Below are 68,120 nucleotides of genomic sequence, written 5' to 3'. Positions count from 1 at the left end.
TATTTACTCTTCTCTTTTGTTTTGCTATTTCTTTTGGGCTTTCTTTTGTTTAGTCGGTTAACTGTTTTCTTGGGCTTTACATTTAGTTATTTGGCTTAGGGTTTTATCTCTTATATGGTTTTCTATGTAAACCCTCTCTTGTAGTTCTGAGGGAGACACGTAATTATTATTGAATAAACAGAGCTTTAAGCTTCTTCTCTTGAATATCGGCTATTTGTAAGAATCAACGACATTCAAACTTTGTCTTTGTTCGGTATTTAAAGAATCAACGAACTAAAGACAGCCCTTGTGATCGGTATTCCTTGTGAATCAACGAGCTCAAGGTTTATCTCTTGTTACGCTGCGCCAGTTTTGGTATCAGAGCCTAAGACGGTCACAAGCACGTGTTTTGGACTCTTCAATCATGGCACCTACACGTAACACAAGGAAATCAGATGGGCGTGACGACGAGCAACACAACGAGTGGGCTGAACTTCGTTGTACCCTTCTGGCGATGCAGGAGAATATTCAATCCATGAATTAGCAAAAACAGTTCTGAACAATCAATTCCCTCAAGATGATGTGGAATCTGGTAGTTCAGAAGAGGAACAGGAGAACCATTTTGGACGAGAACGTGGTCAGCGTCCTCGGAGGCTTAATGGTTCTCGTGAGGGTGATCATGAGGATAAGTGATGGGAGTTGGGTTTTAAACTCGACATAAGTAGCAACAGTGAATCTGGATGTGAATTTGAATTTAAACTCATTTGGCTAGGCAAGTAAAAGGTTTAAGAGATAGAGAGAGTCTCTTTTTGGTGAGGGTTTAATCGTTTAAGTGCTGGGATCTCTCTATGAACAAGATTGAGCTTTTGGGAGAATGCTAAAGGTAAGGACCAACTAATGCATACAGGAATAACATCTTGACTACCCAAAGTACCCAAGTGATATCCTAATCATCTAAACCCATATGATCCTATTCTACCCTTTAACTCTTTTCATCCCAATTTCCCATTTTTTTCTAAGTCTAAGGAGAGTTTCTTATGATAAACTAGTGGATAGGAGGTTTTCTTTATAAACACTATGGTTCTCTTTCTTCTTAACACTTAAGACATCAAAGCATTTTGCTATCTTCACACTTTTCTCTCTTTCTTTTAAAATCCAGAACCATTTCTTTTCTATACTTGGCATTCCCCACTTATCTTTCACTAGAACCCTGAACTTTTCTGAAACTTTTACTCTCCTAAAGACTCAACTTATTCCCCTTTTCTTTTCTTTTCTTTTCTTTACACCATCCCAAATAATCCCAAAACCCAAGTAGAATCCATCCTAGTCCTATCTGATCCGAAAAATGCAAATCAGAACTACTCAAGACCCTATTCCTGTCGGCTCAAACCTAACACGTTCTCTTAAAGCTCAATCCCAAAAAAATAGGCCTTCCACTCAGAATTAAAATAAAGGCTTGAAAGAAAGGTTAAGGTTTTTAGGGTGTGGTTAACTGGTCAAGGTTATGACCAGATACTTGGATCAACAAGAGAGTGGTAAAAAGAGGGAAAGAAGATCCAAGTATGTATACAAGGTATCCATGAGTTTAAAACAAATCTCAACCAAATAATTATCAATTCAAGTTAAGGTTCTTATAAGTAAAGGATGGCATCATATCAAAGCAAGCTTCAGTTTAGACTAGAATTCAAATCATGCGATCAAAGAATGGTGCGGTCTCATTTCAAGCTCAAATGAAAGCATTAAACAACTATGAACGAGGGCATTGGTGTTAAATCTAATGAAACAGCAAGTTCTTGGTTATAATCATCATAATCCCCTATGCTAATGCAATGATCCTAAATGCAACAACCTTAAGGCAAGACTAATATGCAAATGCAACTATATGAACACTCTGTTTTTAAAGGATTTTCTGAAAAATTTTCAAATTTTTAGGGGTTTTTGATGCACATAGATGAATGCAAGAGTAGATGCTAAAAATTTGAAATAAGAAAATAGAAAACATGTCAAATGCTATCCTAAGCTCTCCCCCAAACTTAAATTACACAGTCCCTTGTGTAATAAAAATCTGAAGGAAGGCTTAGGATCAAAAAGAAATTTTTAAAAAAATGCAAGGCTGTATTTACAAAGTTGAGGGTAATAGAATTACCTCTTGGGTGGTGGTCCAAACCACGAGCTCAAGACGTCGAGGCATGCTGCTACGTTCTCGGTTTGGACATTTTCAGAGTCGACTGCGAGGTGATAGGCTGACCCGACTGGGTGTGAAGAGCCGGCCCGATCGGGTGTGCGTTCGGGTGAGGTGTTCGTGTCAGCGCCCGGTTCTCTTCTGGTTCTGAACAGACTCCTCCTCGGGTCAAATGAGTGAATGCTGGAATGGTATTTACAGTGGTGCTATTGGGACTTCCTCCCAATTGAGCTTGTTTATAGTCGTTCAGCTTGACTTTTAAATCTTCAGACTGATGGTGGATCTTGGAGAGGTACTAAGCACCTCTCTGCAATTTCCTCGTTTGCTATGTATCTCTTGATTCACTGACCATTCAATGTGAACTTTGTCCCTTTTTTGTCCAGTAGGGTTATTGCACCATAAGGTCTGACTTCTTTCACTGTAAACGGTCCATACCACCTTGATTTCAATTTCCCGGGAAACAATTTCAGCCTGGAGTTAAAGACTAGTGCTTGATCACCAGCTTTGAGTTCCTTCTTTACTATCCTTTTGTCGTGGAATGCTTTTGTTCGCTCCTTGTAGATTTTTGCACTTTCATAAGCATCAAGCCTTATTTCTTCTAGTTCATGCAGATCAAGGCTTCTTTTTTCTTGAGCTGTTTCAATGTCGAGATTGAGAAGCTTTGTCGCCCATAAAGCTTTGTATTCGACTTCCACGGGGAGATGACAAGCTTTACCGTATACCAACTTGAATGGAGTCCTTCCTATCGGGGTTTTGTAAGCTGTTCTGTACGCCCAAAGGGTTTTGTCAAGCTTCATAGACCAATCTCGTCTTGAAGTTCCCACGATTCTAGATAAGATATTCTTTTTCTGTTTGTTAGAGACTTCGACCTGGCCACTGGTTTGAGGGTGGTATGCTGTGGATACTTTATGTTTTACTCCATACTTCCATAACATTCCATCGAAGACTTTATTTATGAAGTGGGTTCCCCCATCGCTGATCACTGCTCTAGGAATGCCGTAGCTAGGGAAGATTATGCTCTTGAACATCTTGATGACGACCTTGTGATCATTGGTTGGGCATGCGAGAGCTTCTACCCATTTTGAGACATAATCCACTGCCACTAAGATGTAGGTGTTACCATTGGAAGGAGGGTTGAAAGGTCCCATGAAATCTATTCCCCATACGTCAAAAACTTCAACTTCTAGTATCGGGTTTTGGGGCATCTCGTTTTGTTTTCCAATGTTTCCCATTCGTTGGCAAGCGTCGCACTTTGTGATGAACTCGTGAGCGTCTTTGAATAGTTTTGGCCACCACAGCCCTGCTTGTAGGACCTTTTGAGCGGTTTTGAAGGTGGGAAAGTGACCTCCATAAGCGGACCCATGGCAATGCTCAAGCACTCCTTGTACCTCTTTCTCCGCTATAAATCGCCTTAATAAAGAATCTGATCCTCTCTTGTAAAGGTAGGGCTCGTCCCAAAAGTAGTGATTGGCTTCCCGTAAGAATTTCCTCTTTCTATAGGGGTCCATATCTCCTGGGTTTCACCGCAAACTTTATAGTTAACAATGTCAGCATACCAGGGCACATGTTCTGATCCGATCAGACTACACTGGAACTCCAACTCTGACGCGACCGTGTCTGCTACTTCTTTCCATAATTCGACCCCCAAAAGCTTCTCTTCAGGCATAGAGTCATCTATTGGGATGGTGTCTTCAATCCTCATTCTAGATAAGTGGTCTGCTACCCCATTTTCTATACCTTTCTTGTCAACTATTTCCATATCAAACTCTTGGAGTAAAAGAATCCACCTCAAAAGCCTTGGTTTAGTGTCCTTTTTAGAGTAGATGTGTCGAAGGGCTGCATGATCGGTGAAAACCGTTACCTTAGATCCGACGAGGTAGCTTCTGAACTTCTCAAAGGCGAAGACAACCGCCAAGAGTTCTTTTTCTGTTGTTGCATACCGTGTTTGGGTTTCGTCCAAGGTTTTGCTAGCATAGTAGATGACGTGGACCTTCTTATTAATCTATTGCCCTAACACTGCTCCTACTGCATAGTCGGAGGCGTCACACATGATCTCAAATGGTTGACTCCAGTCCGGGGCTTGTACAATTGGAGTTGATACCAATGCGTTCTTCAACTCCTCGAAGGCTCTTAGGCAATCGTCATCAAAAATGAATTCCTGCTCCTTGCAGAGAAGCCTAGTGAGAGGCCTTACAATCTTCGAGAAATCTTTAATGAATCTTCTATAGAATCCAGCATGTCCTAGGAAGCTTCTTATGTCCTTTACTGTTTTAGGTGGCTGTAGCTGAACCATAACTTTGATCTTTGCCTTGTCAACTTCTATTCCTCGTTCAGAGATCTTATGTCCCAACACTATTCCTTCTTTAACCATAAAATGGCATTTCTCCCAGTTGAGGACTAAGTTTGTTTCCTCACACCTTGCTAAAACCTTGCAAAGATTCAACAAACATGAGGAGAACGAGGAGCCATACACAGAAAAATCATTCATGAATACCTCCACCGTCTCCTCTATTAGATCTGAAAATATAGACGTCATGCATCTTTGGAAAGTCGCGGTGCCTTACATAGACCAAAGGGCATGCGCCTATAAGCAAAAGTGCCATAGGGACAGGTGAAAGTTGTTTTTTCCTGGTCATTTGCGTGGATAGGGATTTGAAAGAACCCGCTACACCCATCGAGGAAACAATAGTAGGGATGATTTGCAAGTCTTTCTAACATTTGATCAATAAATGGCAAGGGGAAGTGGTCTTTTCTAGAGGCGGCGTTCAACTTCCTATAATCTATGCACATTTTGTGTCTTGTTATGGTTCTAGTAGGGATTAGCTCATCCTTATTATTTTTTATAACCGTTATCCCTCCCTTCTTAGGAACGCAATGGACAGGAGAGACCCAAGTGCTATCGGAAATAGGATAAATCACCCCAGCATCAAGAAGTTTCAGAATTTCCTTCTTGACAACTTCCTTTAGATTAGGGTTCAGCCTTCTCTGAGGTTCTATGGTGGTATAAGATTCATTTTCTAAACTGATCATATGCATGCATAAACTGGGTGAAATTCCTTTGATGTCATCTAAAGAATATCCTATGGCCCTCCTATACTTCTTAAGCTCATGCACTAGCAAGTCTAATTCGTTGTTACTCAGGCTAGCATTAACTATAACAGGGTATGTAGAGTTAGGACCGAGGAAGACATACCTGAGCCCAGCGGGAAGAGGTTTAAGTTCAACCTTTGGTGCCTTGAGTTCGGACCAATCATCTGATCGGGTCGAACGTAATCCGCTCGGGCTTACCAATGGCTGGATCGAGCTTACAGGCTCGGTCAGATCATTACTCGGATGGGTCTGGTCCGTTGAAATGACTCGATCGGGTCTTGGTTTGGTCGGGTCTCATTCTTCATTAACAGCTCGGATGACTCAACCTTGTAGATCGTCTTGTCTAATCTTCCCGCTCTGGGTAGCTCTTCAAATGGTTCCGTGCGGTCTTCAACCTTGTAAAGATCTAAGCCATCACTATAGCTTGATGTCTCTTTATACAAGAAGTTGTCAGTATTGCCTTTCGTGAGAGCAGTCTTCAAATGATCTTCTTCCGTCAGTTCTTCCATAAATTCACTGTTTTGTGGATTCGTTTCCTCCATTATGAAGGTCTGCCCATTGATGGTTGGGTTTCTCATTGTGCTATTTATGTCAAAATTCATAGTTATGTCCTTCCCGAGATTCAGGTTAATCTTTCCATTACGAACATCGATCATAGCACCAGCTGTGGCTAGGAATGGTCTCCCCAGTATCAAAGGATCTATAGGTTCCTCATCCATTTCAAGGACTACAAAATCCGTAGGTACCTCAACTTTTCCGATTTTGACTAGAAGGTCTTCTAGCAAGCCATGTGGGAGACGGACAGATCTATCTGCCAGGATGAGCGATATATTGCAGGATTTATATTTGTTGAAGCCTAGTCTTTTAGCTACGGAAAGCGGCATGAGGCTAACTGAAGCTCCTAGGTCACAGAGGCATCTAGAAAAGAAGAGGGGTCCCAGAGAGCAAGGGAGTGTAAAAGAACCTGGATCCTTTAGCTTCTCTGGTACTTCCTTCTTTTGGATAATAACACTGCACTCGAGGTTTAGTATTACCGCTCCCTGAACTTCCTTTAGTCTCTGCATAGTTGTGTCCTTCAAGAATTTTTGATAAGGAGGTATTAAAGCAAAGGCATCTATTAAGGACATCTTTAGTTCGATATCTTTTATTTGTTTGTCGAATTGAGCCTTGTATCTTGTAGTCATTTCCTTCTTAAACCTGCTAGGAAAGGGTAGTCGAGGTTCCCATACGTTTCCTTTTCGGTGTCTTGCTTTTCCTCAGCATCACCAGCTTAGTCGGGTTTATTTTTGACCCGATCGTGCTCAAGATGAACCCGGTCGGGCTCAAGATGAACCCGGTCGGGCTCAAGATGAACCCGGTCAGGCTTGTTTGTCAGCTTGGAATCCTCCTCCTCTTGGTCAAACACTGTCCTCAATAGTTGCTTGGGTATGTTCACGCGGTGGTAGACACGGCCACTCTGGAGGGTTACGACATTGGCAAATGGAGTCGGTGTTGGACTTTGCGGTTTATTATTATTTGTTGATTTGGATGCATAAGTGGTTTGCCCCTCTAGTTTGGTGATACGGTGGTGGAGGGTTGTGAACTTATCAGAAAAATATTTCAAAGATTTGGTCATTTCGTTGCGGATCTCCATCAGTTGCATGGTGTATTGTTGATCGATGTCGGCCTGATTTTGTAGGATTTTATTGAGAATTGTCTGGACGTCATGGACTTGGGATTGTTGTTGTGGTTGAAAAGTTTGTTTTTGATTAAAGCCAACATATGGCTTGTTCTGGAACTGTTGTTGTTGAGGCGGATAGACATGATCTTGGGGGTTCGCGACGTTGGTGCTTCTATAAGAGAGATTCGGGTTGGGTTTTTAGTTGTTGTAACCCTTTTGGTAACCTCCTTGATTCTGGATATAGCTCACCTCCTCATTGTTAGCACAATCCCCATCATTAGGTTGGAAGGTCTCCTCCTCTTGAACAAAGTGTACATTCTTCTGCTGGTTGCTCAAAAACTTATTGAGCTTGTCGTTAAGGGCCTTCATATCCTTCTTATACTTGTCCTCTTGGTCATTGTTGCCTCTATCGGTTCTGTCATAATCCTCGTTATACGTTCCATCAGATTGAGCTAGGTTCTCCACAAGTTCCCAACCAGCTTCAACATCCTTGTTCAGAAAGTTTCCATTGCTAGTAGTATCGAGGAGTAGGCGAAACTTAGGTAGGATACCTCGATAGAGATTACTAAGCAGTGACTCATTGCTGAAGCCGTGATGAGGGCACTGTGACTGATAGCTCTTGAATCGTTCCCATGCTTCATAAAATGTTTCGTTGTTACGCTGAGCGAAGCTAGAGATATCATTCCTTAATCTGGCGGTTCTTGCATTGGAGTAGAATTTGGATAGGAATGCCTTCTTACACTCTTCCCATGTTGTGATTGATTCGGCTGGCAAGGACTTTTCCAATTGATGAGCCTTGTCGCCTAAGGAGAAAGGGAAAAATCGCAGCTTGAACCCATCTTCGCTCACTCTGTAGATCTTGGTTAAGCCACACATTCGATCGAACTCATCGAGGTGATCGAGTGGATCCTCCATTGATAATCCATGGAATTTATTTCCTTGTATCATTGAGATGAGGCTGCTTTTGATTTCAAAGTTATTGTTCTTGACTGCTGGCGGGACTATCCCTTGTCTAGTGGTGTGGTTTCGTGGTGCATCACTGGCTCTGATTAGGGTTGGGGCGCGTGGTGGAGGCTCCATTTCCACTTGTTGAGTGTTGTTGTCTAATGCTTGAACGCGTTGCTTTCTGAGTTGTCTTGGCAAGCGGTCAATGTTGTTGAGGTAATTGAGTAGGTGCTGGTTGCCCTTTGATCTGGTGTGCATGTAAGGTTACTCGATCAGAAACACGTGGTAGACTCGATCGGATCTGCAGTTGGCTCGGTCGAATGCAGAGTGTAGCTCGATCGTGCTGAGTGTAGTTCGGTCGAGTGCAGAGTGTAGCTCGGTCGAGTGCAGAGTGTAGCTCGGCCGAGTGTACCTGAAATGCAAGACAAACAAGTAGCAAAGGTAGAAATCAGTAAGTGAATATGAAAGAAAGTAAACGAACTTGATCTAGATAGAACTGGGATCCTAAATGGAACAATTAACATCCAAATGGCAGCGGCGCCAAATTGAAACATGTATTTTTGTACCCTTGGAGTTCAATTCCCCTTAGCGTTGCAGCATAAGAGGTATCGATCCAGATGGATGAATTGCAAACAATTAAGATAAAACAGATCTAATCAAGTCAAGCCAAGCAGTTCAGGGGGTTGGTTTAACAAACTCAAACGCAATAAAGTAAACTAAAGAAGCAGAATTGGGGTGATGAATCCTCTTAGTATCTTTGGGATGCTTAACATGCTCAGATAGATCTAATCCTAGACAATGAACCACTTAACCAAATCAGTCCAATCTCTTGGCAAAGATTATCAAATCTATAGCACTTCCTAATCTCAACTTTCATTGATGAAACATACTATAAATAGGCATAAAGAACAAGCTCATTAATGTCAATCTACTCCTTAACAACCAATCTCTTAGGTAAGTAAATAGATCTCTGGCATTAGTTGATCAGACATTCCATTTGAACACTTTTTGAGTGCTGGAATGTCTAAGATCTAATCATGCATGGTTAATGATAAGATAACATTAAGATCTCCTAATTCATAAGGTATCTACCTAAATGTATACTTAAGCAACCCTAGAAACTAAGATTCCTCATCACCTAACCCATCCTATAAACCCTAGAAAGACTACTCAGATCTGGAGTTCATCATGAAGAACACAAACCCAGAAATCCTTGAATCTTTCATAACTAGATAGATAATGATCTAAGGAGCAAGATATTGTAAAGAAACAACTCCAAATTCTCAATAGATCAAAAGATATAAAGATTACAAGTTTCTGGAAATGTGTGGTGGCTACAGAGAAAAAACCCTAATGAAAACTCAATTTTGCTTAATGACCCAAGGGGTCTATTTATACTAAAGGCAGGAAGCCCTAAAACACAAAAGACAAATTACAAAGTCGGTTTAAAGTGAGCTCGGTCGGGTGCTTGTTGGGCTCGTTCGGGTCCTCCCTCGGCTCGTCCGTGTTCAGCTTCCTCTTGTGAGTCCGGGTGCTCGATCGTGCTCGCTTGGTCGGGTTGGATACACTTGATAGGGTCCATGCTTTGCAGTGTCCGGGTGTACCTGTTTTTGCTCTAAAATGCAGATGATATGCAAATCCCTATGCTAAAGATCCTAGATGCGAAATATAATGCAAAGAGACTAGAAACTCTAAGAAGTAGAGACCTAGATATGCAAATAATGCACAAAACATATGCTTAAGAGTATAAAAATATAGGGTTATCAGTACCGCCGGTGTGGGTTCAAATATCGGCACAACAATTACTCGCCGAACAAGAGTTCGGGATAGACAAGATCATGAACAATTAAAAGAAGATTTGGTTGAGCATATTTGGAGTACTTTTGGACATCTACCGGATAATGAAGATTGAAGATTAAGTTCCAAATTTCAAAAATTCAATAAAATGTTTTAATCTTTCTGTGTTCTATGTTATAATGTTTTTATTTTGTGTTTAATCATTTTCATGTTTTTGTAACTTTTTAAATTTTCTTTTTTTCCACTCTTAATATGTGATAAATTAATCTAATATTTGAAATGTTTTTACTTATAAATTAAAATAAAATAATTAATAATTAAAAAATTGGGTTTTTTTCCTGTGGGACGAATTCCGTAGGACACCAATGCTTGTACCAAAATAATAAACATTTGTCCTTAACAAAAATAATTGATAAAAAATTGCAAGGACCAAGGAATGGGTCCTTGCAATGCCCATGCCCTAAGACCATAGGCATTGCAGGTCCCATGACCAATCCCCCAGTATTGGGCCCCACTGAAACGTGGCGGCCCCCGATTGATTACTTTTTTTTTTTTTTTTTTTTTAATTCTGAAAAAAGAAAAAAAAAGAAAAAAAAAAGAATTTGGAGGAGGGACGGTAAAACGGATGCCCATGCCCTAAGACTATGCACATTGGTTTGTCCTATTGGTTTGTCCCACTAATTTTTTATGTATATTTTACATGTAGGACAATTGATTTATTTTGAAGGTTGAGCATTGGTGTATTTTGATATTTTGTCCCACCATTATAAATATCCTATATTTTTTCTTTTAAATAATTATTTAATTTGAATTACAAAAGGAAAAACATATTGAATATTGGATTAATATTAAACATTTTAAAATTACAAAGTTACAAACAAGGATTAAGCTTGTAAACATACAATAAAGACATTACAAACATTTTACATAAGCATAGAAAGATTTTACCAACATTTTATTGATCGACATTCTTAGAATTTTGGAAATTAATCTTCATTATCTTAAAAATGTCCAAAATTAGTCCAAATATGGTCAATCAAATCATCTTTTAATTGTTGATGGGCTTGTTTATCGCGAACTCTTGTTCGTCTTGTAATCGTTGTCCCGATATTTGAACCCACTCCGCCGGTGCCAACGGTATATGTTTGATCGACATATTCTACGTGTTGAAATTCAGAAACGTTACAGAGATTGTACGTATGGCGTTCATCTTCCACAATCATATTATGGGGTATTATGCATGCTTTCATCACATTTGCCATTTTGTTTTTATCCCATAAAGGAGAAGGATTTTTAACCACGGCAAATCTAGCTTGCAAGACTCCAAAGGCACGCTCAACATCTTTCCGCACTGCTTCTTGTTTTTAGAAAAGAGAGAATTTTTCTTATCTTGTGGAAGTCGGATAGATTGAATAAAAGTCGCCCATTTTGGATAATACCATCATTGAGATAGTATGCGAAATTGTACTCCCTTCCGTTGACAAAGAAATTAACTTCCGGAGCTTGACCGTTTATTATGTCATCAAAAACATTAGATCGATCTAGAATATTAAGATCGTTCATAGTACCTGGAGCTCCAAAGAATGCATGCCAAATCCAAAGGTCATACGAAGCTACCGCCTTCAATACGAGTGTAGGTTTTCCGGTTGATCTTGAATACATGCCTTTCCAAGCAGTGGGACAATTCTTCCACCCCCAATGCATGCAGTCTATGCTCCCTACCATCCCGGGGAATCCACGTTGTTCATTTTGATGGTGTGGTCGTTGTAGGTCTTCCTGTGTGGGACGTCGTAAGTATTCATCGCCAAACAATTGGATTATTGAAGCGGTAAACTCGTGCAAACATTTTCGAGCTGTTGTAGCTCCAATCCGTACATACTCGTCCACCGTATCATTTGCACCACCATATGCCAATTGTTGAATTGCTGCAGTGCATTTTTGTATTGGTGAAAGACTAGCGCGTCCGGCATCATCTTGGGTTCTTCTAAGAGATTTAAATTTTCTTGGAAATTTTGATAATATGCATCAAATGCATCATCCTCATCTCTTTGGTAGTGGAAATGATTTGAAGATGATGCCATATTAATACAAAAGCAAGTGAGAAAGGGAGATTGGTATTGAAAGTGAAGGTTTGTGTAGAAGAAATAAGAAAGAAGGTTTGTGTAGAAGGCAAAATATAATAAGGTTTGTGGAAGAAGAAAGAAAGAAGAAGGTTTGTGTAGAGATAGAAGTGTGAAAGAAGATAGGAATGTGAAAGAAGTGTGAAAGAAGAAGGTTTGTGTAGAGATAGAATTGTGGAAGAAAAGGTTTGGTTTGTGTTCATTTATAGAAGTGTTGAATCGTTTGTTGCACATTCATGTTTATATCAATCCCGTGAACCAAAAAGAGATGATAATAATTAGAAAAGTTATGCATAGAGACAAAATATACAAAATTATACATATCCGTGAATCTAAATCAACTTGGTTCAATTCAAAAATTATACAAACCCGTGAATAAATACATTACCCGTGAATGCATAGAGATGAAATAAATCATATCCGATCACAAATATCCAGTCAATACAACAAAAACAACAAACCCGTGAACCTTACCACAATGTCTGATGCAGCGCATATTTACTCTTCTCTTTTGTTTTGCTATTTCTTTTGGGCTTTCTTTTGTTTAGTCGGTTAACTTTTTTCTTGGGCTTTACATTTAGTTATTTGGCTTATGGTTTTATCTCTTATATGGTTTTCTATGTAAACCCTCTCTTGTAGTTCTGAGGGAGACACGTAATTATTATTGAATAAACAGAGCTTTAAGCTTCTTCTCTTGAATATCGGCTATTTGTAAGAATCAACGACATTCAAACTTTATCTTTGTTCGGTATTCAATGAATCAACGAACTAAAGACAGCCCTTGTGATCGGTATTCCTTGTGAATCAACGAGCTCAATGTTTATCTCTTGTTACGCTGCGCCAGTTTTCGTATCAGTGCCTAAGACGGTCACAAGCACGTGTTTTGGACTCTTCAATCATGGCACCTACACGTAACACAAGGAGATCAGATGGGCGTGAAGACGAGCAACACAACGAGTGGGCTGAACTTCGCCGTACCCTTCTGGCGATGCAGGAGAATATTCAGGCAACAATCGCTAATTCAATCCATGAATTAGCATAAACAATTCTGAACAATCAATTCCCTCAACATGATGTGGAATCTGGTAGTTCATAAGAGGAACAGGAGAACCATTTTGGACGAGAACGTGGTCAGCGTCCTCGGAGGCTTAATGGTTCTCGTGAGGGTGATCATGAGGATAAGCGATGGGAGTTGGGTTTTAAACTCGACATACCCGAATTTCATGGCAGCATACGTGGTGATGAGCTGTTAGATTGGCTTGTTGCGGTGGATGAAGTGATGGAGTTTAAGCAAGTCCCAGACTCACGGAAGGTGGCGTTAGTGGCCACAAAATTTCGAGGACGTGCTGCTTCATGGTGGTTGCAGTTGAAGGCGACTCGAGCACGTATTGGAAAAGACAAGCACTTGAAGCACTCTTTTCTTCCACAGAACTATGATCGTACTATATACAGAAGGTTACAAAATCTGCGTCAAGGCGGACGTTCGGTCGACGAATATGCGGATGAGTTCTATCTTTTGATTACACGGAATGAGATTTTTGATAGTGAGGTCCAATAGGTGTCTTGTTTCATAGGAGGATTGCGGCCACAAATTCAGAATGCATTGATGCAGTTTGATCCCACAACCATTGCAGAAGCTCAACGACGTGCTGTAGCGTTCGAACAACAGTTCAAGACGAGTGCGACATGGAATGCTAACAATCGCTCGAGACAAGCAGCAGCAGCGCTTCCCAACCCGTTAAACAAGCTTCTCTTCAGCGTGAGGGAGAAAACGCTGCTGGAGGGTCAAATGGACCACTATAATGCTTTGCAGTGTTTTACTTTTGGAGAGACAGGGCATCTCATGACAGCCTGTCCTCAAAAACATAGGCGTGGGTTACTAGTTGATGATGTTAAATGGGATGAGTATGGTGACGGACTGGACGAGAATGTGGATGAGGGTGAGTTACCAGAAGAACGTAATGAGGGAGATCAAGGCCATTTGTTGGTCAGTAGAGTTTGTTTTTCACTCTACCTGCACCATCAAAGGTAAAGTGTGTCGTTAGGTAATTGATTATGGGAGTTGTCGAAATGTCGTGTCGGAGGAGGCGTGTCGCAAATTAGGACTACACCGTGAGAATCACCCTACTCCTTCTACGTTAACATGGTTAAACGAAGGCACTATCATTCGCATTAGTCAACGGGCACTGATCACTTTTTCGATCGGGCAGTATTACAAAGATAAAATATTTTGTGATGTTGTGCCGATGGATGTGAGTCACTTGTTGTTGGGTCGACCATGGCAATATGATCGTGATGTTGCTCATAGTGGTAAGAGTAATGAATACAGTTTAGTGTTTGCTAATCGCAAAATTGTATTGATTCCCAATCCCGACATCTCGTCTATACCGCCTCGAAAGCAAGAGAGGCCTACTTCTGAGCAAGTGGTGAAGCCATCTACGAGTGTGTTGTTTTGTTCCCTTTTTACTTTCGAGAGTGAGTTTCAACATACGGGTTTCGCTGTAGTCCTTATGGCAGTAAATTCTTCTCATGCGTCTTCCCCACCTTTACAGCCTTGGATTACAAGCTTGCTAGATGAATTCGCTAATGTGTTTCCGTCAGAGTTACCTATCGGTTTACCTTCCTTACGTGATATCCAACATCAAATTGATTTGGTTCTAGGAGCGTCTCTTCCTAACCGGCCGCATTACCGGATGAGTCCACAAGAACATGAAGAGTTACGTCGTCAAGTGGAGGACTTGGTGGCAAAAGGGCATGTTCGTGAGAGCCTTAGCCCGTGTGCAGTACCAGCTCTCCTCATTCCAAAAAAAGACGGGTCTTGGAGAATGTGTGTTGATAGTCGTGCTATTAATGAAATTACGGTACGTTATCGATTTCCAATTCCACGGTTAGATGACTTACTTGATCAGATTGGGAAGGCTATAATTTTTTCCAAACTCAACTTGAAGAGTGGTTACCATCAGATCCGTATATGTCCAGGAGATGAGTGGAAAACAGCGTTTAAGACGAGAGAAGGATTGTTTGAATGGTTGGTTATGCCATTTGGATTATCTAATGCGCCTAGTACGTTTATGAGAGTGATGAACCAAGCTTTACGTCCTTACATTGGGAAATTTGTGGTAGTTTACATTGATGATATTTTAATTTTTAGCTCTTCCATGGAAGAACATATGGATAATCTGCGTCAAATTTTGGTGGTGTTGCGGCGTGAGACTTTTTTGGTGGCTAGGCAAAAGTGTGAATTGGGTGTTGACCGTGTTCTTTTTCTAGGATATGTTGTCTGGTCCGCAGGCTTGTCGATGGATATGAGTAAGGTCAAAGCTGTTCGTTCATGGCCAGAACCGCGTACGGTCACGGAGGTAAGGAGTTTTCATGGATTGGCCTTCTTTTATCGACGTTTTGTGCCTCATTTTAGTACAATTATGGCTCCTTTGACGGATTGCATGAAGGAGTCCAAGTTGTTTGGACGGACGAAGCTAAGGAAGCATTTGAACAAATTAAGCATAAGCTCACGACAGCTCCTATCCTAGTGTTACCCGATTTTGAGTTGCCCTTTGAACTCCATTGCGATGCTTCTAAGTTAGGGATTGGTGCGGTTTTGAGTCAATAGTCTTTGTCCGTCGCTTATTTTAGTGAGAAGTTATCCGGAGCTCGGAGTCGATACAGTACTTATGATGTGGAGTTTTATGCGGTGGTACAAGCCATTAAGCTTTGGCGGCATTATCTCGTGCATAGAGATTTTATTCTGTTCACCGATCATGACGCACTTAAGCACCTTGATAGTCAGGACAAGGTTTCTTCGAGGCACGCTTCTTGGATTGCTTTCTTACAACAATTCACTTTTTCCATTCGTCATAAGTCTGGTAAATTGAATCGTGTGGCCGACGCGTTAAGTCGTCGTCATACCTTGCTCACAACGATGCATGTGACGGTGCCGGGTTTTGCTTCCTTCTCATCTTTGTATGAGACGGATCCTTTTTTCACACAATTTTGGCTGACGTAAAAGCGGGTTCTCGAACTGATTTTACTCTTACCGATGGGTTCCTCTTCCGTGGTGTCCAACTTTGTGTTCCCGATTGTAGTCTCCGGCTACGCATGATTGAGGAATTGCATTCCGAGGGACATGTGGGCCGGGATAGAACTCTTCAACTTGTCTCGGCTTCGTATTACTAGCCTACTCTTCGTCGTGATGTTGAGAGGTTTGTGGAGCGGTGTCGGGCTTGTCAGTTGGCTAAGGGTCAAGCATCAAACGCCGGGTTATATCTTCCGCTTCCCATTCCTACCCAACCGTGGACTGACTTAAGCATGGACTTCATTTTGGGGCTGCCGCGAACTCAACGGGGTAATGATTCTATTTTCGTCGTTGTTGATCGTTTTTCCAAAATGGCTCATTTTGTGCCGTGTAAGCGCACAACGGATGCGGTTCGGGTTGCTCAGCTATTTTTTCAGGAGATTTATAGACTTAATGGGTTACCAACTTCGATCGTGGCAAATAGAGACACGCGTTTTTTGAGCCATTTTTGGCGTTCCCTTTGGAAATTGTTACATACAAGCCTAGATATGAGCACAGCTTATAATCCTCAAACCGATGGTCAGACTGAGGTGACTAACCGTGCTTTGGGAAACATGTTACGGTGTCTTGTGGGCGAGACTATTCGTTCTTGGGAGGCTCGGTTGTGTCAAGCTGAATTTGCTCACAATCATGCTACTAATCGCAGTTTGTGTTTTAGTCCTTTTCAAGTTGTTTATAGTTTGTTACCTCGTGGACCACTTGACTTGACTTCTGTACCTGATCCACAACGCATGCATGGCCACGCCGTGGAGTTTGTTGATGCCCTTAAGCCTAGCATGAGCAGGCTCGTCAACAGCTCGAACTTTCAGCCACAACGTATAAGGCACGCGCTGATACTAAGCGACGAGAAGTGATTTTCGAACAAGGTGATTTAGTGTGGGTTGTTTTGACACGAGATCGTATGCCCGCTCACGAGTATAACAAGCTTCGTTCTCGAAAAATTGGTCCAGTTGAGGTTTTGGAACGCATTAATGACAACGCTTACCGTCTCCGGCTACCATCCCACATATGTACGGCCAATGTCTTCAAAGTCAAATACTTGTCCAGATACCGTGGTGATAACAACAGTCCATATTCAGAGACGAATCTTCTCTTACCCGGAGAGACCTGATGCAGCGCATCTTTACTATTCTCTTTTGTTTTGCTATTTCTTTTGGGCTTTCTTTTGTTTAGTCGGTTAACTGTTTTCTTGGGCTTTACGTTTAGTTATTTGGCTTAGGGTTTTATCTCTTATATGGTTTTCTATATAAACCCTCTCTTGTAGTTCTGAGGGAGACACGTTATTATTATTGAATAAACAGAGCTTTAAGCTTCTTCTCTTGAATATCGGCTATTCGTAAAAATCAACGACATTCAAACTTTGTCTTTGTTTGGTATTCAAAGAATCAACAAACTAAAGACAGCCCTTGTGATCGGTATTCCTTGTGAATCAACGAGCTCAAGGTTTATCTCTTGTTACGCTGCGCCAATGTCATTAGCACTACACAACAAAACTTTCTTACTTATACACTACCAACACTGCTAAAACAAATGCTGCAATACCCATTAGACCTACAACCATCTGAACTCCACTTCTAAACCTAAGGTTTTTCTTACCTAGATCAGAGACTAACAATTCTAACTGATGTAGCTTCTGATCAGTTTCAAAGTGACTCACGCAGTTTAAGGCATCAACCTTCTCGGATAAGACCTCATACATTCTGTCCAAGTCTCTCATCTCTTCCATTGCAGCATCCTCCACCACTTGTGGAGATGCATATCCCCATCTTCCACATTTTGACATGTGAAGAACCCACCATCACATTTTGACATGTGAAGAACCTACCATCACATTTACACAACCAGATAAACCGTTAAAGACTCAGTACGTATAGAATTATAACAGAAGCATAGTGAGACAAGTTAATAGATACCTCCTGCCTATATTATTTGGGTTGTTGCAAGTACTTAGAGTAGGCCTCCCACCACAGTAGCACTGCTTTGGGAAACCAAACTCTACCTCAGGTTGAGGAGGGTATTGACTCGCTTGAGTTTGTTGCAAGTGACTTTCAACTTCATCCATCATAATAGCTCTTGCATTGATCAAGTGACTGTCAGCATCATCCATTAAAATCAAGGCCTCTTCTTCTTTGTCTTCACTGTGGTCATGATGGTCGTATTGGTCTGAGGAGGAAGGCTGTGAATAACTGTAGTCCTGCCCCATCTGATATTTCAACCTTAAAAAACAACCATTAAACTATTATTAGAAGACGCTTCAAGTTTAAAAGTTTAATAAACAGAATCAGAAACATAACAACATTTCTTATACATAACAACATTCTTATATATCATGTTTGTCATACAAGAACAGAAACATAAAGACATTAGAACCAAGCCGAGTACACATTCAGTTTATAACAGACACACAACATCACCAAAAGCATAGTACACATTCATACAATAACAGAAGACATCATCACCTAAAGCCGAGTACACATTAATAGAGTAACAGAAACACATGCAAACTTAATTAGTAAAGGTAATAAGAGATACGAAATCTCAGAAATACTGAGAAACAATCTTCTTCTTGATAAGTTCATCACTCTCAGAAAGAGGTTCCTTCTTAGCCAGTATTGTGTCAAGGATAGCAAGCTTCTGAAGCTTCTGAAGCTTCTGAAGCTTCTCAGTTTCAGCCATCTCCACCTTCTTGATTTCCCACATGCTTTGATACTCAGCTAGTGCCTTCCCTTGACCATTATTCTTCTTTGCCTTAGCAGCCTTGACCCCTTCAGGTCTGATCTCACAGTCTTCACCCGTGCTAGTTGGTGGAGAAGAAAGATGACAGATAGAATATGGTCGAGAAGAGAGAAACTTGCTATCAATGGTGGAGAAGAAAGAGGACATATATAAGATGGTGTAGAAGAAATAGGACAGATAGAAGATGGTAATAACTCATTACTAGCTAACTGCATATGTCTAATCACTAGTTTCTTACATTTAACTCTGTTATAGCATTCAGATTTTATAAGTTGTACTACCTACATATCAGTCGATGCTCATAGCTAGGACTTAACAACAACATCAATATAGCAAAACAAGCACCCTAAATAGCAAGTACATGCAATAAATCAATGTCATTATGATAACTAGCTACTACATAACCTTTTACAACTATTTGCCTCAGTCAATCACCTAACTAGGCAGTAGATAAGCAATTTATACTTTCGATTTATATCACTTTCTCTAATGCTAAAGTAAGCAGCAAACAGCAAACATGAACAACATGGCTAACACCTAACATGAGCAACATAAATATTACAGAAACAACACAGCCAAAACAACCAGCAAACAACATGTTTAACTATAACAGTTAACCAAACATTTTGCCTAACTAAAACAATTTCTATCAGTCTATGACCTTGTACTCCCTATTACACGCAAACAACATTAGAAGAGCAAAGCCTACAGTATTACAGTTTCACATTGCAAACCACAAGTACATATCTACCAACTTAACTTAACTAGCAAAGAACAATTATATCAGTTGGAAAATGCTCAATCATATCAGAATGAACAATATGCAACTCTGATATGATTGAGCATTTTCTGATATGCTATTCTGGATTAGTTAAGGATTAGTTAAAACGGTGGGCATGGACGATTGCAAAAAAAAAAAAGTGAAAGGTCAGTCATTCTGAAATTAGTTCTCTTTCCTGGTGTCATTAATAATGACAAGACTAACAATGACAAGACTAACCCTACATTTAGTCAAAAACGAGAAAACTTCGCTTCCTTGATTTGGCAAAGATATCGTAAGGTTTATTTTGACACAAGATACTGGCAGAGTAATGATGGCCTCATACACGGTAGTGTGTAGGGTATTGGATTGGCTATTTATTATCGGACTATCATCGTTGCCCAAAAAAAAAAATGTGAACACTTTAGTCGCCGACAGACATTAACGTCAAAGAGTAACAAAACCAGCAGTGATCAAGATTTACAGGTAAGCATTAATGGCGTTTTGACGCTGATACATGATACTCGTTGGATAGACTCATTCAGCTCACATAGTTAGCAATTGCTATCAAAATTGGTGAATGTTATCGATGTTGGAAGTTAACAAAAAAAAATATTTTGTTATTTGATATAGGTAGAAAATGGCTTTGGTTGTTCGCTTGGTGCGTGGTGAGTGGACGGAAGACACTAACGACTATTACGTTGGCGGTTCGATTACAGAGCAAGATGGATATGAAGGGTTGTTGTAGCGGTAAAGAAAAAGCTTCAACAAAAAGATAGAGACGTTGTTGAGCTAACCTACTAATGGTTTTTTAAGGAGCCTCATGTTTCAAGTGTAGGAGGCGATGATAGTATCGTGCAACAGTTGATGGTGAATGAGGATTTAGAAAAAAAACCAAACGATCCTAATACTGGTGATGGTGTCAGTTCACAGTTGATAGATCCAGTGGTAAAGATTGGGCAATACTTCAGCAGTAAGGAAGCTTTACAGGCAACTATGGAAATGTATGCGATGAAATATAACTGCGACTACAAAGTTTCAAAATCTACTAAGAGATGGTGGTCTATTCGCTGCATAGAAAGTGTTTGCAAATGGAGTATTCGTGCTGAGTGTTTAGAGGGATCTACATATTTAAAAATCAACAAATATGTGGGTAACCATACATGTGCTCCATAAAAAAAAAGTACATTCTGTAGGACGCCATCTGCGAAAACAGTTGGTCATCTCATTATGCAGCAGTATGAGGGTGTGAAGGAAGGTACTAAACCGAATGATATAATTAATATTATTCGTACATCGTATGGATGCGAGCTTACTGATTCACAAGCTTGGGAAGCTCGTGAGTATGCAGTTAACGAAGTTAGAGGAATTCCTGAGAGAAGCTATGGGAAGATTCCAAAATACTTGCACATGTTGAAAGAAGCGAATCCTGGTACGTACACGAATTATGAAATTGATTAAGATGGTAGATTCAAATATCTATTTATATCTTTTGGTCAATCGATAAGAGGGTTTTACAAGGCATGTCGGAAAGTGATAGTAGTTGACGGTACATTTTTGAAGAGCAAGTACAAAGGAGTTCTATTAGTTGCTACAGCTGTTGATGGTAACTCTAATTTGTATCCAATCGCATTTGGAATTGTTGATTCCGAGAATGATTGTTCGTGGGATGGTTTTTTGCAACTTAAGTTGGTTATAACGGATGAAGAAGGTTTATTTTTTGTATCATATAGACATATGTCCATTGGTAAATCGATAAGGAACATCTACCCATTGGCTAAACATGGTATTTGCATCCACCACTTGATTACTAATGTGATAACATATAACAAGGGAAAAGGTGTGGCTGGTATGGTTGCAAAAGCGTCTAAAGCTTATAGAGTTGCTGAGTTTGAGAAACAGTTAGCGCGAATAAATAGTATTAGTCCCTCGATTGGAAGATATTTAGAGGATGCTGATGTGAAAAAATGGGCTCGTTGTCATTTTCCTGGTTCTAGATATGATATTAACACCAACAACGCAGCAGAATCGATCAATGCATCTCTGAGATCACCGAGAGAGTATCCTATAATTCCTTTGTTAGACAGCATCAGAGAAATGCTAACACGATGGTTTTATGAGAGTAGAGAATTAAGTGCAAAACATCAAGATCCTTTAACTGTTGCGGTGGAGACAAAGATTTCAAGAAGAATAGAGAAAGGAAAATATTTGAAAGCATATCCGATTACCAGAAATGTGTTGCAGGTTAAAGGTAATGGAGAAGAGTATGTTGTTGATTTAGAAAAAAGAACATGTTCATGTGGGAAGTTCGAGATAGGGAAAATTCCTTGCAGGCACGCTATCAAAGCAGCTTTTGATATAGGAAAGGATCTATATCCTTATGCTAATGATGTTTTTACGACGACAACATGGAGATCACATTACGAGGAAACTATTAACCCAATAGGTGTTCCCGAACGAGATTGGTGTGTCCCGAAAGATGTTGAAGATGCAATCGTTCAACCACCAGAAACAAGAAGACATCCAAGTAGACGAAGAAAGCGAAGACATGAAACAGCTGAAGACAAAATAAAATCATCACAAAGATCACAAGGGTCAAAGAGACATAAGTGTAGCCGTTGTGGCCAAGAAGGACATAACAGAACCACTTGTGATAGCAGTCCAATACATCTTTTGAAAAGTTTAAGGTGCTGATTTCAGAAGACTATGGAATAGAACAAAGTATGTTTGATGTGGTGGAAAGTATTAATTTTAGTTGATTTCAGTATGTTTTTGACAATTGTAATGGTTTATTGATGATGATGACTTGTCGTGTACGTCAAGAGTCAAAAACCCCAACACGAGAGAAACGTTTAAAACATATCAAAATTAGAAACGAACTTAACATTGATTTAGAGTCAAACCGAGAGCTTCTGTCCCATCGGTTGAGCTTCTATCACATGACAACTGACCGACCGATCGGTTGTCAGGTCGGTTGAGTCAAACCCGAGAGCGTCTGTCCGAGATTAAACGATCAATCAACCAATCGGTTGAACTTTCATCACCTGACAACCGACCGACCGATCGGTTGTCAGGTCGGTTGAGTCGAACCCGAGAGTTTCTTGGTTGTTTGATCTCGGACAGAAACTCTCGGGTTCGACTCAACCGACCTGACAACCGATCGGTCGGTCGATTGTCATGTGATGGAAGTTCAACCGATTGGTTGATTGGTCGTTTAATCTCGGACAGACGCTCTCGGGTTTGACTCAACCGACCTGACAACCGATCGGTCGGTCGGTTGTCATGTGATAGAAGCTCTCGGTTTGACTCTAAATCAATGTTAAGTTCGTTTCTAATTTTGATATGTTTTAAACGTTTCTCTCGTGTTGGGGTTTTTGACTCTTGACGTACACGACAAGTCATCATCATCAATAAACCATAACAATTGTCACAAATATAATTGAGTAAACGTGGAAAGTAGCTACTAAAATTATTGTTAAAACGTTGAAACAAAAAAAACCATGATTCCATTACTAACTAAGCTACTAAAATTAATATTTAAAAGACAAAAAAATATCAACTAACGTCTACAATATCAGAAGAATTATTATGAGGTTCGTACTTCTCCATTCGATCAATTAGTACAGGATCTTTCGATGCTGCCCAAAGATCAACAGCAAGCTTGAGACGGGCTTCTCTTATGTTGTCCTCGTTGATCAAATCCAAAGGTAGATTAAGCATGTGAGACTCGATGTATTTCAGCGCATAAACACCACAATCACAACATGAGCGATTTAAGTTAGGCGGCAAACCAGACACTTCAACCTTATCGGTTTGCTTCTCAGTACTCTGCAAACCAGACAATTCGTTGTCCTCATCACTAAGTTGAGTGTTCACATTCTCATCTTCAGACACTACAACATCGTCAGCATTTTCATCAAGTACATCATCAAAACTTTCCCAAATATGATCTCCAAAATTATATCCACTTCTAACCAAGGCATTCAAATTATCCACTTTGCCATCTTCTGTTTCATCAACTCTAAGAAAATCTATGTGGTCAAATACATCGTAATTTCGTGTGGAGGAAATGTATGCGTAAACAACAGCCTGAAAAATTGGAAAAATAAAAGTATACACGTTAATTTGTATACACGTTCAATAACACTATAATAAAAGTATACACGTTAATTTGTATACACGTGAAACTATAGTCAAATAAAAGTACATGAGTTAACTAACCTTTGTTCCAGTTGACTTTTCTATGACAATAAGTTCATCATATGATACTTTTGCAGAGCCTTTCCAATTAGAACATCGAGCAAAATATTTCTTATCAATCTTCTCTCCCAACAGTTCTCCAATGACAGGAATTGCTTCCATAACCCATATTTGAAGTGCATATGAGAAAGCATCGAGGATATAACTTGTGGTGTTCCTCAATTTAGATCTTGCCTTCCCAATAGACTTAACTAAATGGTCAAAAGCTAAAAGACCCGAAGGATAAGTCCTAACCTTCTCAAGATCCATCACCAACACTATGTAAGTGACTGGTATAACCTTCTTCTCATCCATAGCCATTACCAACCCACAAATTACAGAAATATACACAAATCGAATTCTATCAACTTCACTCCAGTTGGGAGCTGCTTAAGGTGGATCTTCATCAACTTCACCATGGTAATAATCTCCTCTCCATCCAACAATTTACTCCAAAACCCCTTGTCTTTTTTCCAAGTTTCTAAATCACCAGAGAAGTCATCCTTGCACTTTAGCCCAGTAACTGCATAAAATTCTTGCATAGAGAATCTGAGTGGCTTCTTTCCAAACACAAACCAGAGCTCATGTTTTTTCTTCGTTATCAATTGCCTACACATTATGCTATGTATCAATCGAGCCGAATACCCGAGACCGTTTTCATGTATTGCAAACACATGTGCGAAGACAGGATGACTCTTCACTATATCATACTCAGCTGGTAATGCCTTCTTGATCTTGTCTAAAATAGACATTCGACATGAATTGTTAATCAGACTCACTTTGGGCTCATTTCCAGCTCTCATAAAACGTTTTGGATACTCTTGTGCCATGCCTGTAAAAAACCAAGATAAAAAAAAACAGAGATGTGACTTAAACGTTTTAGATGCTCTCACACAAACACTTGTTTTAGATATATTAATATAAAACATTCCATAGAAAATGAGCCTTAATAGATTCATCCTTCACGAACAAACAAGACAACAACTGAATACTTTAAATCAGCAAACAAAATTACCTCTGTTCAACGCGAGCAAGGAAAGCAAGGATCAGTCTTAGTTCAGACCCATGCTTCAGGAACACGTTTCCTGACATCATTCATAACACCTTATTATTAAACTTTCGAGAAACTAGAGATGAAAAGAAGATGAGAAATACGCGTACACAACATTAAGGATCTTCCTATTGCAATGACTTATATAAGATTGATGAGCAGGAGAAGCAATCAACAAATTCAAATGTTTAACACCAAGAAAAACGTTAAAAAGACTAACATTTAATACACAACTCATCTAAGTACACACACTTTAAAAAACGTTAATACACAACTCATCTAAAGACTAACATTTCATCTAAAGACTAACATTTCATCTAGAGACGACCGTTTCATTACAATAACTCATTACACTCTAACACATAGACACACATAAGGGACGAACTGAAGATGAGACAGAGCTTATAAACGAACAAAAGTGGATTAACACACACACTTTAACAATCGAACATATAAAAAATTGAATATAACCCTATAATAAAGTAGTAAAAAACGTTAATACACACATAGAAGATCAACCTGTAGAAAGAGACCAGAATTACTAATTAAGACTTGATGAGTAAGAGGATCAACCTGTAGAAAGAGACCAGAATTACTAATTAAGAAAGAAAGAATCAAGAGATGAAACCAAACATAGAAGAAATAATGAATGAAACTACGAATTAACAAAAACTCACCTTTTTCTTAGAACAAAGGATCTCACTTCGCAATTGTACAGACAAAGGATCTCAAGAACGATTCAGTTGCCGGCGAGAGAAGAACAACCCAACACCTAGTACAAAAATCAACAACAAAAGACAAATCTTAGAAGGAGAAGCGGAGAAGGCTCGGCGAAGGAGAAGCACAAATTTCAGTGAGAAAGAAGAAGAAGGAGGAGATCATACACAATCGGAGAAGGAGAAGCGGAGCAGCCGTGGCGGAGCAGGCTCGGCGGAGTAGCAGAGGCGGCGCAGGCGTGGCGGAGCTAAAACGGAGGAGAAGGCAAAGTGGAAGAAAAGGGTTTTGTTCTTCTCTCAATAAATGGTTGCGATTTTACCTTTATTAATTAAGGTTTTTTTTCTCTATGATTAAATTAATTAAAATAGTTTTAAAAATTTACCTTAATTTTACTTTAAGGGTATAAATGGATTATAATCTAAATTAAATCTTAATTCACCAAACTTTTAAATAAAAAGTATAGATGGACAAAGTTTTTAAAATATGTCTCTTATTTCCAATTTTCCCATATTTTTACACTTTATTTATTTAAATCATACAATAGAAGCATACATCCATATCTCTTGAATTTATTTGTTAATTAATTGTTCAATTTTAGTAGTATTTTTCTTCAATATGTTTGAGTATTTTTTGATAAAATAATAATATTTTTAATGATAAAAATAGAGATGATACTGGGAGAATTTAAAAAATACCCCTTTTCAAATACTAATTTTTAATTTTACCCCATTTTCAAAAATTTTTAAAAACCACTAAAAATGTTGAAATTTGTCCAAATATGTGTGTAAGCTTATGAATATACACAGAAATTATCCTTGTTTGTGTATGCAGTTTTATTTATTACAATGTCTTATAAATTGGTTTGATAATTATATAACAAAATTTAATATGTGGGAAAGAAACAAACATCTAAAGTAAAAAAATGAAAATGGTTTCTTTAGCTTGATTTTCTTATGGTACGATAGTTGGAAATCAATATTTTAGAATCCCATCAATTAAGTAATTTTCTTATAGCCATAAAATATTATTATACATATTATATATTTCAAGTATAAGAAAAGAACAAATAAATGAAGAAGTACATAAAACAAAGAAGAAATATATTTGAAAAGAAAAGTTTAAATAAAATATATAATAAGCTCCTATAATGATATTTTAATTAAGCTTTTAACCCATGCAAGAACATTAAAAATAAAACAAATAAAATATTGAGGGTATCATATATGGTGGAGGAGGATGTAAGAATGGGTATTTATATGATAAAATATGATGTAAGTTACAATTCTAAAATAATTAAAATAGAGGAGTTATAGTCATAATTTATAGTGTGTTAATTGAAATTGAATGGAGGAAACAAATAGTCAATTCACAAGTTATATAATTTCAGTTACAATTTAGTAGTAAAGTGTGGATTTCAAGTATGAATTAAAGTATATGATTAAATGTGTTAGATATTTGGTTTAATTAAAAATAAATATTATAATTAAAAAATAAATGTTAAATGGACCAATAAGGAGAGAGTGAAACCTTAAAAATCCCAAAGAATAATTTTCATTTTTTAATCCATTTTTATATTCCTCTTAATTTAAGATATATCTCTAGGTTTAATTCTATTTTTTTCATCCTTGTAGTATATATAATTGATAGAAAATTGAATTAAATATCAAATTGTTTTTTAGATAGGAAATCAAGTATAAAATTCAAACTTAACAAAAATTATAATGTTCTTTATATTATTAAATGTTGAATCAAAAAATAAATATAAGGATCATTATTCTTAAAGAATGTCTTACAAATTGGTTTGATAATTATATAACAAAAAATTATTTTGTTAAAAAATTACATACAGTACTTTTGAAAATAAAATAAATATACATGAATATGAGAGAAACAAACAAACATCCAAAGTAAAAAAATGAAGATGGTTTCTTTTAGCTTGATTTTCTTATGGTGCGATGGTCGGAAATCAAGATTTTTGAATTTCATCGATAAAATAATTTTCTTATAACCATAAAATATTATTATACATATGTATTACATTTAAAAATATAAAAATGAAGAAATGAAGAATTACATAAAAACAAATAATAAATAAAATTGAAAACAAAAGTTTAAATCAAATATTTAATTAAACTCTTATAATGACATCTTAATTGAGTTTTCACCCCATGGAAGAAATTTTAAAAAAACCAAAGAAAATAATGAAGATATGAGATATGGTTGAGGAGGATGTGAGAATGACTATTTATAGGATAAGAAGTGATGTAAGTTACATTTTAATAATAATTAAATTAGAGGAGTCATAATTATAATCTATAGGGTGTTTAATTGAAATTCAATAAAGAAAATCAATAGTCTTTGAAAAATTATATAATTTTCAGTTACATTTTAGTAGTAAAGTGTGAATTTAAAGTATGAATTACTGTATATGATTAAATGTGTTTTTTTGATTAATTAAAAATAATTTTTACATTTTAAAAAATAAATACCAAATGGACCAATAAGGAGAGAGTGAAACCTTACTTTTATATATATGATTTAAACAATTTATAAACAAATTATAATAATTTATTTTCTGTTTGATATTTTTTTAAAATTTATATTTTAAAAACAAATATGATAGAAAATAATTTTTATCTTCTTATACAATTGAAACAAATAAATGAATAAGTACAATTATAATTATATAACCAATATGATACAAATTAGTACTTTATAAACAAATTATAAACAAATTATAAAGATATTTTCTTTTTAGAAGTTTTATAACTTATTTTTTGTTTAGAAGTTTTATAACTTATTTTCTGTTTAGAAGTTTCTAAATGTGTTGAATTATAAATCAAAACTGTAGAGAATACCTTTCATATGGCAAAATATGTCGATATCCTACCAAAATTCCTACAAAATATTTTCCTTCAAATTTCCTACGAACTAGTTTCCTTCTATATATCTACTGATTTCCTTTGACATTTCCTTCCACCTCGCCGTTGAAGGTATTTCGAAGGAAATATCTCTGCGTTTTTTCCTTCCACTTTCCTTTTCGTTTCCTTCATAATTTCCTATAAAACTATTATTTACAAGAAACAGGTAGGAAATATTCCTACCACTTTCTGACACATTTTGTCATAGTTAAATTCTCTTCATTTTTCCTACCACTTTCCCTTTTCGTAATAATTACGAAGTATTTCCGTAGGAAAATCATCTTACCATTTATTTTGTAGGAACTGGTAGGAAATGGACATGTTTTCTTGTAGTGAATTAGTAGGACTATCATTCCTTTATTTATAACGTACTGATTTTTATTCTTTTTCAAATATTGTGACAGGAGAAAGTGAAACTATATCAGAAAGTCCTAGTGAAGGAGAAGCTGGTGTTCGTAGGAAAAAATGAAAGATGTTGAAAGATTAGAGGTTTACCTTGCGCTGTTAGAAAGAAGCAACAATGGAACATTGAAGAAGCATAATACAACGGAAGTCGCTAATTTACTCTTCGTACCATTACAAACGCTACAACGAATTTGGAAGCGGGCTAAAGATACTTCTAATGGCAAAATTGTTGATGTCGCTCATAAAAGAAAAGGTAAATGCGGTGTGAAGAAATTTCAGATTGACTCCATAAATTTCAGAAATTTCAAATTTCAGATGGCCACAAGAGGATTTTTGGGAAAACAATACTTATCCAACAAGATAATGCAAGAACTCACGTCGACCCTAGGGATGAAAATTTCCGAGCAGCTTATTCCCATCATCGTTTTGATATCCGTTTGATGTGTCAACCACCAAATTCGCCCGACTTGAATATTTTATATCTTGGATTCTTTAATGCCATTCAAACACTACAACACGAAGTGTGCCCGAAGACAATAGAAGAACTTGTTTCCGCGGTTGAAGTTACATTTGATGAATATCCTTCATATCTAGTCAATCAGACTTTCTTGACTTTGCAATCATGCATGCAAGAAATTATGAAGGTTCGAGGTTCAAACAAGTATAAGATCCCACATTTGAAGAAATCCATCTTCGAGAAAGAAGGTAATTTACCTTCACAAATTACTTGTGATCCTATTTTAGTTAGAGATGTTCAGAATTATTTAGAAAATTAAATTGTTGTTGTTTTTTTTTAATTATTATCATATCCATCGGTAAATCTATTTTGTAAGAGTTTGTATTATTGGCAAATAAATTTTATAAGAATTTATCAGCAAATTAATATATATTTGCTGATTTTATTTGCATAACACTAAACTCTAAATTTATTGGAACAAATTTATAACAAAAGAGACATAAAAAATAACACAAAACTCCAAAATCAATTTTTTTTCTTAACTCGTTCAAAACAAAAAACGAGAGAAATAAGGAACCTAGATAAACAAAGGAGTAGCATAAAGAAACCAAAACTAAAAAAAACCTTGGTAAATATATCGTCAGCATATCTAAGATAATATCTTCAATTTCCTTGTTAGGATGAAGATCTCCTACAACATAATAAAATGGTTTGTTCATATCAAATTCACGAACGATGGTAGAGTTGGTATTGTAAACCCGCTGAACATCCTTCGATTCATCTTCTTCACCATATCTCTGGATAGTATTAGATTCATTCAAAATCGGTTGAACACACTTTGATTCGTCTTCTTCATCAGAACATGGGCTGTTCAAGTCAAATTTATGGGTACTGTTCATCGCCTTCACCGCTTCATCTCCAGATTTATCATGAGTTTGTTGAACAGTAGTTGAGTTGTCTTCTTTCTCTTTCTTCACTTCAGTTCTACCTTCTTCTTTATTCATTTTTTTTAGAGAAAGAAAAAGATTAATCAATAAAAGAGAAAAAGCTGAGATGGTAAAGTGACGTTCATGCAATGGAATGAAATAGATAGTTATAAATGAAACTTGACCTCTCAGTTTCTTTGTCCGAAAAAAATATTAATACTATTAATTAGTATTAAAATAATAAATTTCTATATATATAAAGTTAACTTTTTCTCTCTTCTCCTTATGCCACATCATCTTTCACATCATCTTTCACATCAGTTGCCACATCATCATTCATCTTAATTTTCTACATTGATTTAGAATTACAACACTTTAGTTTTTAATTTCTTTTCTACCTCATAATTTAGCCTTTATTTTATTTTTATATTTAATAGTGGTTTTAAGAAAATAAATAATATAGTAAAAAACATTTATGTCCAAAATAAATAAAACAAGTATCTATTTATAAAGTAATGATCAATTTTTTATTAATGGGGCTAAATACAAAACAAAATACAAAACAAGGATATTTATATTATACAGATAGATATACCACTAAATTGATGTTATCTGAAGCCACATCAAACGAGAACACAACCGATTTTAGGCATAAGAAGTAGAAAAAAACTAAAAAGTAAAATGAAAACACTTGGATAAATAAATAAGTGGATTCACCAGAATAATTTGGCCTACAAGAATTGAAGGCTTTTGAAATGTAAGGTTCTAACTGCTACTATTTGACATAAATCAAAGTTAAACAAATAACAATAAATATTTCATATACTAAATTAATACAAAAACAAGAGTAAAAACAAAACAATAAACAAAAAACAAAGAAAAATCAAAATATAAATTTTAAAATATAAAAAAACAATTATAAAACTCCCGCGCTGCGCGCGGGTAAACAACTAGTATTAAATAAAGCTAACAACATCAATCTTTGAGAAACAAAGAAAAACCTCTAGAACATCAAACATTCAGAAACATAGGGAGTATATGATATAGACAGTCCGCCATATTTTGACGCCCCCGGTGAGGAAGGTACGATGATATCTATGTTACCTGGCTAATATAAATCATACCAAGTAACAGTTTGCAGCTGGATAACAATACATTATAACTGCTAAAATTTGTGTTATTCTATTAACATGGTGTTATATTGTGTTTCGGATTTTCTCCATCGGGCACTCAAAGATGATGACTACGAAGGAAATGAAATATTTGTTGGGATGTTTAAGAACAAGGAAGACTGCACAACGAAGCTGGCAACACATAAAATCAGGTGCAAGTTTAATTTTATTAGTGCGAGATCAGAACCAACAATAGTGGCTGCAGTTTGCGTTAGTAACACGTGTCCATGGCGTATCTATACCAAAAAGTTGGAGGAAAGCAAACGCTTTGGATCCGCACCACTTTACTACAACACACGTGTAGTGTAGATGCAAGAGATGACTTCCATAAGATGGCGTCCACAACAGTCATAGGCAAGCTTATGCGTACTAAGTATGCTGGGGTGGGTCAGGGACCGAGGCCTAACGAGTTGAGAAAATGCTCCACCGGGAATTCAACTTAAACGTGTCTTACTTGAAAGCATGGAGGACAAGAGAAATCGCAATGGACAATGCAATGAGGTTGGCGATGGGGAGCTATGCTTTGATCCAGCCATACTTCAAGCTACTTGTGGAGACAAATCCAAATTCTCAACTCGTTAGTTGACTGCGGAATGAAGAGGTTTACTGCGGAATGAAGAGGTTTACATATATCTTCTTCGTGCTTGATGCTTCAATCAAAGGCTTTGTTTTTTATGAGGAAGGTAATTGTCATAGACGGGACACACCTACAGGGTCACTATGGTGGGTGTCTAATAGCCGCAAGTGCTCTGGATGCGAATTTCCCTGTATTGTCGATCGATTTTGGAATTGTAAATAGCAAAAATGACAACCCCTGGACTTAGTTCATGGAAAAGCTGATAGACGCAGTTCCAGATGGCCCAGATCTAATTATTGTCTCGGATCGCCAGTCTTCTATTTATGAAAGCATAAGAAAGATAAATACACAAAGCTCCCTTGATTATCAAAATATATACAGTACATTTATATATAGGGACCACAGTAGTATGGAACAAATATGTAGGTTGTTAACAATTATGAAATAGGTTATCTAGTAAAACATCTATGAATTTAGGACTGAAAATATGTGTAATGGAATGTGTTAATATTTATCGCTTAATAGATAGTTTATCAAATAACTAAATACTCCTAATATTTAAAACAGCTACCGCTACCAAACTGGTTATGAGGTTACAATTCAAATTTATTGGTTATGAAATATTGATAAATATTTATCAACTAAATTAATCTTTATCAAGATTTCTTATTTTAGTAAACTAGTATATCACGGTTACATATTGTAATATATTATTTATCAAATTAAACAAAATTTATTTTCTGTTTTCTGCAGGTTTATCGAATGGTTTCGCATGCTGCATGTGTGGTGCATATGAAATAGAGCATCATTGCAATTTTCAAATCCGAACCCCTGAGATGTTTGGTATCAAGCGCCGCAAGGGCATACCGTCTAAGCGATTTCAATAAGATATTTGCTGAGATCCGGACAATGAGCGAAGCATGCGCTGATTACTTGACGGGAATTGGATTCGAGCATTGGACAATGTCTCATTTTGTTGGAGAAATGTACAACGTTATGACCAGAAACATCGTGGAGTCACTCAACAACGTGCTAACAATGGCGAGGGACTATCCCATTATCTCCATACTTGAAACCATCCGGGCTACCTTATTGACAAGGTTTGCCCGACGGCGCGAGGAATCTAGGGTGGAGGAAAATATACTACCTCCTTAGATAAATGAAATGGTTATCGAGAACTATGAGAAATGTTCAAACTACTTGGTTATGAAGATAGGAGATAGACAGTATGAGGTTTTAGATGATGAATATTCTCCTTTTATGGTCCATTTGTGGGTTACGACTAGGTTTAAGCAATGTTTATCTAAGCAATGTTCAGCATTTGAATATGTTTTGTATCTCCAAGGATAACAATACTAACTTGGAAGTTTTATTGTAGTTGAAATTTTGTGGGGTAAAATTTGTGTGGTATAACTCACGATGAGATAACGCACTTTAAAATCGATATCTATGTCAAATTAAGGTAAAAATAAGGAAAAACTGATAACAAAATGATTACATCGTAAACATATTATTGCCTAAATACATTATTGTAAGTCCGGAGAGGAGTCAATGAAGGAGTCAATGAAGCTATGTTTTAATTGTAGAAAAAGTTACGTTGGGTCAAATTGGTTTGATATATAACTAAATTAGCGATAGTATTCTTTATAATCGATATATATATAAATCGCGAAACTATGGGATTGTAGGAAGAAGTATAAAACAGCGATTAAGAAGTAGTATGGGAATGTCATAGACTAAAATTTAAAGAAAACAAAAATTTGGGACTTTTCAGATCTAACATTAAGGTGGCAAATTGTTGTTACCCCCAAACAAAGATAATTTGATAATCAATTACTTAAACGATACGATTAGCCGTATCAGACACACCTGCTTGGGATTCCTCCCGGCTACCTCAGTAACGGGGGGATGGTTGGCAAATCCTATGGTTCTTGTCTATAACGATCCTTCATCAGGGAACAGTGAATTTTCATTAGAGACTACGGTTTGGGACTTGTTAGAACTAACATTGTTGCCTAAATAAAAACAAGGTAAACCATGTATCAAAACGAGTACATCGTAAACATATTATTGCCTAAACACATTATTGTAAGTCCGGGGAGAAGTCAATGAAAGAGTCAGTGAAGCTATGTTGTAATTGTAGAAAAAGTTGTGTTGGGTAAACATGAGGGCCAGGTTGGAAGTAAACTGACATCGTCATCGACTAGTTCAACCGTGAGGTGTTTGGTTGCTACTATCCCCTGTTAGGATGTAAAAAGGTTTTTGTTACCACCAAACACAAAGATAACCTGGTAATCATCAACTTACTCGATAAGACAACAAAGAGGATACCACATGCTTGGGGCTCCTGCCTGCTACCTCGGGAACGGGGGAATGGTTGGCCATTCCTCTTGTTCTTGGATATAATGATCTTTCATCAGGGAGCAGTGAATTGGAAATTAATAGTCAACAAATATTAATTTATTTGCGAACTTATTAATCATGGACAAGGGATTGTGCACCTGCACGTCAAGAATGGGCCTTAGCACACATACTGGTCGGTAATGTGTCTTTTCCAATGGCATCGGTGTATGCTAATATAGATTATCTTTTTGTCTGGCTTCAGGCCGGGGTCCGCATGATTATTATCTTTTGGGTGTTATGGTATATATAGAAGGCTAGGAACGCCAAAATATTTGAAGATGTGGACGAGTCCCCTCAAGAGGTAACTAGGATTTCAGGAGAAGAGGCCAAGACTTGGCATGAGGCACATGCTGAAAAAATAGTTCTAGTTCCGCCGAGTGTAGTTAGCCCCCGGGTGCATATTTGTCAGGGAAGGGTACCTTTTACCGTCTACATGATATCGTTGCTTTGTGGACGGTTCCTGGAAAGACATGGATAAGTATGCAAGTGATGGTTGGGTCTGTCAGCACGCTCAGCATTCTACTATGATCATGGGAGCATCAAATCTCCAACGCAGCCTATCTCCACTCCACTATGAAGTCGAGGCTTTGCTTTGGGCGATGAGATGTATGATTAGACATGACTACAAAGATGTTACTTTTCTTGCGGACTGTTCTGAATTGGTGAAGATGGTGTCTTCTCCTTCGGAGTGGCCGATGTTCTCCGTGTTCTTGGATGATATCTGTCTCGATAGGGAATAATTCTCAACTTTCTCTTTATCTCTTATTCCTAGGAGTGGGAATGTAAAAAGCGGATTGTTAGGCTCGACGTGTTCGTTCCATTCCGCGTTTAGTCAAGTATGTAAAAATTGTCCCTATTGGCTTGTTTGAGCTAATTTATTGTTGACAAAAAAAAATTTATAATTCAGAAGCTTTCAATTTCTTGTAGTCCAAGTTAGTCTTTTGAGTCCAATGTTATTTTTTTTCGGCGAGTCCATTGATTTGTTTTCCCTAGTGTTTTCATTTTGTCTTTAGTTCTTTTTTCACTTTTCTTGTGGCTAAAAGTGGTTGTGTTCATGCCTTATGTGGCTTCGGATGACATAAATGTAGCGTTATATCTATCTGTATATAATAAATGTCCATGTTTTGTATTTAGGCCCATAAATTTATTAATATAAAATTTGAGTGATGGAGGACTTCAATGGTATCAAATACTACTTTGGATTTAACTAATATAATTAAATTTATTTCATATTATTATTTTGATATAAAATTTGAGTGATAGAGGACACCTTAAAATTTAGATATACATGTTAAAAACTAAATTATAATTAACTATAATTAATGTATTTATTTGAGAATAATTAATAATTTGATACAAATAGTGTTAAAATAATTTTTAAATTTTAGTGTATGTGAATTGAATCATTTAAAACGACAATGAATTATATTGTTTCAGTATCTGTTATGTTTAATGGATGACTACTCTTTATGTTTGTATGTCATTACATACTGCTATTTGAAAAAGCAGTTTTTTGGGTATAGTATTTCACACATTTAAAATTACTAATATCTATTTTTATTAAACCTGTCTTTAAATTTATTAGAATTTCCCATAACATAAACATCAAAAATTAGTGTGTCATTACTTATCAATACAAATAAATATATATATATATATATATATATGTATGTATATAGTATATCTTTATTGAGTTGTCTATCTATTTTAATTATCATTTTATAAAACCAAATTTAGTGTTATGTTGCATGTAATTATGATATAAATCTAAGTACCATTTCAATTTTTATTAAGTAACAAATTTCTAAAAAAGAATTAAAAGATAATTATCTAATACAAAAGATAAATTATTTAAAATAAAAGATAATTATATAATATAAAATATAATAATTAACATAAAAGATAGATCATTGAATTTAAAATATTAAAATTATTAATTTATTTAAAAAGCAGCTAAAAAATCTAATATGTATTTAATTATATGGGATAATTTTTATTATATATATAATCAACACACACAAGAACAACACAATCACTTCTCAGCAGATAAAACAATATCAAACTAAAATAAGGTAAACAGTATCATATAGAATGAGACTGAGATTATTTAGAAATATCCCTTTTGGTGTAATCCTTTTCAAAAAAAACCCATTCTATCTATGCATTTTTAAAAATACTTCTGTTTAAATATAAAACAATTATTAAGTTTATATGGTTTATAAGGTACTTTTACATAATTACTACTACTGGGAGATTCAATCCAAATAACTTATAATGTTTATAAGGGTTTTAAATCGTTTTTACAAAGTTTATAAGGTTTTAAAAGGTTTTAAACAAAATATATGGTATTTATGAAAGATATATGAAATTTTCTACACATGTAAAAGGTAATTTGTGTGTATATTTATAAGGTTACACACATATTTGGATAAAGTTTAACATTTTTAATGGCTGTTTTGATAAAGTTTGAAAAATGGTATTTTTGAAAACTGAAAAGTGGTATTTGAAAAGAGATAATTTTGAAATTCTCCCAAGATTTTTTTACTCAAAGATACCACAATTTATTATCAAAAACTGAAAAAACATATATTGAGAAATGCCAACATATGTCCTATACATGACTTTATCTATATTCTAAACCTTATTTTTTAACTATTATATTTTCTTTACAGTCTAAACAGAGTTGTGTCATCCTCTAGAAAGATAACTAATGGCAACAAAAAAGATATTATATGTTTTATTACTTTCGTTGATGATGTTTGGCCTCATCCATTTGCCCATGATTTCAGGTGAAAAATTTATTTGTTAAAGATAGATTATTTAAATATATTTACCTACATTTTTATGAAATATTTTTTTTCCTGTAAACAATGGTTGAGTTATAGTCAATTACAAATATTTTTATATATTATATTGATTATTTTCTTACTTCAATGATAATAAATGTGTTTATGATAAAAAAAAATAGGACAATCATATTATTATCAATGCAAGCATGACGGATGTACCAGCACACCAAAATGCTATAATCAGTGCTTGTCTATGGGATACCCGTTAGGAGGAGAGTGTCGAATATATAGTTATGGCGGTGATTGTTGTTGTAGACGAACTTCTAAACCTCCTTAATTACTAATCTATTCTTCGTTGTATATGTACTTACAATTATATTATGAATAAAATATATTTTTAAAATATATCTTTTGTTATGCAATCTACATTGAATTATACAAACACTAGTAATAGCCTAAAAAAAGCATGCCTGTACTAGTCCCAGATATAGGGGTTTAGTAGGTTCCTTTTATACTTTCAACATCTGCCTAATTCCACATATACGACATATATTCAATCCAAAGCGACCAAGACAAAATAATTTCACCCAATTAACCAAAATCAATCAAACTTCTCAAGAGTGTTTTAAAATTGATAATTCGCCTACACTATACTCTTCAATATTTGATCGAACAAGCCACTTGACTTTGCTTTCCCGAACTGATTTGCACAACCAACCATCGGAGCGACCGAGTAACAAGAGAGATGGGCTAGATTACTTTATTCCGTTGAAACACTTCTTCGATGAACCACCTGTTTCACTATCTTAGCTCTAACCTCAAATTTTCGAGCCCCACCTTATTTCTTCATCAACCAAGATCTAACTCCATGATATGTGAAAACTTTTGAAAAGTTCTAAGTTTAACCGAACTTGTTGGCTCAACCAACAATTTGTTACAATTCAATCCATACAATACTTCCATATCAATACTCACAATTCCACCATTGGATATGGCACTTGTACTATCACGAGTCTCTGAACAGTTTGTAGGGTTCTTACTTAACTCATAAATTAATTGGGAAGGAAGTAACAAGCTTGCCCCTTTGATTCAACTAACAAACCGTCAGTTTCTATGAACTCTTGGCTTGATGGTAATCACAACAGTAGATTCACCTCACCAGAAAAACATAGGCTCTGTCGCTAGTAAGTGTCCAAACTTGGTACCTTCTCACTGCCTTTATTTCTATCTTCCTTTAAAATTTGTTTCCTTCTCCACCTCTCCCTTCTCATATCCAACCTAACTTGGTTCCTCCACCACTAAGAACATGAATCACCAGACCGACAAGAGGCTATCCCTACCTCTACCGCATCTCTCTCCCTCTCATCCCATAACAACCTATCCTTTTCTTTTCATCTTCATGTCTCTTCCTTGTTCTCCATTTCTCTCAGTGTTCGCTAACACCACACCCAACCACAATACAATGACGATGGCTCTATAGGAATCAATTTGTTTCTTCACGGATTGATCTTATCGAGCACAAATGGAGATTGTTCACATTTGTAACAACAACATTAACAGAACATCAACTCCATCTCTTTTTCCTTTGTGTTGGTGGCTGCTACTTCTGATAGGGTTCAGTTGTGGTTGTGACATTCTTTCACTTTCTTAAAAGTCAAGCGTCGACTAAAGCAACCTCAGTCCATTTTTGGATAGCAATTTCTGGTATGTGAGTAGTTCGTGACTTTTTATGGCTGTGTGATTGATTTAATTAATCTCATGCATGTTGGGTTGGTTTAATATGCTTGTGTGTATAGCCTAGTAGATGGGACGATCGCTTTGCTAAGTATTTGTGATAATACTCACGCATCTCATTGTCTTTGTAGTGCAGGTAAAGTGTGACGTGGAATCATGGCAATGAGGAGGAGGATGATCAACGGTCTCAGTTGTTGTGTTTATGGTTATGTTATTGTTGTTGGAACCTGAATTAAAGGCATGATAGGTTGCTAGTGTAATTTGTGGTGATTAATTATTATTGTTAATTGGAGTTGGTTTAATATGTTTCCACTGTGTATGATGGTTTATTGTTGGGTTAATTTGGTTAGGTTAATTAGTAGGTATGATCGAGACTATTGATTAATTATTTTCTAAAATCAAACGGGTAGGGTCGTTTCAGATATCAAATTATACTAAGGTGTCCTTTTTGATTATGGAATTTCTTAGTTAAAATAAAAACTAGTTATACCAAGCCTTACTTTCGTTGTGCACATGTTAGAGATATACAGTAAATCCCTACATATTCTCTCAGTTTCTTTGGAATCATCTCTATGAGTCTCGTTTACATCTACGATTTTATTTGTTGGATTTGATTCTTCATGATAGCTTAAACCAATTACTACTTGCACTTGAATTCTAACAAACTCAAGTTTTAAACAAAACTGAGAGCATCAAAGTACCCAACTATGGTTACATTCTCTATAAAATTAAAAACAATAAACCGGTTTCTACTTACACAAACTCGGGTTATTCGTAGTTGTACTTGCAAATGGAAAAGAAGAAAAACAATGGTTTGATTTGTGTTAATTTTGAATCAGTGGTGAATTAGACTTAGAAGATAGAAGAATTAGTAGAGAAGGATCCGAATTGAATGGGTATTTTGGTTTGGGTGGATATAAGGATGGTTGGATTTGTAGATTCCAAATTTTTTAAGGGCACAAAAGATTTTAATCCCAATTATTGACCAAAACACCCCCAATTAATTATGAAGCTGTAACCAAAACAAATATAAAACTTTAGTTTTTAGTTATTCGATTTAGTAACTGTATATTTGAGGTTCTTATGGCTAGGAATGGTTGTGAAATGGTGAGAATGAACAACTAGCGTCTCTCTCTCTCTCTCTCTCTCTCTCTCTCTCTCTCTCTCTCTCTCTCTCTCTCTCTCTCTCTCTTCTAATTGTTTCTTCTAATTGTTTTACCTCTCATCTTCTTCTTTCATTTTCTCCATTTGTCTATGCTCCAAGCATCCAATAATTTAAATCTCATCACTTTATCTACGACAACGGAGAGATTTGTGTTTAGCGGCGGTTCTACTGTTGTTCAGATTGAAATCTAATGCATTTTGACTTTCAATTTTTTTTTTAATTTTTAATTCATTAAAGGGCCTTCAATCCAAATGGGCTTAGGCCTAAACAAATACAACATATCCACACAAAAAACAGAGAGAGATTAGGGTTTTGGCACAGTTATCTTGATCAGATCCTTGTGGCCACCAGATGTAGACGCCGACCAGTAATATTGGCGGATACAAGGGCCACTGCTTTGCGACATGAAGCGACTTCACTGAGCTCTTCAAAGGGAGTATCCGACTCCCAATACCGAGCCAGCTCCGACGGATTGATAGACACGCAACAACCCTCCCGGACAAGTCTCGCGTCCGACATCTGATTCTCCTTTTGAAAAATCTAACATCTAACCGACATCTAACCGAGCAACTCGTCAAACTTAAGATCTAACACGCGACCACTGTCTCCTGAACCTTCCCCCCCCTCCTCTGATTCTCCATTTGACTTTCAATTCGGACCTTAATGTTTATGAAATTTTAGGGAAATCATTTGAAAGTCAAACCTTTGAGTTGTAAATCGAAAACCCAATTTCTATTTCATAATTCAAAACCCAAAGTTGAAACCTTTCGACATGAACTAGATTTCTTGTTTCGTAAGTTTAAGGTTTGTGTCCTAAATTATAATCCCAAACCATCACTTGTAACTGGAGAGAGTTGAACACTGAAATATCAAACATTCATTTAAAGAAAAGTCATGTTGTGGGTGAGTGTTGTCTTCTTAAACGTTTACACCGTTAAGGGCGCAACAATTTCTTTGCTTCATTCTTTGATGGTTGTGATCCAATGGCTTTGATATTTGGTTGGTGTGATGTGTTTGAGAAGAAGATCCATGAGCTAATTGAGGTTTTTGGTCACGTGAGAAGAAGAAGATCCATGAGCTAATTGAGGTTTGACGTGATGAGTTTGTTTTAAAATTGACTCGTGGATTTAAGAAATATAGAGGATTTTCATTCTCCATATCCATAAATCAAGTCATCTACGCGCATAGTTCCGTCACCTCACATACAACCACATGAATGCATCCACATGACCACACCTATAATACTGCATCCATATAACCACTTCATGATAGTGCATCCATAATACTGCATCCACATAAACACTACATAGAACATACATATTTTAACATGTGGATACTGCTTTTTGTCTTTATTCATAACACTTTAACCATACGTAACCATATATTTTGTAAGACAGTTTATATTAGCTGGGTATGAAAAAAAAATTCAAATAAAAGTCATACAACTAAGCAAATCAATGAATCCATTAACACATGATTCTTATACATACATTTTTTCTAATGTACAATATTTTCGTGAATTATCAACAACATTCACCTCAAATGCAGAAAGTATTCACAAGAACACATCCACAAAATTGTATCCACGCATACATACGCATATACCAACATTTCACAACCACACAAGCACCATATACCACATAAATCACTTTAATTCCGTTGAAAAGTTCCATTTGCTTCTCACACAATCGTATTACCATTCTCACAACTAGAACTTGGAAAGCTGGAATTGAACAGAACATGGAGAAGACAGAAACAATCAAGCTGACATACATGAAATAAATACTTCTCTTGAAACCAAAATAGAGTGAAAGCTCAAATCAAAAGTTTGTCAAGCATGAAAACCACTGGAACTCTTAAAACTGCGAGTTCTGAGTATCATTATCTAAAATTCAGGCGGAAAATGAAATCCAAAGATCTTTTGATGATAGAAAAAAAAAGTTTCAAGTGAAAAACAAGCAGAAAACTAAACAAAGAAGAATAAGAAAGAAGAAGAGAAGTAAACAAAAAACGTATCAGGAAAAGCGACCATATAAACTTGAAGGTGTTCTTGGTTTAATGATGGATGAGTATAAAGAGGAAAGATAAATCCTTAAACTCTCTTCCAATTTGGAACAGCGGAACATGTACTATATAAATTTGGATCTAGGTTTTCTTTTGACACTAGGAATTTTAGGTCCTTCCAGTTCAATCTCCCCAATGTAATTGAGTACAAAAGGTTTATCGATCCAATTTGGGTGTGATGTAAACATACTGGATGAAACAGAAGCAAACAAGTTAAGCCAAGCATGATTAAGGTTTCAACTAACAAACTTAGGGGGTGTTATTGGATTCCAATTTATAAAGAGTTTAGATGATTATGATAAAATCATAGATTGCACATTGATGAAATATTCTAAAGTATTGTTAGAGAGTTTTATGTAATCTTGTTTACTAGATTTCTATAGTCTTGTAAAGTCTTTCAAACAATCTCTCTAATTTGATGATACTTTTCATGACTTTATTTCGTAAAGAAAAATGTTTAAAATCATAAATCAATAACCTAATAATTTAATTCACCAACAATCAGAGATTCTTTTGTTTTAATTGTATAACACAAAACTTTTAGTGACTTTATAAAAGTCTGAATTCAATAACCCCATATTTCTGAAGATCAAATGACTTTTTACAAATCAGAAACTAATAACACCAAACTTTAAAAAAGTTTAATAAATTTTTGATTGAATAACAATAGATTCTAAATTACATTTGGGGTGGGGGGGGGGCGACTATTGGCGAGTTGATTTTAAAAGAGTTTGTGGATTTCAAAAGATTAGGGATTTTATAAGTTTCTCAAAAAAATTTGTAGATTCTAAAATAATGTTTACCCAGATTTCTGGAGTTTAGTAGATTATTCATATGATAGATTTTACAAATACTTATGATAAATGCAGAATTTTGGAAGTTGTTTTTAATGGCCAAATATGTAGAAAATCATTTCACTAGAATTTGATAGAACTGGAAAATCAATAAATACTCAATTTTTTGAATAACAAAGGGTTTAAATTGAATTACAAAATACATGCACCAATAACTAAATATTTTAGTAAGAATCTAAGTATCCATAACCAATAACAATAGAATCTTAAAGGGTAATATGAAGCTGTATACATAGATAACTAAAAATTTAAGAATATAGTTATTCTTTTCATATGTTCTCTCTCATCAGTTTATATAATTTGAAAAAACACCCTTCAATGCATATAACGAATGTTTAACATGACAAAAACAAAACAAACTGTTTAACTACCTAATAAAATAGTTATCAATAATTTTTATTTAATTATAATAATGTTATTTATTGAATATATAAGATGATATCTATTAAGTTAACATGATTACAATATATTTATATAAATAAGTTTATATTAAGTCATAATATATTTGATGTTGAGACCTATTATTTTTGTATTTTATATATTAAAAATATAAATCATATTTTACCGCGTTACATTACAAGTTGTATGGTAAACTCAATTTTATTAGGCTAAATACATTACTATTGTATTGTTATTAGTGTTATATAATATTACTTAACATGTTATATTTATTGTTAGCATTCATAATTATTGTTATGTTTTGCCTATATATATATATATAATAAATATATTTTATTTTTTTGAAAAGTTAAAATGATTAGTATCAACTACTTATAAGTTTTTTTTTTTAAACGGGCCAATTTATTTAAAACCCCCAATTGGGCCGGGCCACAAGATATAGAGGAACAAAGACTGAAGCAAATCGGAAACCTAAAAATCACCGGCGCCGGAAAAGCGTCTCGTGGCGTATTGACACCGCGAGCAGAGAGTCAGGCCATTAGCACCGGCGAATGCGAGGTCCACAGCTTTGCAAAAGACCAAGGATTCTAGAAAGCGGGAAGGAAACATCCAACCCCGTCAACGTTTCTTCACCTCAATCTATCGACCCACCACAAACCTCCCGAATGGCCAACCTCTGACTATGCAGCACGTTGTTGACAACTCCCAGACCAATCAAGCATCCAAATTCGGACATAACCTCACCTCTCTTGAACCAGCGAGTCTCCAATTCGCTTCACCAGATCTCCTCGAACCGACCTGGAGAAAGCAAGCCGCGGCGGCGAGATCCAAATGATCCACCGTTAATCACCACGGCGCTTCAGCCACCCACCGTCTCCTCCTTTGGCTTCCGCCGTAGATCCATCTCCGACACAACGGGCGAGCCATGAGAGACAGCCGCTACACCTGCCGACTCCCTCAAATCCGAGGTCTGTAGCACCGCTCTCTAACGCCACATCGGTTCTAGATCTATGCCAAAAAAGGAGAAAAAACCTCACCCATGCTGACAGGGAGGAGAAGAAACTGTCTCTGTATCACCATGGATATTGTGGGAATGAAGAACTAGGCCACGAAGAATGGATCTGAGATTTTTTTGAAAAGCTTCTAGGAGAGAGAAGAGAGAAAGTTAAAGGAACGATTGTCCACTTATTTTTAATTTTAGAAGCTATTTTTATAAATAGTTTTTGGTATATGATAAAATATAATTTAGTTGATAAAAATAATATTATTGAGCATAAATTCATATTTTGCAAATCTTTTGTAATTTCTTATTAGTTTATACGATATTATAAAATGAGTTAACACGATAAATATGAATTTATCCAGCAAACTATTAACTTACTACGATACAATATTATTTAACATGATAAATGTATTGTTATCAAAATAACCTAATCAATAATTATTTAAAACATTTTAATATATATTTATCAAAAAATAAAATAAAAATATATGTTAACATCAAATTAAAACCTGTCGAAAACTCTTTTATTATCTTGCTAAATAATTGATTATTTATATAAGGGTATTTTTGTCCAAGTTATATAATTGATGAGAGAGACTAGTTATATAAAAAGAGATGGTGTAGTCTTAATTTTTAAGTCTTTTGAGTCTATGGATTTAACTCACCCAATCTTAAACTCTAAAAATCTTTAAAAATTATTCTCCCAATAAAACTCTATATAATTCATAAACCTATATCAGCCCTAAACTAAGGTAAATGATATGACTATCGCCGGAGAAAACCTGGAGCTCGTAGCCGAGGAACAAAACCTGGAGCTCGTAGCCGAGGAACAAAACCTGGAGCTCGTAGCCGAGGAACAATCCAATATAAGAGGAGCAGCTCGTAGCCAAGGAGCAGTTCGTAACCGAGGAGCAGCTCGTACCCAAGAAGCATCTCGTAGCCGAGGATGAGCTTGTAGCTAAGAAAGTGCTTGTAAAGAAGCTAATCAAACTGCCATGGTTTCAGTTCAAATCTCCTCAATGTTTATCACGGCTCAAGGGGTTCGATAAAGGATTAAATGTTGCTTACACACTCTTTTTCCCTTGTCAAGTTTTGTCCCAATGGGTTTTCTTGGCAAGGTTTTTAGTGAGGCCTAAGTAACACTTTCAAGAACTTTTACAAAGCCAATTTCGTGGGTTCAAGGCCCAACACTTTGCCTCGGCCCATTTTCTATCTTTTCTCTTCATTATTGCATTTAATGCTTTTGTAATTTCCAAGACATTTTGCATGAGCTTGCATGAGTGTTGACTTTTGCATGTTCTTCTTCTCTCCCTTCTTCTCCTCCTCTCCTACTTAATCCCCCTCTACCTCTCATTTGCAACTCATCTATCTTTTATCAAAAACTCTTTCAAGTTAGATCAATCTCTCTCTTGTTTTTTTCTTTGGTATGTAATATCCAACGTCAAGTCAAAGTCCAGTAAATCAAAGGCTCTTCCGCGACCTTTGTACGACCATTCGCTCCACGTCCTTTGGTCTAAGTGATCTCACGATCCCTTAGGTGCAAAGCATATCCCTTTCTCAACTTCAAGAGTGTCGATTCTAGGAGGATCTTATCAGTAAGTGACAATAGAAACTAATCAGAAATAAACTACAGAAGATAGACTAAGCTTGCAAGAAATACATAAGTGAAACAAGTAAACAAAAGATGAATAAAGGTCTCAAGGATGGGAGTTATTGGGTAGTGAGTCCTCTGAAACTCAGTGGGGTGTTTAACATACTCAAACAAATCTATCCATAGAGATTGAACCTCTTAACCTAATCAAGCCAATTTCTTGGTAGAGATTATTAAGTGTTAAAGCACTTCCTAATCTCAAATCTTATTAATGTGTCAATAAACTCTTTTTTTTTTTGTGCACCAAATTATTCAATTAACTTAAAAAGATACAAAAGGTTCAAGCAAGTTCGGACAGATCCGACTAGCAAACAAGGAAATTACAACACAAGAGTGAAGATAGAAAATGAAAGAACCCATCCCATTTTTTTTCTTTTTAACATGCGAACAATCCGGATTAACCCATTTAAAGCAAACCAGACAATCTCACTAACACAACCAATTCAACGTAACCAGCGGAAGACTTAAACAAAAATCCAATCAAACAATTCCATTAATCCAACAAGTTCAACTATCATTATTCCAGAAACGAATTCATCCTAACACGCTTCTAAATTCCATCCTAGCATCCTAACAAATCCTACAATCATCTAAACACCAATGAGCGCCTAGATCATCCTCCTCTCCTCGCCATGATTCCACGGATCACACTTTGCTTTTACCTGCATCAAAGAAAGAGATGCATAAGTATTTCATAAATACTTAGTGAGGCAATCATCCCACCACTGGCTATACACACAAGCAGAAATGAACACATTCAAGTATAACTCAAACAACCACCAATGCAACGCAAAACAACACAACATGACCCGTTCTGACGAGCAGTGTCGATCGACACCATCCGCTGGTGTCGCTCGACACTCGCGACCATCCTCGCGAGAAAGAAAGTTGGTGTCGATCGACACCCTCCCTTGGTGTCGAGCGACACCGAAACCCTAACATCGCTCCAGCCGCTTCTCATCGACGAATCCACCAACTCCAGGACTCCAGGCCTGATCTATCACCTTCCCAGACTCGTACCAAGACACCATATCACATAGACAAGCATACAAACACAGAAATCAATATCAATCAGAAGAAACACTCAAAATATGCATCAAAACTGCTTAGATCAGCCTAGTCATGCACTCACCTTTCAAAAGGACAGAAACAAGAACGAACAGACCACAACAACAGCAACCAAGGACTCTCCTAACACCACAGCTACGAGATCTCTCTTCCCAAGGACAGAAACATCAGGAACAAGCCTCAAAACCCTTCTCAAACCTCACAAAACCTCTCTAGAGAACTTAGAAACCTTTTAAAAGAATAAAAGCGGCCACCTCCCAACAAAACACGACCTTTACTCTTTTAAACGTGACCTAGGGTTAAACCCTAACCAAAACCTCAATTGAACCGACGATTTAAAACTTAAACCGTCAAACCAAAATTACTAGTGTCGATCGACACCCGACCACAGTGTCGATCGACACCACCCGGATTTCCAGACACGGGCGTTACAGAAAAAACATAGAGACACAAGCTTAAACAAACTTGATGGAGATCCAGGAGGAGTATTGAAACTAACTATCACAAGCTGGGATGTGAAAGCAGTAGCATCCAACACAAAATCATCGACTGGAGAAGAGGTAGTCACCATATATTGTGACGTTAAAACGCAGACCTTCATGGCTGTCCAACCCATACAAGGAGGAAGATTGAAGGAAAGTCTCTCACTCGACATAGAGAGTGAAGCAGAGGTTACACCATAAAGCGGAATCCAATGATGCACCGAGGCAGAAAACGCCTTAGACACAAGTAGGGAAGCATCAAAGAAATATCTGATAAGCAAATTTCCCTGGCTCCAAGCAACAATCGAACCAACACTAGTGGTTCTATCTTGAATACAAGGAGGGCCTGCCTCAGATGACAGGATCGACTCTTCAGAGAGGTGGAGGTACAAAGGAAAAAAACGCCTCAAATGAAAGGAAAGGGCTCCGGAGAAGTATCCGGTGAATAAACATCGCCATAGATAGACGAAACTCGAACCAACACAAGTGGTTCTAGCATGAAGACAAAGAGAATCTGCCGGAGATGAGCTGAAACCAGAGGAGTATCGGGTGAGCTCTCTCCACTGTGGAGGAAGAAATGCCTTCACCACAGCCATGTAGACGCCAGAGGAGTATCCGGTGAAGGAAGGGATGACAGAGATTTGGTAGAGAGACGGATCTGTAAACAACTTGTGCACATACAAAGAGATATCCTCAAAATTACCAATTGAAACCGAGATTACTAGACAAGAGATCCATGCAGAGTAAAACCCATGCCTCCAACAAAGAAGAGAGACAATCTGGCCGCTATACCCAACAATAGGCAAAGACAATTCTACAAACAGAGAATTTCTAAGAGAGCTAAGCCACAAATCGGTTGAGTCCGAAGATACCGTAACAGGAGCTGCGTCTACAGAAAAAGTAGAGAGGCTTAGGACTAGAGACGGGTCTGGTGGGTCTGTAGGGACTGGAGGAAAGACCACCGCAGGCAGATCTGGGGGAACTGGACCCAAAGGCGGCGGATCTGGAAGAGAACGGAGCCACAACGGCAGAACTGGAGAAAGAGGGATCCACGGTGGAGAAAGACCTAAAGCATCCATCGAAAGAGACAAAAAGGAAGAGGAGGGACAGTGGCGGCGGAGAAAGGGAGGAAACCTAAAAACCTATCGCCTTAAACGTCGCCTCCAGAATCGTCAATCAATAAACTCTTTAAACAACTAATCTCTTAGGTTAAGCAAGTATACCTTATATTAGTAGTTCAAGCATTTCATCAAACACCTTGTGGGTGCTAATATGTCTGAGCTCTAATTCCACTTGATCAAGGAAGAACTATGTATTAAAACTCTAATCCATAAGGGATCTATTGAAATCTAGGCTTAAACACCCCTAGAGACTAAATTTTTTCACTAACCTAACTTATCCTCAAAACGCAGTTCACTACTCAAGCCCATAAATCATGATCAGAAACTTAAATCCATAAAAAATAATCAAAAGAGACATAATCTGATAGATCTAGATGTAAAAAGCAATATTTCCAACACTAAATTCGAAATATATCAAAAAATATCAAGATTACAAATTTATGGAAATTTGGAGGCTAAAGTGCTGGGGTATTTTCTTCATCTATGTCACTGTCCTTAAAGACTTCATTAGGCTATGTTAGAACATGAAATACACAAGTAAGATTCAGCCTTCTTATCTACAAAATTGAGTGTTTTTATTAGCAAAAAGATCTATATACTCACTTGAAAACGCAACCTACGAGTGAGAAATATCTTTAACCTCAAAAGAGACTAATTCTATATCCTTCATACATTCAAGTTCTTCATAATCAGATAATGAAAAACCATCACTTGTATCCAACATCGGCGATTCATAGACATAGCTTGAAAACCAATTACTTAGATGAGGAGATTTTGAGGACTATAAATATAACAAAATTAAGTTTGAGATAAATGCATCAATAGCTACATACTTGTTAGTTTACCAAGAGTATAAGGAAAATACTACTTACGTAAAAGGGGTAAATCATAAAGGAGTTTTTTTGTCTCATCTTTGGTCTTTACCTCATGAAAAGGATATGGATAAGAAAAAAAAAGAAAAGCCTTGAACATGAAACTGAACACGATGAACCAACCAAGAATATAAAAGAGAGAGAATTACTCTTCTTGCTTCATTAGGTTTACAACCATACATATATGTAGGTGGGATAAGGGATAAGCTTACGAGGTAAGCTAATAATATAAATAATGCTAATCTTTTTTATCTCTTAACATCCCCCGTATGTATTGTATAGACCTGTGTAGAGACGAGCCTAATGGTCTATACTAAACGAACTTAGTCGATATAGAATAGACCAATATAAAGTAGAGCATAATGGTCTATTCTATCTTGACATACTCAATAAGATCTCGATCAATACCCCCCCTCAAGCTTAGCTTAATGAAATGGCTAATCTTGGAACCCGTGAAGCATCACCTAATTAAAAACCTTAGTATAGAAAACCTCATGGGACAAAACTATACTAAGGGAAAAAGAGTGTGATGTCCACGGATTAGAGACGTTGATCAAGGGCGTGAAAGGTCCACAAGTCCGAGTTTTCTGTAAATATGATTGCAAACCTTAGGACATATGGCCTTTGTGAAGATATCCGCCAATTGATCTTCACGTCTAGTGTAAAATGGGAGTGTTACACCCTCTTCAATCTTTTCTCGGACCTTGTGGCAATCCACTTCGATGTGCTTGGTTCTCTCACGGAAGACCGAGTTTGTGGCTATGTGAATGGCGGCTTGGTTCTCGCAGTGCATGGTGATAGGTCTCGGTGTTTCAATGCCAAGGTCTTTGAGGAGAGCTTTTAGCCAAGTGAGTTCATTTGTAAGCTTCTTCATGGCCCTATACTCCGCTTCCGTACTAGAACATGAAACCACCTTTTGTTTCTTAGACTTCCATGTGTCCAAATTTTCACCAACGAATGTGCAATAGCCTGTTGTTGATCTCCTTGTGATAGTATCCCCGGCATAATCCACATCACAATATCGTACTATCTCGGTATTTGCTTTCTTTCTCATTTAAAGTCCTTGACCGGGGTTACCTTTGACATATCTCAAGATCCTCTCCACCATATTCCAATGATACTTGGTGGGATTCTTCATATATTGGCTGGCCTGATTCACGGAAAAACAAAGGTCAGGCCGTGTGAGAGTTAAGTAGATTAACTTACCTACAAGGCGTTGATATTGCTTCGGGTCTTCATACGGCTCATCGAGAGGATCTGAGGGAACATTCTTCTTGCCCTTATTCTTCTCCCCCTTTTGCTTGACCGTATAACCTTCTTCAAGTGGTCTCAAGGCCGATTTGGATCCAAGTTTCCCTGTCTCATTCAAAAGATCAAGAGCATACTTTCTTTGAGAAAGAAATAAGCCCTCCGGAAAGCGACATACCTCAATTCCAAGAAAGTACTTGAGTTCACCAAGATATTTTATATCGAATATAGACTTAAGGAAGATTTTGGGTCTTGAATACCTTCCTTGTTGTTCCCGGAGATGATGATATCATCCACATACACGAGAACAACAACTGTACCTTGATCACTTTGAAGAGTAAAGAGGGTGTGGTCGGCGTCGGATCGCTTAAACCCATGATCTTTGAGAGTGGAGCTTAGCTTGTGATACCAAGCTACTAGGGATTTTTTGAGACCATAGATTGCCTTCCTCAAACGTAAGACGTTGCCCGGGGTGACAAGAGATTCGAGGCCGGGAGGTGGAGTCATATACACTTCTTCTTCAAGTTCTCCTTGGAGGAAAGCATTCTTAACATCCATTTTCCACAAATCCCAAGATAATTTGGCGGCTAGAGAGAGAACAATCCGAACCGTGTGAAGCTTGGCAACCGGGGAGAATGTATCCGTGTAATCATCCCCATATGATTGAGTAAACCCACGTGCAACAAGCCGAGCCTTCTACCTTTCCACCTCGCCAGTACTTAAGTACTTGATTGTAAAGACCCATTTAGATTTTACGACCTTCTTTCCCAGGGGAAGAACTTCCTCGTCCCATGTATGGTTGTGAATCATGGCTTCGGTTTCATCCTCTACGACTTAAATCGAACGATCATCTACTTTGGCTTCTTCATAAGATTGAGGAATGGTATGTGCGTCAATCTTGTGCGTCAATCTTTCCAAGAAAGGCTTGATGGTCGGTAGGTAAGAGGGAAAGCGAACAAATAGCTTGTATCGGATGAGCCACAACTTGATTGTTGTAGAAGACTCTTTTTTCTAGGAGTCTTGTACTTCTTCTAAGAGGTTGTGGAGGAGGTAGATGTTCGTCCACATCTTCCTCTTCCTCCTCTTCTTCATGCATTGTTGATGTTTCTGATTGCACATCACTTTCATTAACATGGATAGGGTCTGGATGAGGCTCTTGGTTTATATAATGAGTAATCCGGACTGCTTAGAGCACCCACCGGGATGGTCAAAGCTTCCTCCGGTTCAAGCTGCGGATGGCCGCCGGGTAATGAATGGCCGGTGGTTCCTAAACCGGCATGTTTATGCGGATGGCCGCCGGGTTGCGAATGGCCGCCGGGTTACGAATGGCTGGTGGTTCCTAAACCGGCAGGTTTGTGCGGACGGCCGCCGGGTTTATCATGATTTGGTGTCTTTGGAGAGGTATTCCCAAGGTGATCAAGAAGAAACTTTATACTTGAGGCACGGTCCATGTGAGTGTGGGATAATTTTTCCAAGCTATTCCAATCTTTCTTGTCATAGTAACCTTGATCGTTTAGGAATACACATCGCGAGACACATACACACGGCTAATGACCGGATCATAACACTTATACCCCTTTTGAGTGGTTGAGTGTATAAAGGAGCATAGAATCGAAAAACATGCTCTGATACCATGTTAGATTTGAGTAACAAGAATGAGAAAGAGATTGGGAGAGAAGATGAATAGTAACCAAGAATAGAAAAGAGAGAGAATTACTCTTCTTGCTTCATGAGGTTTACAACCACACATTTGTGTAGGTGGGATAAGGGATAAGGGATAATGCTAATCTATTTTATCTCTTAACATCCCTCGTATGTATAGTATAGAAAAATGTAGAGACGAACCTAATGGTCTATACTATCCTAACTTAGTCTATCCTGACATAATCAATAAGATCTCGATCAATAAAAAAAAAAGTTGAAAAGTCGTTTTTACTATAATTGTTGGCAGAATAAGGAATTTTAGATCCGTGCTTAAAGATTTTCTATCTTAGCCTTTATTTAATGCTATTATATAGTAACCAAAATTACAAACCCTTTCTAATAGCAAAATGGAAAACCGAGCTTTCGTCATGTGCTATCTAGACTTTTTTTATAGTGAGCATAAAATCCTAGAACAAAAAGCGAGATTCTTTACAAATAAGAGAAAGAGGCTATTTATAATAAGAGAGGGAAGTTATAACGCTTGTCGCCTAAGGATTTGTACTGGCCGTCCCAAAGTTCGAGGGAACTTAAGTTGGTCGATGAAATTAATCAAATGGTCAAGGATTTATCGGTACAATCGAGAAAGATCGATATAAGTTGAATGAAATCAGAATGTTTGATGGAAAAGTGGAGTGTTCGGACAATCATTCGATTGGTTCGGCCAATACAAGAATTTTGGACATGTTTGTTGGAAGATTATCAACAATTACAAGATTATCATACCGTCTATTAGTAATACAAAGATTCATGTCTTAGTTTTCGACCCGATCCGGTAATTCAACATTAACTAGTCTATAAAAGGGACAACCGACCATTTGATAACATTTTTACGCGTAAGAACCTAGAGAACGATTGGCAAGCTTTTCATCGAGAGAGGTAGAAGTTTGTCAAGAATCCGTGAGCAAAGGTGCAGAAGATCGAGTAGATTGTCGAGAATTTTTGTAAGTGTCGACTTAACTATGTGTTGATCGATAGTTCATCAAGTATCGTTGGTAAAGGAACGATGATCTGTTATGTATGTGTAGAAATGGAGATTTCTGAGTGCTTGTTGGATCCGTTCGAGTGAGCTAAGCGACAAGAGGTGTCAGAAAGTGAATCCTAGTGAAAAAGGTGAGAGCGTGTCCGTGGCCGAGTCTTGAGTCGTTTTTATTTATTGTTTCATTGATGTTGCTTGCTTATCATGGTTTATATGTGTTATCGCGATAATGGCTTGATAGGTAATCGATGGTGGTTCCGATAATTATCTTGATGGTATGTTATGTTTACGACTTGCTTGTTTAAGTTCTTGAATCAATAAAATGATTGTGATTTCTTCACTGAGCCTAGTGAGATGGGACAAGCGCTCCACTAATCAAATTTGTTTGCTTACGCCTCCTTTTGGATCAGGAAAGGGAATTAATCTATGTGGCTGAGCCAGCTCTTGAGACGAAGGCAAGTAAAGAGAAGGATGGTGGATTGGGAAGTTTAATAAATTTGGTCTAGTATGTTGAAACAATGTAGTAGCTTATTAGCAAACTTGTTGTTTGTACTAGAACCTTATTTGGAGTCAAGTGATATGTTTTGCATTATTTGACTTGTCTATCGATCCATCACGCATATGGTAAGTAAAAGTTGAAAGAACTATTGATGTCTCACGGTAAGACTGGTTATTTTCTGCAGTGAGAAACTAAGTTGTTGGTATCAGAGTAATGGTTGGACTACCTTAGTATCAAACCCGATATTTAAAGATAGTTCGAGCTACCAGAAATTTGGGAAATGCTTCAGCAAGAAAAAATTGGTCGTGAACAGAATGTGAATAAGGCAAATGAAAACGCCGGAAATGTGGATACGCCAATCGGTGAGGTAATTGGATTAGTTGTTGCTATCGTGCGTGCTGGTGCTTTGCTAGCCAAAATGGGGCAAGTGTTGGGAGTTTTGTCACAAATCTTGAAAAGATTAGCTCCGCAGCCAGCAATAAATCCACCAGTGGGGAACGTGCCACCAGTGTTGCAGGAGGATGTTCCGTCGTACCTGACCGTGATATATCACATGATGAAGTTGGGAACAAACTACTTTTGCGGTGGTGTAGACCCTATTAAGGCGATCGAATAAAGAACTCGGTTGGAGAAGAACTTCAACTCTGTTCGGTGTGTGATTGAGTGTAGGAAGGACATTGCTAGCCACTGCCTTGCTAACGAGGCATATACTTGGTGGTCTGATGTTGCTAATCGAATGGCGAATCTGAATTGTACGTGAGTAACTTTTCATGATCTGTTTGACGCTAAATATTTTCCATAAGAAGCTCGTAATAAGCTTGAGTTAGAGTTCTTGGACTGGCGTTAAGGAACAATGACAGTGAGGGAATTGCAAGTTGAGTTCGATCGGCTTAAGAAGTATGGTAGCCATGACATGGATGATGAGGAAGCCTGGGTTCGCCAATTCATGCGTGCATTTGATGTTGACCTCCAGATTGGTTGTATCATTTGGGATTATGGGACTATATCCGAGTTGGTGGAAAAGGCAGAAATTCTTGAAGCTTGACTTGAGGCGAAAGCAAAGTTGTCGAATTCCCAAGTTTTGGCTCAGACATGCCGTGCGTCAGCAATCATTCTACCGGTCTACTCAGTTTTCGAGAAGTACATTAATGAATGAAGCACTTCACGTCTGATCAATGGTAAATCCTACCACTTACTTTAGCAATATTTTGGTAAAATTTGCTTGTTGCTTGTTGGGTTGGGTTCTTAGCATTCTTTGTGAATGTGTATGGACCATTATCATGAGTGGTCTGAAAACCCATGTTTTGTTTGATTTTGGGCATTGCGTTACTTTGTGTCCCTGGAAATGACTGGTTAAGATGATGGCCTATGGAAAGGTCTGAAACATCTCAATAATGATTTGCGGTGTTGACATGCCCACAATCTTAGTGATCTGCCAATAGATGTTCATGATGTGATCATGGGGATGGATTGGCTCGGTAAATACTCGGTGCGTTTAGACTGTTGTTGGGACGGGTTGCCTTCGAGACGCCTGAGGGTATGCCGGTATATCGAGGAATCAGTCCAGTGTCCAGAAGTTTGATTGTTTCAGCGATTCAAAAAAAGCATATGATTCAAAAAGGTTATGAAGCGAACCTGGCTACAATCTCTATAGTGGAGGTGGGACCAGATAAATTAAGAACTTAAAGATATTCCAATTGTTCCAGAGTTCAAAGATGTGTTCGGAGTGTTGACTGGTTAACCACCGACACCTTCGGATCTGTTCACGACTAAGCTTGAGTTGGGAACAACTCCAATCTCTAAGTCACCGTATCAGATGGCTCCGGCTGAAATGGTTGAATTGAAGAAATAACTAATGGACAAAGGGCTTGTGAGAAAAATTAGTTCACCTTGGAGTGCACCGGTTCTCTTTGTTAATAATTGCTATGTTTGAGTAGTCTCTTAATTGGGTTTAAGGGTTCTAAGTAGGAGAATTCAATGATTTGATAGATTAGATGTCTTACGGAATTCTTAATCTTTGGGTTCTTCGATTTACATGTTCCCAATGCTAGAATAGGATTGATCACCCTGCTTTAGAACTTAGGCTTGTATGTGTTTCAGAGATGTTCGATAAAATGCCTGAATGAATGTAAATTGAGCATTGTATTTCTAACCTGCGAGAGTTGATGTTAGAATGCTTTGTGAACCAAATGACACTGTTTGATAATGCAAATTTGCTAGGAAATTACAAATGAGACTTTAGTAATTGAATAGTTGAATTTAGTGATTAATGTCTTGAGAGAGAATTAGTCTAAACTTTTGTTCATGTTCAAGAACGATTTTTCATGTTAGAATTCCTTATTGCTTTTATTTGTTATTCATTGATTCTCTGAAAATACCTTGATGCCCAATGTCTTTAATTTATATGTTTAATCACATTTTACTTTTGCATTTTTATTTACAAACTGAAAAACCAAACAACAAGTCTTTTCCGCTTTAGCTAAGAACGAGTCTCGCAAGTCTTTAGTGTACCCTTGCTCCTTGTGATCGATCCCGCATATACTTTACTTCCGTTAAGTTATCGGGTTAAATACTCGAGTAATCAAGTTGGCGCCGCCGCCAGGGTTCTTTTTATCTTCATTATTTTAATTTTTTTTTTGCTTCAAAACTTTCGGATCCATTGCACTAATTTGCTGACTTTGAATACATAAATGCACCAATGCTTTTGTATATCTGTGGTGTGCCAATTCGATGAAGAGCTTCAATACTCTTAGACGACTAACCCCTTGTACCGTTAGACGACTTAAAATCTACAGAGTAAGTTTGTTCTTTTTAGCCTTAATTTGTCTTCTATTAGAAATTTCACCGAGTTTGTGAGATTTCAGTAATGCTAATCTTGAATCTTTCATTCTTCTGATACCTCGATATATAGTACATGAAACAATGCAAAAGCCGTTTTAGCTTCATGGTAAAATAGTGCATGCACTTCTTTGTCGTCTTCTTGCATGTTGCTTTAATTCAACCATCTCTATTGGTTGCACTTAAGTAATGCCGATCGGTCCATGCTCTGCATCAGTTAAAGTTGTACTTCTTGCCCGAAACTGGTCTAAAACGCGCCAATTCCGCTCCAAGCTCATGCTCAAGACTCCAAACACGACTCGAAATACACGAAAGACGGACTATAACACCACAAATAACTTAAAATGGACATAAAAGAAAGGGTGAAAGACTCTAAAAACATTGTATATTAGTTAACAAGAAAAATTGGAGTTTCAAACTTTGCATCGACTATTCTGGCCTGGATAGAGTGACGAAGAAGAATAAGTATCCTCTTATGAGGATCGACGAGTTCTTGGACCAACTCCGAGGTGCTACTTATTTTTCAAAGATTGATTTTGTTCTATAAGAAAAAATTTTGGACAAGGTACGGGCATTATGAATTTGTTGTCATGCCATTCTGGCTGACTAATGCTCCTATAGCTTTAATGAAGCTCATGAATAATGTATTCTGGGAATACTGGAAGAGTTTGTGATCAGCTTTATCGATGATATTGTTGTCTTCTCGAAGAATCCGGAAGTGCATGGTGTGCATCTGAGAAAAGTGATGAGTAAGCTAAGAGAACACAAGTTGTTCGCCAAGCTAAGTAAATAAATTGGATTTTGGCAAACCGGCTAACCCAGCTAAACCGGTCATAATCAATTTAAACCAATTAAACCGAATAAATCAAACTAAACCAGATGATCACAATTTAACCAATCTAAACAATAATAACCAGCGGAAGACTTAACCCAATAATCCAAATAATTCAATTGCACTAACCAGCATTTCAACCATAACCAAACCACTCATCATCCAAAAATAGAAATATTAACCTAATAGGTTTCTAAATTCCAGACTAACATCCTAACAATTCAAACATAATCCAAAGACAACCAACGAGCGCCTAGATCATCCTCCTCTCCTTGCCATGATTCCACGGATCACACTTTTCCTTTACATGCTTCACAAAAATGAGATGCATAAGTATTTCCAGAAATACTTAGTGAGGCACCCATCCCACTACTGGCTATACACACAAGCAATAATGAAACACATTCTTGCATTAACAAACACAAGAATCAAACAATCCATGAACAATCAACATAAAACCCAATCTGATAAGTAGTGTCGATCGACACCTTCCATTGGTGCCGATCAATACTCGCAACTATCCTCGCGAGTGAGATAGTTGGTATCGATCGACACTCACCATTGGTGTCACCGAAGCCCTAATTTCGCTTTCTCCTCGATGGATCTCCCCTTCCTTGCACTCCATGGCTGAAATAACACATCCTCAGGCTCGTCTAGAGTCACCATAAATTAGAAGACAAGCATACAAGCAAAGAAATCAATCATAAATCACCAAAACATGCATCAAAACTGCTTAAATAAGACTTGATCCTGACGACACCACCCGGTTATCCAGACACAGGTGTTACATTAATCTATGTTCCAACAACAATAATTTAACCAGAAATATAATAACTTAGACCCTAGATCATCCTCCTCCGTATTAACATCATTCCACGTCACACTTTACCGCACCACAAACACAATGACATGCGTGAGTATTACACAAGTTCTTGTGAAGCGATCCTCCCATCCACTGAGCTATACACACAAGCATATTAAACCAATCGAACATGCATCAGATTAACCAAATCAAACAAACCAGGCATAAAAAGACATGAACTACTCGCTGTCTTGAAATTGCTGTCAATAAAAACTGTCTAGAAAAATTGTCCAGAAAAATTGTTCGCAAATTGGTGTCGACAAACTCAAATACCAGGTTGGTGTCGACTGACACCCAAATTGGTGTCGATCGACACTACCTACGTTGAAGGCGTAAAATTGTCTCTCAACTCTCCAGAGAGCAAAATCACCACTTTTAAAGCTCCAGCCAAGAACCCTAACACTCAATAATGCAAACACATGATCCAAAACACACAAATAAGCCACGTACAACAATTCCCAGCCATCCAAATCAATCAAAATACACATTCTCGGATAAACCATAGTCACGCACTCACCTTTGATATGGATTGAAAGGATGGACAAAACAAAGAAGAAGAACACTATAGAAATCTCTCTTCACACCCACATCCACGAATCTCACTGATCCCTTTCTAGAACACCCAAGAACAACCTCTAGAAATATCCAGAAACCCCTCATAAGCCTCTAAGCACCTTAGTTTCAACTCTCCACTCTCTGCTCTTTCTCTCCACTTTTCAAAAAGCGATAAAACTCCCAAATTAACAGAGAATCATGATTAAAAGTTTGAGTCGACTTTAGGTCTTCTACTATCTAACTTTCTTAAACCAACAATTATTCCCAAACCATCCAAACCACCAAAATTAGTGGTGTCGATCGACACGCACCAAAAATTCGGACGTGGACTTTATAATTATCCTCCTTTAATATTAATTTTTCCTCGAATGTGCAAGCACCATCTATCCTCAAGACGCACTTCACCACCATCGCAACGGTTCGCCTAACAAACTGACCATCCGCTTGACACAGCCAATATTGAGATTGAACACTATCAACCTCTTGCAACCATCACCATGGTATGCACAATTTATAACCCTCTGGCCACCACAACCGTAAACCACTAGCCAACACAACCCTGGCCCACTGGCCCAACACAGTCCTGACCCCAAGGTCACCATAACCAAAACCCTAGATTGAACCACCATCAACCTCTGAGGTCTAGATCTAGTCTTTATGCTTATACCAATGCAATAGAAATTATTTGCTCCTAACTCATCCAATCTCAGGTCACGTCCTTCGAGCCATATCGATACCAGGGGAACCACCATACCCTCAAGAGAACAACCAACCCCTCTAGGAGAACCACCAGGCGTTCAAGCAATCGATATTTGGGAGAACCACCATCCCTTATGTTAACTCCCAACCACACCCGCCACTCGGGGTATTTTTACAAGAGTCTCTAACTTAACTTCTCGGAAATCCATATCTAACAAATCCACCACTGAAGACATGCGCTCTGGACCACTAGCACCACACTCGCAGCGTCCTACACTGCCACGAGCAAAAACTAGCAACACTTATGACTAGAGAAAACAAAACACATAACAACTTACCGTGAAATCTCATAGAAGGCTCGAAGAGGATGTTACTAGTTCTCCATGCTCAACCAATTGATTTAGTAATTCTAATCTATTCTAGTATTCTACCACAAAGCATCACACATCAGTTCGCAACATGCACCACGCAATAGGAAAATAATTCACAAATTATATTCCTAAACCGTTTTAAACATCAATCTTCAACCATGAAATTCACAAACCATCATAACCACCCAATTAACCTAGCCCTAGAAACCATAAGGGCCCTAATACCAAATTAAAAAGACCTAACTCGTGTTTTTAATTCATTAATCAATAGTCTCATAACTGCTAATTAACCTAACCAAATTAACCCAACAATAAACCATCATCAACAATCATCCAAAGCGGTAACATATCAAATCCAACTCGAACTAATGATAATAATTAATCACTAACTCAATCACCACAATTTACACCTGCAACCTATCATGGTTCCAACAACAATAGTTTAACCCTTGATCATCCTCCTCATTGCCATGACTGAGACCATAGATCATCCTCCTCATTGCCATGATTCCACGCACACATTACCCGCATCACAAATACTTAGTAAAGCGATCCTCACATCCGATGGGCTATAGACACAATCATATTAAACCAACCCAACATGCATTAGATTAACCAATTCAAACAAACTAGGCATAAAAAGACACATAATTGGTGTTGACCAACACCCGAATTGGTGTCGATTGGCGCTACCTCCGCAGAAGCCCTGATATCAACTCTCAGATCTCCAGAGAGCAAAATCACCACCGCCTAAAATCCAGCCAAGAATCTTAATACTCAATAATGCAAACACAGCAACCAAAACACACTAACAAGCCACACACAACAATTCCGAGCCATCAAAATAAATCAAAATACACATTATAAGGGTATAACATGCTCAGATCAACCATGGTCACACATTCTCCTTTAATATGGATTGAACGGATGGGGAAAACATCGAAGAAGAACACTCTAGCAATCACTCTTCACACCCACATACACAAATACCACTAATCCCTTGCTAGAACACCTAATAACAGCTTCCAGAAGTCTCCATAAATCCCTCACAAGCTTGACCTTAGCACCTTAGGATAAACTCTCCACTCTCTGTCTTTCTCTCCACCTTACAAAGTGAAAAAGCTCCCAAATGAACAAAGAATGACTGATTACAGGTTTTGGTCGACTTTTAGGGTTTCTCCTAATCCAACTCCCTTACACCGGAAAATAAGCCCAAACCATCCTAACCACCAAAATTAGTGGTGTCGACCAAGACCCTCGGTGGACAAGACGCGTGGGATGAGATCAAGCAATTACCTCTTGGAATAGTTGCTAAATTAGTTGAAAGCAAATTCATTTGGTCTCCTAAGACTGTACACTATCTATTGTGTAGACAGTTGAGAATAAAACACAAAGAGCTTTGGTGTTTAGTTGGTGGCCAGCCTATAAGATTTGGTTTGAACGAATTCGCTCACCTCATTGGGTTAAACATAGATCCAACTCCATCAGAGAAGTTTGAACCTTCAGTTGACTTCAAACAGTTCTTAACAGAAGAATTGAAGGTTCCTGGTGGGGAAGGTCCAACATATGATGAGCTACTTAAAGGATTATCAGTGTGCCGGTCATGGTCTATTGAGAAGCGCAAATGGTTGGGGCTATTGATTTTTCTAGCCATTGGACTTTACTGCGTGCATCATAACTCACGGATACCATTTGAAGCTGCAAAAATAGTTTCTGATGATAAAGCCGTGAAGGCTTATCCATGGGGTCGGGTCGCATTTGAGACTATGGTTGATAATGTCAAGTGCTTGAATCCTAGAGGTAGTTCGTACACCCTTGATGGGCCGGTTTACGTGTTACAAGATTGGGCATATGATTCTATCAAATGCTTAGGAGAGCGATTCGGGAATTTAGTCGAGAATGAAGAGATCCCGTTGTTTCGATGGCCTGGAACCCGTACACGTTCAACATTAGATGTGGCCATTGCTGAAGATATCAAAAAGTATAGTGAGGTAAGATTATCTGTTTTAAATGGCTGACTTATATTTTATTGATCTCTGTTTTATGTTATGACTGAGTTACGGTTTAGTTATGGCTGAGTTATAATTTTGTTACGGCTGAGTTATGAATTTGTTATGGCTGAGTTATAATTTAGTTACGGCTGAGTTATAATTGAGTTAAGGCTGAGTTATAATTTAGTTACGGCTGAGTTATAATTGAGTTATAGCTGAGTTATATATTTGTTATGGCTGAGTTATAGTTTAGTAATGGCTGAGTTATAGTTTAGTAATGGCTGAGTTATAGTTTAGTAATGGCTGAGTTACGTATTTGTTTTGTCTTTATGAGTTATACTTATTGATGTTTGTCTTCTAATGTAGCTGTGTGTGAGTAAAATGGTGATGAAGGGTGATGTAAGTGAGCTTTTTCATACGTGGCCAAATCAGACATAAGAAGACCCAGAACTTAACAACTTGGTCAATGACATACATGAGGATAAGCTTGTTAAAGGTATTTGGGATGTGAAAGTGAATGAGGACAAGAAGAAAGCTGGAAAATTTAGAGCAGCGGTTGAGTCTGAATCTCCCGCTAAGAAGCAGAAAGTTGAAAAGGGTGGTGATTCTGGTGCAGAAGATGCACAGAAGAAGAAGAAGATAAACGAGCCTCATGAACAGAAGAATAAGAAGAAGAAGAAGAGTGATTAGGTAAAGGTACGTTATATGTTATATAGTTATATATATTTGTGTATGTTTTGATTATCAATTTTTGTGTATGTTTTGCAGGCTGATAGTGAAGAGGACGATGCCGGTGGAAAGGCGTCACTTAAATTACTCGTGGGTATGGATTCTGAGATGAAATCAAGTATTGAGACCATGAAATCAAAGGTTGAGACCTTTGATGATAAGTTCACACATGTTGATGAAGAATTCATTAAGATGAAAGGCCTAATTTCCTTCGTTGCCAGAGGTGGAGGCCTAGCTGGTCTCATGAGTGGAGGCAAAAACATATAGAATGACGACACATTACCACTCAAGAACATCGCCAATATCAAGAGCATCTCCAATATCATAATCAGGGATGCTTTTGAGAAATAAAAAAAAAAAAGAACAGACACCTGAAATTCTCAAGAAACAGTCAAGCCATGACTACTCTGTTACTAGTCCCCCGGTAAGTTGAGTTCTCTTAATTTTATGTAATGACTGAGTTATTCGATGTTATGGCTGAGTTATCAAATACATTACGGCTGATTTGTTGAATATTATGGCTGAGTTATCAAATACATTACGGCTGAGTTGTTGAATGTTATGGCTGAGTTATGAGTTATATTATGGCTGAGTTATACCTCTGTTTTGGCGGAGTGGTTTTATGTTACGGCTGAGTTATACCTCTGTTATGGCTGAGTTGTTTTGTGTTATAGCTAAGTTATACCTTTGTTTTGGCTGAGTTGTTTTATGTTATGAAGTTCCAAGTGAAGAAAATTCAAGAAGAAGAAGAAGAAGAAGAAAATCTGGACAGTGACATTAATCGGTGCATCCAGAATCTAAATAAGGATTTCGATGAGGCCACTAATAAGAAAGATGGTCTTCTTGATTTCATTTAGAAATCTCCCTCTCCTGCTAATAAGAAAACGCGGCCTTTAACGCGGAATTTAGAAGCACATAAGAGGAAAGAGGCCGAGTCTCAAAAGAAGAAAGAGGAGGCACTGAAAAAGAAAGAAGATGCACTGAAGAGAAGAGAAGCAGATGCCCAAAAGAAAAAAGAAGTAGAGGAAAAGAAGAGGGAAGAAGCTGAAGCAAGGAGGAAAGGGAATGAGGAAAAAGGCCAGCCAAAGAAGAGAGGTAGAAAGCCTAGAGGTGTTCAGCAGCTGAAACCAAGTGTCCCTTCTGGTCTGGTGGAAGAACTTGCTGAAGATGTTGTTAAGATTCCTCTTGTGAATTTCAAATTCTCAAAGGAAGGAAAGAAACAAGTTGAGGTTGAGGACAACAAAGGGGACAACAAAGGGGATAACAAAGCTTGTGATAGTGAAATAGAGGATGTCACTGACAATAATCCTTTCGAGAACTTCAACGTCTTTCCTGAATCTGATGTTGATGAAGAAGAAAAGATTAGGAATGAAAGGATTAAAGGATTAAGGAGAGCAAATGTGAAGTTTGCTAAAGATGGGAGTGCATTGGAGCCACAGCCAAATCCTCATGTTTTTCCTCTTATTGGAGAGAACGGGCTGACATGTATGAGGAAGAACTGTGTACCCTCTATTGCAATATATGATCCTTTCACCCCTGTTGATCCGGCCAGATTGGAGAGATTATTGGAACACTTAAGTCCACACAAGTAAGTCTGCGTACCTATTGACCTGTTGATTACTGCTTCTTTACCCCCCCCCTTTTTATGTATATTAAAGTGTGTTGTTTATAGGGCTACCCCATATGGCAAGGCGGTCCCTGAAATTGAATTCTACAAGAGACTCATCACTTAAAGAAAGGATTGGCCAGCTACGGACAATAAGTATGGCTGGCTATGGGACGATGTAAGTTTTACACTTTTTTGTTGTGCCTGAGTTATCATTCAGCTTGATTGTTTCAGCGATTCAAAAAAAGCATATGATTCAAAAAGGTTATGAAGCGAACCTGGCTACGATCTCTATAGTGGAGGTGGGACCAGATAAATTAAGAACTTAAAGATATTCCAATTGTTCCAGAGTTCAAAGATGTGTTCGGAGTGTTGACTGGTTAACCACCGACACCTTCGGATCTGTTCACGACTAAGCTTGAGTTGGGAACAACTCCAATCTCTAAGTCACCGTATCAGATGGCTCCGGCTGAAATGGTTGAATTGAAGAAATAACTAATGGACAAAGGGCTTGTGAGAAAAATTAGTTCACCTTGGAGTGCACCGGTTCTCTTTGTTAATAATTGCTATGTTTGAGTAGTCTCTTAATTGGGTTTAAGGGTTCTAAGTAAGAGAATTCAATGATTTGATAGATTAGATGTCTTACGGAATTCTTAATCTTTGGGTTCTTCGATTTACATGTTCCCAATGCTAGAATAGGATTGATCACCCTGCTTTGGAACTTAGGCTTGTATGTGTTTCAGAGATGTTCGATAAAATGCCTGAATGAATGTAAATTGAGCATTGTATTTCTAACCTGCGAGAGTTGATGTTAGAATGCTTTGTGAACCAAATGACACTGTTTGATAATGCAAATTTGCTAGGAAATTACAAATGAGACTTTAGTAATTGAATAGTTGAATTTAGTGATTAATGTCTTGAGAGAGAATTAGTCTAAACTTCTGTTCATGTTCAAGAACGATTTTTCATGTTAGAATTCCTTATTGCTTTTATTTGTTATTCATTGATTCTCTGAAAATACCTTGATGCCCAATGTCTTTAATTTATATGTTTAATCACATTTTACTTTTGCATTTTTATTTACAAACTGAAAAACCAAACAACAAGTCTTTTCCGCTTTAGCTAAGAACGAGTCTCGCAAGTCTTTAGTGTACCCTTGCTCCTTGTGATCGATCCCGCATATACTTTACTTCGGTTAAGTTATCGGGTTAAATACTCGAGTAATCAAGTTGGCGCCGCCGCCAGGGTTCTTTTTATCTTCATTATTTTAATTTTTTTTTTTGCTTCAAAACTTTCGGATCCATTGCACTAATTTGCTGACTTTGAATACATAAATGCACCAATGCTTTTGTATATCTGTGGTGTGCCAATTCGATGAAGAGCTTCAATACTCTTAGACGACTAACCCCTTGTACCGTTAGACGACTTAAAATCTACAGAGTAAGTCTTTTCTTTTTAGCCTTAATTTGTCTTCTATTAGAAATTTCACCGAGTTTGTGAGATTTCAGTAATGCTAATCTTGAATCTTTCATTCTTCTGATACCTCGATATATAGTACATGAAACAATGCAAAAGCCGTTTTAGCTTCATGGTAAAATAGTGCATGCACTTCTTTGTCGTCTTCTTGCATGTTGCTTTAATTCAACCATCTCTATTGGTTGCACTTAAGTAATGCCGGTCGGTCCATGCTCTGCATCAGCTATAGTTGTACTTCTTGCCCGAAACTGGTCCAAAACGCGCCAATTCCGCTCCAATCTCATGCTCAAGACTCCAAACACGACTCGAAATACACGAAAGACGGACTATAACACCACAAACAACTTAAAATGGACATAAAAGAAAGGGTGAAAGACTCTAAAAACACTGTATATTAGTTAACAAGAAAAATTGGAGTTTCAAACTTTGCATCGACTATTCTGGCCTGAATAGAGTGACGAAGAAGAATAAGTATCCTCTTATGAGGATCGACGAGTTCTTGGACCAACTCCGAGGTGCTACTTATTTTTCAAAGATTGATTTTGTTCTATAAGAAAAATTTTTGGACAAGGTACGGGCATTATGAATTTGTTGTCATGCCATTCTGGCTGACTAATGCTCCTATAGCTTTAATGAAGCTCATGAATAATGTATTCTGGGAATACTGGAAGAGTTTGTGATCAGCTTTATCGATGATATTGTTGTCTTCTCGAAGAATCCGGAAGTGCATGGTGTGCATCTGAGAAAAGTGATGAGTAAGCTAAGAGAACACAAGTTGTTCGCCAAGCTAAGTAAATAAATTGGATTTTGGCAAACCGGCTAACCCAGCTAAACCGGTCATAATCAATTTAAACCAATTAAACCGAATAAATCAAACTAAACCAGATGATCACAATTTAACCAATCTAAACAATAATAACCAGCGGAAGACTTAACCCAATAATCCAAATAATTCAATTGCACTAACCAGCATTTCAACCATAACCAAACCACTCATCATCCAAAAATAGAAATATTAACCTAATAGGTTTCTAAATTCCAGACTAACATCCTAACAATTCAAACATAATCCACAGACAACCAACGAGCCCCTAGATCATCCTCCTCTCCTTGCCATGATTCCACGGATCACACTTTTCCTTTACATGCTTCACAAAAATGAGATGCATAAGTATTTCCAGAAATACTTAGTGAGGCACCCATCCCACTACTGGCTATACACACAAGCAATAATGAAACACATTCTTGCATTAACAAACACAAGAATCAAACAATCCATGAACAATCAACAAAAAACCCAATCTGATAAGTAGTGTCGATCGACACCTTCCATTGGTGCCGATCAATACTCGCAACTATCCTCGCGAGTGAGATAGTTGGTATCGATCGACACTCACCACTGGTGTCACCGAAGCCCTAATTTCGCTTTCTCCTCGATGGATCTCCCCTTCCTTGCACTCCATGGCTGAAATAACACATCCTCAGGCTCGTCTAGAGTCACCATAAATTAGAAGACAAGCATACAAGCAAAGAAATCAATCATAAATTAAAGGAAACACCAAAACATGCATCAAAACTGCTTAAATAAGACTTGATCCTGACGACACCACCCGGTTATCCAGACACAGGTGTTACATTAATCTATGTTCCAACAACAATAATTTAACCAGAAATATAATAACTTAGACCCTAGATCGTCCTCCTCCTTATTGCCATCATTCCACGTCACACTTTACCGCACCACAAACACAATGACATGCGTGAGTATTACACAAGTTCTTGTGAAGCGATCCTCCCATCCACTGAGCTATACACACAAGCATATTAAACCAATCGAACATGCATTAGATTAACCAAATCAAACAAACCAGGCATAAAAAGACATGAACTACTCGCTGTCTTGAAATTGCTGTCAATAAAAACTGTCTAGAAAAATTGTCCAGAAAAATTGTTCGCAAATTGGTGTCGACAAACTCAAATACCAGGTTGGTGTCGACTGACACCCAAATTGGTGTCGATCGACACTACCTACGCCGAAGGCGTAAAATTGTCTCTCAACTCTCCAGAGAGCAAAATCACCACTTCTAAAGCTCCAGCCAAGAATCCTAACACTCAATAATGCAAACACATCATCCAAAACACACAAATAAGCCACGTACAACAATTCCCAGCCATCCAAATCAATCAAAATACACATTCTCGGATAAACCATAGTCACGCACTCACCTTTGATATGGATTGAAAGGATGGACAAAACAAAGAAGAAGAACACTATAGAAATCTCTCTTCACACCCACATCCACGAATCTCACTGATCCCTTTC

General features: G+C 37.4%; 3 protein-coding genes, 1 long non-coding RNA gene, 1 other non-coding gene and 1 pseudogene across 5 annotated transcripts; 3 read left to right on the top strand and 3 right to left on the bottom strand.

Annotated features, from left to right (window-relative positions):
* Positions 1-7,497: 7,497 nt before the first annotated feature.
* LOC111832230 lies at positions 7,498-7,604 on the top strand. The gene has a single exon (XR_002835269.1). It is a non-coding gene; the product is annotated as a small nucleolar RNA R71 (small nucleolar RNA).
* Positions 7,605-10,654: 3,050 nt separating this feature from the next.
* LOC111832109 lies at positions 10,655-12,269 on the bottom strand (annotated as a pseudogene).
* Positions 12,270-19,981: 7,712 nt separating this feature from the next.
* Positions 19,982-22,035, top strand: LOC111832108. The gene is made up of 4 exons (XM_023788451.1): positions 19,982-20,048; positions 20,180-20,345; positions 20,538-20,773; positions 20,852-22,035. The coding sequence occupies exons 1-4, from the start codon at positions 19,982-19,984 to the stop codon at positions 22,033-22,035; spliced, it is 1,653 nt and encodes a 550-aa protein (XP_023644219.1).
* Positions 22,036-22,896: 861 nt separating this feature from the next.
* Positions 22,897-23,901, bottom strand: LOC17896099. The gene is made up of 2 exons (XM_023788450.1): positions 23,563-23,901; positions 22,897-23,430 (listed from the first exon to the last, which is right to left on the bottom strand). The coding sequence occupies exons 1-2, from the start codon at positions 23,899-23,901 to the stop codon at positions 22,897-22,899; spliced, it is 873 nt and encodes a 290-aa protein (XP_023644218.1).
* A 59-nt stretch (positions 23,902-23,960) lies between these two features.
* Positions 23,961-25,208, bottom strand: LOC17896209. Its single transcript, XR_002835183.1, has 3 exons — positions 25,151-25,208; positions 24,596-24,665; positions 23,961-24,412 (listed from the first exon to the last, which is right to left on the bottom strand). It is a non-coding gene; the product is annotated as an uncharacterized LOC17896209 (long non-coding RNA).
* An 11,652-nt stretch (positions 25,209-36,860) lies between these two features.
* LOC17894858 (defensin-like protein 90) lies at positions 36,861-37,400 on the top strand. The gene is made up of 2 exons (XM_006301843.2): positions 36,861-36,998; positions 37,178-37,400. The coding sequence occupies exons 1-2, from the start codon at positions 36,920-36,922 to the stop codon at positions 37,333-37,335; spliced, it is 237 nt and encodes a 78-aa protein (XP_006301905.1). The 5' UTR covers positions 36,861-36,919; the 3' UTR covers positions 37,336-37,400.
* The last annotated feature ends 30,720 nt before the right edge of the window (positions 37,401-68,120 follow it).

Source organism: Capsella rubella, unplaced genomic scaffold (genome assembly GCF_000375325.1).
Source record: "Capsella rubella cultivar Monte Gargano unplaced genomic scaffold, Caprub1_0 scaffold_2, whole genome shotgun sequence".
Lineage (NCBI taxonomy): Eukaryota > Viridiplantae > Streptophyta > Magnoliopsida > Brassicales > Brassicaceae > Capsella > Capsella rubella.
The sequence above is the reverse complement of the archived record's forward strand: the minus strand, read 5'-3'. Positions and strand labels throughout refer to the sequence as shown.

Excerpts from the sequence above, each read along its gene's own strand:
- LOC111832108 (XM_023788451.1), top strand. The coding sequence starts at position 19,982 with ATGGCTTTGGTTGTTCGCTTGGTGCGTGGTGAGTGGACGGAAGACACT. Across the intron at positions 20,346-20,537 it reads TTACAGGCAACTATGGAAAT|GACGCCATCTGCGAAAACAG; the intron begins GTATGCGATGAA and ends TACATTCTGTAG. Across the intron at positions 20,774-20,851 it reads GTTGAAAGAAGCGAATCCTG|GGTTTTACAAGGCATGTCGG; the intron begins GTACGTACACGA and ends AATCGATAAGAG.
- LOC17896099 (XM_023788450.1), bottom strand. The coding sequence starts at position 23,901 with ATGGCTATGGATGAGAAGAAGGTTATACCAGTCACTTACATAGTGTTG. Across the intron at positions 23,431-23,562 it reads AAAAGTCAACTGGAACAAAG|GCTGTTGTTTACGCATACAT; the intron begins GTTAGTTAACTC and ends CCAATTTTTCAG.
- LOC17894858 (XM_006301843.2), top strand. The coding sequence starts at position 36,920 with ATGGCAACAAAAAAGATATTATATGTTTTATTACTTTCGTTGATGATG. Across the intron at positions 36,999-37,177 it reads CCATTTGCCCATGATTTCAG|GACAATCATATTATTATCAA; the intron begins GTGAAAAATTTA and ends AAAAAAAAATAG.